This window comes from Benincasa hispida, chromosome 5 (genome assembly GCF_009727055.1).
Source record: "Benincasa hispida cultivar B227 chromosome 5, ASM972705v1, whole genome shotgun sequence".
Classification (NCBI taxonomy): Eukaryota; Viridiplantae; Streptophyta; class Magnoliopsida; order Cucurbitales; family Cucurbitaceae; genus Benincasa; species Benincasa hispida.
Genome location: NC_052353.1, coordinates 60,374,283 through 60,446,371, shown reverse-complemented (window position 1 = coordinate 60,446,371; position 72,089 = coordinate 60,374,283). Strand labels below are relative to the sequence as shown.

The following is a 72,089-nucleotide window of genomic DNA, read 5'->3' as shown; positions in this document are numbered from 1 at the left end:
TAATGTTGTCGGTGATCCAAGCTCTATAAATAGAAGCCGATGAGTAGACATTCAAAGAATCCAAGGTTTTCGCCTGAGGTTCGCCTGGGGCGAATCCTTGTGATCCAAACAAAATGCGTGAGAAGATGCTGAGAGTTCTTCACCTCCTTCCTCAATTCCGAGTGACAACTGGAGCCTTCGACCGGAGCTAGATCTCGAGAGAGTCATCTTCTCCGCCCATCTATGGCACCACCGACAGCCTTGACGCACATCCGCTAGGAGCAAATCATTGATTCCAGTCGGTCATTTCTTTTTCCTTTCTGTTCCTATATCGTATTGTATGACATTTTGTGATTAAGGAATTAATAAAACTTGTTTTCAATGCACTTCTCTGTTTTTTCAACTCCATCTCCATCTTCTTTGCTTAGCATCTCACTTTCATTGCAACACTTAGTGGGAGTGCTTGGGTATTTCATACTTAGTCATGTCGATTAGGAATGTGAAGCATGTAGAAACCCACCGAGAGGTGTGCGTTGCACGAGTGTGTGAGTAACCTTATTTGTTTAGTGGGAAGCTGCTGCAACGCCTATCTATAGGCTAACGCCTTGCTTGTCTATGAGTAAAGTCAGCAACAATCAACTTCCTAAGAAGGAAAGTGGTTAGACGCATTAAGCAAGGTATGTGTTGTTCACTAGGGATAGTAACAACCTTGCATCAACCAAGTTCATGCGTTTATCTTGTTTTATATTGTGCCCAACACCCCTTTAGAGCTACTCGAGAGAGAGTCTAAAGAAAGAACCTAATGACTCGAGAGAGCTAGGTTAGAATTTAGACTCGAGGGAGCAAGATTAGATCGACATAAGCAAGAGATAGGGACTTAGAGATAAGCTCTGTTTGTCAACACTGCATCGCATGCACCCTAGGAACAGGAATGATTATATGTGGTCGCCTTGTTTGTGTATCATCACATAGACGAGAATTAAAGGCTTATGTGTAGGCCCTATAGACACCTCTGCACATACATCGCATGTGTTCTAGCCTTAGAAGTCGTAGCATTCGCACCGAGAGGTGGTTTACTATTGTATGAGTATTGCATGATCGCATTAGTTTACGTTGACTTGGGTTGCCCTTGCGGTCACTCTTAAGTATTGCAATGAAAACATCTCTGCATTTTATCTATTTTTCCATACATTTATTTCATATCAAGGCTTGTCGCATCTCTACCTTTCATGCATATTCCCATTGCATTGTCTATTAGATAGGAGTAAGAGTAGTATTAACTTAGCAACATCCCCTCCATTCTTTTATTTATACCGCCGCATGCATATCATCGCAATCATATAGTTACAAGTCCCTGTGTTCGACATCGGATTATCCGAGAAACTTGTGTTGGAATTATACTTGGTTCCGAGTCAAGAAAACTTGTGGCAGGACGCATGGTCATCACATACATTCATAATGCAATATCAGTCCAACGCATGAGCATCGACGCATGACTATCAACGCATATCTTAGGAACATGCATCACATATGTGAAGTTTCTAAAGGATATGGTGACAAAGAAGAGAGGCACTAGTAAGTTCGAAATGGTGGCTTTGATGCAGAGTTCAAAATCTATAATCCCACCGAAAATGCGCGACCCTGGGAGTTTCACTATAGCTTGCACTATTTGAGGATTATACATTGATCAAGTGCTATGCAATCTCGGGGCCAGCATTAACTTGATGCCCCTGTCAATTTTCAAGCACCTGAATGTGGGGCAGCTTGCGCCCACAATAGTGACTCTCTAATTAGCGGATAGATATCTTGTGCATTCAGAGGGGAAGGTGAAGGATGTTCTAGTTACAATCGAAAAATTCATATTACCAGCAGACTTCATCATCCTGGACTACGAAGCAGACAAGGATGTGCCCATCATTCTACCATTTTTATCTACCGATCGTGCCCAGATTGATGTGTACAAAGGAGAGATCACACTGAACCTGAATGGACAGAAGCTTAGGTTTGACATTATCCGATCCATGAAATATTCTGATGAAGAAGACCTCAATGAATCTGATAATGAACCAAGTTTAAATGACGAAGAGAAGCCAGATGACGAAAATGAAGATGAGGATGCGATCGCATCCATTGTAACATGCAATGTGATCACAGAAAAAAAAAACTAAAGAAGATGAGATGATCGCATCCCAAGAAGATAAGTCGACAGTGAATGAAGAAAGAAAAACAACAAAACAATCCTTGAAACAACCACTAACAATAGAGCTAAAGACCCTTCCTAACCACCTGAAATATGCATTTTTTGAGCAGAATGAAAAGCTACTTGTAATCATTTCCTCTACACTTAATGAAGACGAAGAAAATGCACTGCTGAGCATTCTGAGAAAGTATGTAAAAGCAATCGGCTAGACGCTTGCAGACATTAGAGGAATCAACCCCGCATACTTCATGCATAGGATTCGTCTCGAAGAGAATCACAAAGGATCGATCGAACATCAGTGAAGACTTAACCCTGCGATGAAGGAGGTTGTAAAGAAAGAGATAATTAAGTGGTTAGATGCGGGTATCATCTATCCAATAGTCGACAGCAGGTGGGTTAGCCCCGTGCAATGCGTACCAAAGAAAAGAGGGATGACGGTAGTCCCTAATACAAATAACGAACTGATACCGCAAAGGACCATCACGGGATGGTGGATTTACATGGACTACCGCAAATTAAATGCAGCAAAAAAGAAGGATCATTTTCCTTTGCCTTTTATCGACCAAATGCTAGATCGCCTAACTGAAAATGACTTCTACTACTTCTTGAATGGGTATGCCAACTATAACCAGATCATGATTGCTCCGGAAGATCAAGAAAAAACCACATTCACCTACCCATATGGAACATTTGCGTTTCGACGCATGCGATTCGACCTCTGCAATGCGCCGAGCACTTTCCAAAGGTGTATAATGGCCATATTTCTGAGTATCTCGAAGACTCTGTAGAAATATTCATATATGACTTCTCTGTGTATGAGAAAACATTCGTAGTCTGTCTTAATCATCTGGAGAAGATATTGAAAAGATGTGAAGAGACGAACCTCGTGCTTAATTGGGAGAAAGCCCACTTCATGGTGAAGGAAGGCATTGTGCTTGGGCACAACATCTCCAAGGATGGGTTGAAGGTGGACAAGGCAAAAATTGAGGCGATTGAAAAGCTCCCACCTCCAACGAGTGTAAAGGTTGTCAGGAGTTTCTTGGGACATGCTGGATTTTATAGACGTTTTGTCAAAGACTTTTCAAAGATTGCATGACCGCTGAGTGCGTTGATGGAGGCAGATAGAAAGTTTGACATCGATTACCAATGCCTCAACGCGTTCATGATTTTGAAGAATGCATTAACAACCGCACCTATGTTGATCGCACCAGACTGGATGCAGCCCTTTGAATTAATGTGCGACGCAAGCGATTATGTGATGGGAGCAATGTTGACACAGAAGAGAAAAATAATACTACATCTCATCGCATATGCGAGAAAAACCTTGAATCCTACTCAAACAAACTACACCACAACAAAAAAAAAATGCTTGCGGTGATATTTGCGTTGCAAAAATTCAGAGCTATTTGCTAGAAACTAAAGTACTCATCCACACTGACCACTCGGCGATAAAATATTTGATGACGAAGAAAGATGCGAAGCCGAGATTGATTAGATGGGTTCTCCTTTTCCAGAAATTCGATATGGAAATCATTGATCGCAAGGGGATGAAGAACCAGGTTGCGGACCATTTATCCAGATTAGAAAATCCAGAAGTTGACCGTAACCAGTCAGAACTGAGCACAACGTTCCCAGACAAGTAGCTATTTAAGATAGAAGAATTGCCATGGTACGCAGACGTGGTAAATTATCTAGTTTGCTCTTATACACATCTAGATGTGTATAAGAGACAGTCCCAGATGAGTAGCTATTTAAGATAGAAGAATTGCCATGGTTCGCAGACGTGGTAAATTATCTAGTTTGCGAGCAATTTCCCGAAGATTATACCGACCACCAAAAGAGGCGGCTCAGACATGAGTGATGGTTATATTATTAGGATGAGCCAAATCTGTATAAGAGGGGGTCAGACCAGATTTTGCGACTGTGCGTACCAGATGCTGCTCACCAATGATTATTATCACAATGCCATGACTCTTCATATGGAGGGCACTTTGGAGGCCAGCGCACAACAGCGAAAGTATTACAAAGTGGATATTATTGGCCAACACTATTCAAGGATGCAAGAGACTATGCGATGAAGTGTGACCGATGCAACCGCAGAGGTAATATTTCATGGAAGCATGTGATTCCCATGAACATCATTCTAGAACTAGAATTGTTCGACGTCTAGGGTATTGACTTCATGGGATCATTTCCACCATCAAATTATCACAAATATATTTTGTTAGCTGTCGACTACGTTTTCAAGTGGGTAGAAGTAGTAGCATGTGTTGCAAGCGATGCGGCGGTAGTCTCCAAGTTCCTGAAGAAAAATATTTTCACTCGTTTTGGCATTCCACGTGCCATAATAAGTGATGAAGGTTCCTATTTTGTCAATTACATCGTCAAAAATTTGCTGCTCAAATATAATATCCTCCATAAAGTGCCACCGCATACCATCCACTGACTAATGGTCAAGCTGAAGTGTCCAACCGAGAAATCAAGCTGATATTTGAGAAGGTGGTAAAGCCTTCCTGAAAAGATTGGCCAACAAAGCTCGACGATGCAATGTGGGCATACACGACTGCCTATAAGACATCTATAGGCATGTCTCTATATGTGTTGGTTTTTGGTAAAGCATGTCATTTACCACCTGAGCTGGAGAAAAAAATGTTGTGGGCGGTGAAAAAGCTTAACTTCGACTTAAAGGCAGCAGGAGAAGCAAGAAAACTCCAATTGGTCGAGTTGGATGAATGGAGAACGCAAGCGTATGAGATTGCCAAAATTTACAAAGAACGAGTAAAATGTTGGCATGACAAATAGCTATGTGGGAAGAATCTCCACGTCGAACAAAAGTTCTTACTTTTAAATTCGCGACTACGGCTTTTTCCCGAAAAATTAAAGTCACGCTGGTCTGGACCCTTTATATTCAAAGAAATATTCTCGCATGGTGCGGTTGAACTGATTAATGAGGAAGGGACCCACACATTCAATGTTAACGGGCAAAGAGACAAGACATATTGCGGGGGTGATTTTCATCGGCAAAAGACCTCTGTAGACCTGAGAAATCTGGAATGAAGAAAAATCGAGTGGCCCCTATGTTGGCATGCAACAGAAAATCATCAGGGGCGCAAGTCTTTTGGAATATCCTTTTCTTAACAATGATTAATGAACTCTCACTACTCCTCTTTCTTTTAACTATTATCATATTTTTATCTTTATATCAAAAAAAATTGGCACCGCAACCGCGTTGAACGATTGTGGTAAACGATTTTGCTAACTCTATCTTTTATTTGACTCTCTCATTATTTCTTTGCAAACGATTGAGGTGAACGATTGCGGAGGCACTACACAAAAGAGCAACTACTTTATTCCGTCACCACAATCGAAGAAAGCAGTTCCCCAAAAAGAAGGATGTGTTCATAAACAATGCGGGAGATAGAGCAAGTCCATTAAGGCTGCGGGGGCATTCGTTAATCCAAAGGGCATCACAACGAATTCATAATGCCCATATCTTGTTCGGAAAGCAGTCTTGGGTATATCCAACTCCTTGATTCATAGTTGATGATATCCAGATCGTAAGTCTATTTTGGAGAACACTGAGGCTCCTTGTAATTGGTCAAATAGGTCATCAATGCATTGGAGTGGATACTTATTCTTTATTGTCAACTTATTCAACTCCCGATAATCTATACATAAACGCATTGATCGATCCTTTTTCCTAACAAATAAAACAGGTGCTCCCCATGGAGACACGCTAGGGCGTATAAATCCCTTATCTAACAATTCTTGTAACTGTATTTAGAGTTCTTTTAATTCCGCAGGTGCCATTTTATATGGTGCTTTAGATATTGGTTCAGCTTCGGGAATTAGATCTATACAAAATTCTATTTCTCGACTAGGTGGTAAACCTGGTAACTCTTCTGGGAATACATCTTTAAATTCCCTTATTACAGGAATGGCCTTAATTTCATCCTTTTGGTTTCGTAAATCTACTACGCTTGCAAAATATGACCAAGCCCCATGGTTGAGCAAATTTTTAGTATTTAAGGCTGCAATTATTCTTGGGGCTGATGGAGCATTAGAACTCTTAAACTTAAACTTGGTTCCTGTTGGAAAGGTGAATATGACCTCTTTATTATGGCAATCTATGCTTGCATAGTTTGCTGCTAACCAGTCCATATCTAGTATTACGTCGAAATCACTTATGTCTAGGATGATAAAGGTCACCTCTAGTTTATGTCCTGATACTAACAATTCACAGTTTTCTACTATTGAGTGGGCCAACATAGATACTCCGGCAGGAGTAGCTACGGATAGAATGTAGCCTAAGGGCTTTGATGTTAATTGAGCATGTTGTGTAAATATTGTAGAGATGAATGAATGACTAGAGCCCGAATCAAATAAAGTGAAGGCATAATACCCGAGGATGGGTAATGTACCTGTAACAACTGCATCTTGATCCTCTGCCTCTTGACGTATAACAGCAAACACTCGTCCTTTCTGTTGTTGGGTAACCTTGTTACTAGTAGGCTGGGTAGTCTGGGCCGTTGATACTTGGTTGGTGAGCTTTGGGCAAGCCTTTGTATAGTGACCTGTCTGGCCGCAGTTGAAACACACCCCTAAGTTCCAAAGACATTGCCCCTAATGGTGTTTTCCACAATTTTTGCACTTAGGATATGTAAATGACTCTTCTGTGGTGACTGTACGCCCTGAGTGCTTTGGGAAATTTTTGTTTACCGTTGTGAGTGTTGGAAGCCCTGTTGGGCGACTTTCCTCTTTTCATGTGGCATGCATCCTCATTCAGAAGTTGAGGTTTTGGCAGCAAGATCTACTTCTGTGAGTAAGGCCGACTCAAAAGTAAGGGCATACTCTTTGTGTCGAAAAGCAGTAACAATGCCTCGAATGCCTTCTCTTAATCCTCAAATAAACCTTTCCACCTTCTTCTCTTCTATGTCTACTAGTCGAGGGACAAAGTGGGACAAGCGATCAAATTTTCGTTCATACTCTGCCATCGACATGTTCTCTTGACGAAGATTAAGAAATTTCACTTCCTTTTGACATCTCACTGTCAAAGGGAAATACTTGTTGTAAAAAGCCTAATTAAATTGCTGTCATGAGACTGTACCATTGATTGTTCTTTGTGTGGATTCCCACCAGAACATTGCATCGCCTCTTAACATGAAGGTAGCACAATTTACTTTCTGTTCTTCTGGGATGTTCATATGGTGGAAAATAGTTCTATTTCTATCCAATTCAATGTTATAGTTGGATGCACGGATGATTCATCAAATATTGAAGGATGGAACGTCCGGTATTCTCAAATCATTTTTTTTAACTCATACTTATGTTTACTAAATTATTTACTAAATTACTTGTTCGAAAATTTCACTTACCAGCGTATTTGGCATGGCTATGGGCATCACTTAACAGGCCAAACCATCAAACACCACGACTCTTCTATGGCAATAGAGCTTATTTGGCCCAAACTCTCTGATACCAAACTGTAACGACCAGATCCTTACACATTATGATCTGACCGCTACGACATGCATACTTAGACTTTTCTATCATGAGATGATTTTTGGTGAAAATTTCAAAGAACATATCTAAATTTTATTAATTAGATAGAAAAACTATATAAAAAGTTTATTTATCAAAACACCAGGATCCATAAAACATTAGCGTGGTGGTACAAGATGCATATGCCTATAATAGTGAGTTTGATGGTTGGCCATTTGAGCGACGTCCAATTCTACCATCTACGCTATGTCCTTACCTACAAAGTCTGTAAAAATATAGGATGAGTATATAATATACCCAGTAAGTAGTTCTCACGTAGGTAGTGACCAAATGTACAATCACAAGCAACATGTCATGAAAACATATGATTGGGACTGAAAACGTATAATAACATGTGGTGGTCGGTTATGCTTCCAACATAAATCTCTCCGCCCTGATAGGAAGATAAGAACCTAAGCGAAAACTAACCCATCTGATGATTAGCGGGTCCAGCAGTCAGTAGGGCCAGAGTCGCATCCAACATCAACCATTAGCATAAACGTAATATTGGACTAGAGGGGTACAACCATACATACCCTGCTAGTCCCTAACGTAAACATAATGTAAGATTAGGCCTGAAGGGGTGCAACCATACATGCCCTGCCAGCCCTGGAAGCATAAATTTCTTCGCCTTGGAAGCATAAATTTCTCCGCCCTGATAGGAAGATGAAGACTTAAGCGGAAACTAACCCATCTGATGATTAGTGGGTCATGCAGTCAGTAGGGCTAGAGTTGCATCCAACATCAACCATTAACATAAATGTAAGATTAGACTGGAAGCATAACTCACACCTAATTAAAACTTGATTTTAACGTAATCGTTAACAAACATAATGCATAGGATCCCTTGTAGAGAAACGTGTTCTAAACATGTAATGCAATATAACAATTAACATAACCATGCAACATAATAAAGGTACACTACCATAGAACATTTAAAGAGAGGGTGAGATAAACTACTTACCTTGACTGTGATCTAATTATTCCTTATTATTCTTTATGATTTGATCAGTAGAGCTTTCCCTTTTTAAACTAGAAGGAAATTTGGACGGAAATTTGGGCAGCACCTTACCCGAGCTTTTCTCTTTTAACCTCACAGAACTTCCTCACTCACACTTACTCTTTCACACGATTCTTTGTTACTGAGATTTGTTTGAGAATGGGTTAGATCTTCAGGCAAAGGGTCTTATTTATAGTAGTTTTGAGCTCTTCTCAGTGTGACAAATCATCGTACAAGTGGCTTCTTTAAAATTACTTAGGGTTTAAGGATTCCTCTCAATAAGATACCTAATCTTGGCTAACGTTTGCCCTTACGTCATCATTCTTTGTTTGTATTCAATTTTAGGATTTTTCTATGTATAATCTATAAGATCGTGGCCAAATTCAGACGCACTAACCACGCTTTGTACAAATCTCGCTCTCTTCAGCTTTCTCGCTGGTTTGGCTCTCGCGACTCTTGCTCTCGCTCCGCTCTCGCTCTCGCTCTCACTCTCGCTCTCACCCACTGTCTCTCCAATCTCGCTAGTTTTCACGCGTGGTTGCCTTCACTACTTGTGGATTCCACTTCCTTTTTAACTCTTTCAAATTTGAGGTATATGGGCAATTAATTCACCTCCAATTCTTTCAATGAGCAGTGCCCAAACAAAAAGTTATCTACTGCCCGTTGTCTCCTGAATTAACTAGCGTCCAACTTCTAATTAATCCTCCCTGATTTTGCTCCCTTATTCATTATTTTTGGATAACGAATAAATTTCCTATTTTTTCCCTCTAAATTTCTACCCGATTTTCCTATTAAATTTATATATTTTTCATTCTTAATTATATATTTTATTTGTTTTCCTGCTTTCTAAATTAGGGTTAGGGTATTACATTTACCACCCCTCTAAACAAAATTTCGTCCTGCTTAATATTTGACATTTAATTTTCTGTATGCGTACAAATCTGGGTCATTACATATTTGCACAACGCATATTCCACCATCGCATTCTTTTCCATTATTTCATCGCATAAAATAGAGCATCAGTAGCTTGGATACAAGTTGAGAATCAGTTTTTGGGTCAGTTTGAAATGTTCAAATTGACAAGAGGGAGTTCGATTATATATGATATAATTGAATGAGTTAATTAAATATGATATAATTAACTTTATGTATGAGATACATTAATTTGGAGGAAATTGGATATAAATATGATTTATATCTAGTAGAGGAAAATATTATAATTAATATATGATATTAATTTATATGTTATGAATATGATGAGATCACATTCATTGGACGGTTATAAAAGAAATGGGATGGTGTCTCTTCTGTTCAAAATAACGGATGAGTGCATTATAAATAGCTAACGGTGTGCAGGAGTCATAGGCGCGGACATTGTGAAAAAGATAATGTCATCATTTAGAAAATCAGTGCCTATACGATAGTGACTGCACGACCGCTTACATATACAATATTGCTAAGCTATCGCTTATCGATTACACCGTCGCGTGCTATTAACTAAACGATCGTTTACCTTTTCCTAAGCGATCGTTTAGCTCCCGATATTTACTAAACGATCGTATAGACAATCACTTAGTTTTTCCTACGCGATCGTTTGGACGATCGCTCACCCTTTTCCTACACGATCGTTTATACGATCAGCTACTTTTTCCTACACGATCTTTTAGACGATCGCTTACTTTTTCCTACACGATCGTATACTTCACCTAAACGATCAAGAATCTTGTCTATGTGATAGATGACCTCATCTCCCACTTGCTTGATCGTTGTGTACGGTCTCTCTTCCTCCTTCCCTTTACCAAATCCGAATAAAGCCCACACTTTGGATTCTCACTCCAAGAATATTAAGGGCTCTAAGTGGTCCTGTCTTCTCCATTTCCTTTTGTCCGAGTGGTGATTTTTCGAGGTAGATGATTGGGTTTTAGACTCGCCGTGAAGAAGAAATCTTCATCTGGTACGAACCCTTGATCTCTTAAGCATTATGAATGTATAATAGTATGTTTTGAATGTATATGTGGTACTTCCCCCACAATGAATTGGAAAGATCCGCATCCGTTCGTAGGTACTCTTGAATAAGAGTTCCTTCACAAACACGGTTAGTGACGCCAGAATCTATAATCCAGGCAGAATCATCATTCTCCACCAAACATGTTTCCAAAACAAGTAAATCATATTTACCTTGTTGGGCCTTCTTCTTTTCCGCCAAGTACTTGGGACAGGTTTTCTTCCACCGTCCTTCCTGGTTGCAAAGGAAACAGATTTCCTTTGCAACCTTGGCCTTTCTTTAGAGCAGCAGCTGGTAGGTTAGCTCTCCCCTTTCCACCTTTCTTCTTCTTCCACTTTTTGGTGTCGGAAGAAGAAGGCACAAACTTTATTCCAAAGGTCGAACCTTTGTGGAACTTCTTAGAGGACGAAACAACATTCGCTTCATTCTTCTATCCCTTGCTTTTCATCAAGGATTGGAAGGTCTACAGCTCATTGAGCAAGGTGGTTAGGTTATAGTTAATTCTGTTCAAAACAGCATCGCTACGAACATGTAGGAAACTTTCAGGTAAAGAATGTAAAATGAAGCTAACCTGGCTGGCTTCATTAATGACAAACCCATTCTCAAACAGATGCCTCTTCTTGCATACGGACATTGAAGATGAGTTTGAGAGCATCATGCCTAAGCTATGCAGACGGTTATCCGAACATTCCCTTCAGGGACTCCATGATCTCACGGGCTAGGAGCATAAGCTCATGCTTCTTGGCCAATACTTCAGAAAGAATCGCCAAGATATATGCTCGGGCCTTTCGTTTGCTCGTATCTAATGCTTATATGCTTCTCGAACAATTCGAATAGCATTTCGAGATGGAATGGGAGGACAGTCCTCCATCAGGAAAAAATGAGGTCATCGATGATAAATATTGTGTTGATCGTGCTTTTCCATGAAGTGTAGTTTTCACCAGTTAATTTATCAGTGGCGAATAGATCTAAGGTCGCAGAAGTCATTGTGAAATAAATTTGCTAAAACCATACAAATTATTTATTATTAGTTTATTTGCATTAAACCAACAAAATAACCAATCAACTTTAGCAAAATAGTCTACTGTACCCTAAGTGACATCTATTTTGCAATGATGTTTCAGTGAGGCAGGACATAAGTCACCGTAGGGTGATCAAGTGCCCCTTCAATAAAATGAAATATTCTCAACCAATAGACAGAACAACTCCTTGTTATTGTCACTATTAGTCACCATTGTTCGGTTCAGAATTTGTTAAACTCGCTTAACAAGTCTTATAATTGTAACCGCTCATTTTAGGTCCTAGAGTTCTACCCCAATGAGCCAATCGGAGGGAAAAAACCGATTAGGACATGAAACTAAAGCAACCCTATCCACTTCTGGAGTTTGAATAAAGCATCATGCAAAAATGTGATCCTTTAGGGGGACACCCACAGTGCCACGAGACCATGCATGAAACTTTACTTCAAACTAATGAGAGAGACCGAGGGATTTCTTGTCACACGTCCTGCTCCCACTTACTATAAACAATCCGCATTCACCTCAAAATTGATCTATACAAATGCCACCAGTAGGGGGACACCCATGGTTCCTCGAGACCGAATATATATACCTCACGGTGTGAACTTTAAGGAGAAACGTGAAGTTGATGAAATGAATTATAATATACCCCATTTTCCTCCCACTGAGCATTTTACCTGGTTAATTGACTTAGGAAATCCGGCTAGTGATTATAACTAAATGATTGTTTAATTTGCCCAAAACCAACATTTGCCTTTAGATAGTTAAACAATTTTGATTAACATCTGTTAAATTCTTTAACAACCTTTATTCAAACTTGCATGCATATAACAAATCCATTTAATTCACCTTTCCAGGTAAGTTCCCAAATAAGGTTGTTATGTTTCCATCATCTTAAATACTCCAGCCTAGACAGAATCCGCCTTAGACAAAAGGTCCCTTATTGATACATTTGTTACATATTTCATCTTTTATTGAGAATCAATTTAATACCATTAAACCAATTAAAAGATTAAACTTATATTTCTAATCTCATTAGAAATGTGATCTTAGTTCTATTTAAATCATGTTTTAAAATAATTTTAAAAAATGATTTTAACCTAAGCTTTGCATGCAACTTTGTATTATTGATTTTAATTTCTAATTTTTATTTTGTTAAAACAATTATAAGCAAATGAAATAAATTAAAACCATACATTGCATGTAAAGCGTACTTAGGTAATTTTATAACAATTATAAATTATCCTAGGGTGGTGACATGCTTCATGCAACTTCATTTCATTACTAAAATACATAACAATTATATACTAAAGTAATGAAACTACTAATAACATACTTTAAACATACATTCATACGATATATTATAACTCTTATAATATAAATGATGCATGTAAATGTTATTAATGCATGCATGCATATATTATAACATTTATACTACATGATGCATGAACATGCTATAAAATTAAAACAAGCATCTGAACATATATTATAACAATTATAATATAAATGATGCATTAATATAAATGCATAAACTTGAAGGAACTCTTAAAACAGAGAACCGTTGAGTGAAAGCAGATCCTCTAAACCCATTGTGAAAGAATAACACATTTACAATCAAACAAAAAAATAGTTATGCATCATCGAATAAATTACAACATGCTTTTAAGTTAAAAACAAAAGGAATAGAGTGACATACCTTTGAATAACTATTCTTCGACTATTCCCTCGACCAACACCAGTCAAGCGTCCAAGCAAACTCGATCAAATACACGAACGCAACGAACAACCAGTGAATAACACAAACTGTCATATCCTCGAACACAATCGAGTAACAATCGATCCTTGACCTTCGAACAGAAAACTCGACACTACCAAGAGGCTACCTTGGTATTCTAGGCGTGAGAATCTAGGAGTGGGCTCTATGTGGATGTGGTAGAGGGAAAGAGGAACTATATGATTGAGTAAAGATCGAGTAAGTGGGAGAATGAGAAAGTCTATCATATAGACATGGTACTTGATCATTAGGTAACGAGGAATTATCATCTAGCAAACTCGATGCTTGATCGTTCACTCTTTCAAAGGCTACCGTATAGCTATTTTCTTCACCCGAATTAAAATGAGTTGCCTACTGAAAAATGAAAACGTTTTCCATTTTTATCCATTAGTTATTAAAACTGATTAAATACTTCCCACTCAAACGGTTTAAGGAGAAAAATTAACTAACCACAATTATCTCATAATTGTTTTATTATAAATAAATATAATAACTAAATTATAATATTATATTTATAACCTATAGTTTTAATATTACATCATATGTAATATTTAAACCATAGCTCTTTTCTCTTTTATTTCATTTAATATAAATCATATTTATATTAATTCCTCCAATTAATGTATCTAATACATCAAATCAATTATATCATATATAATTAAATTAATTTAATTATATCATATATAATCAAATTCTCTCTTATTAATTTGAATATTTCAAACTAACCAAAAAACTGATTCTCAACATGAATTCATTGAGCTACCAAGGGGACCTTATAGACTTGTAGATTGAAGCTCCAACATTACAAGAATAACTTACTAAACTCTTTAATCACGATATCTACCATCCATTAACTGTCCAGCACTCCACTAAAGACCGACAGCTGCACTACAGATATATTTCTGTGTCCATCAGATATAACCAATCAACAGTGCAATGACCCTTCACAAATCGCTCGTAAGTACAGTTGGGCCAATTTACCATTTTGCCCCTATAGTTACATCTAACTTCTTAAGTACCACTGATTCCTCTAATGAACAATACATTATAGTCCGACTATGAGTGAATTCTTCTTGGGCCATGAGAAGATGTGGCGCCACATTGTCCAAGCCTCGGAATCTGCATTTAAGGGAGCAATTTATCTACTTACCCTTGCTTCGGGGAAGGAGTGAATTTCGTCTTATGTAGTTGAATTCCCAGATCCCCAAACAGACAAATCCCCAAAGTGGTAGGTTTGAGTCAGCGATCTGATCACTCACACTCATGCAAATCAAAGGATCACCCTCATAGGCAAGAGTTCCAACTCACTAAGGATTAAGCTCAGGTACCTATGGTCATCCTAGTAAACTGAAAGTCTCTTTCATGAACAGCGTTATATACGAGACTAAACATTTCGTGGTCCGGTCTTATACAAACTCCTTTGTGTAGGATACCCCCGTTTGCATGTCTCCATATGAATGATCAGGATCAGATCATTTGTAGCACTTTACAATGCTTGTAACATTACAAAGCGGGTCGTATATGTAGACCATTTAGAATATCACTTAAGACACGATCCACTTGTATGTCTCCACATACATGCTTAATACATGCTTAAATTACAACAATAATCAAGGATCTTAGTTTATTGGTTTGTGGTTAATGCAACTAAAATATCTCATATTTCATAGACTGATGTGAATAAAATATCTCATAGTATAAATCACAAAACGTTTGTTCATACAACTGTTTACAAACTACAGGACTCTATGAGATTTAGGGTATCAACCCCAACAATCTCCTATTGGTCCTAAAGCTAGTGGGCTGTATAAGATAATCACATTACAAGTACACAAAATAATAAACTAGGGCACTAAAGCCCAGTACAAAATCTCTTACTTGCCCTAGTCCAGTCGCGGTCGGTCCCGTAGACCCATGCTCTGCAAGTGACCCTCAAAAACTGAAGTCATGAGAGCCTTCGTAAACGGATCAGCAACGTTGTGCTCCGAAGTTATCTTTGTGTCTATCACATCCCCTCGATAAATAATCTCGCGGATGAGATGGTATTTCCACTCTATATGCTTGTCGCGCTTGTGACTCCTAGGATCCCTGAATTTCACCACAGCACCACTATTATCACAATAAAGAGTGATGGGCCTAGACATGTTTGGAACAACTTCCAGATCAGTCAGGAACTTCCTTAGCCAAACGACCTCCTTAGCAGCTTCACAAGCCACTACATACTCAGCCTTCATGGTGGAGTCAGCAATGCACCCCAGCTTAGTGCTTGGCCATACTACAGCTCCTCCATTAAAAGTGAACACTAATCCTAAAGTGGATTTCCAAGAATCCTTATTAGTCTGAAAATCAGAGTCTGTGTATCGCGTAAGAATCAAATCCTTAGATCCATACACAAGCATGTAGTCCCTTATTCTCTGAAGATACTTGAGGATGTTCTTGACTGCAGTCCATTGATCTTGTCCTGGATTAGACTTATATGTACTGATTATCCTCACAACATAGTAGATGTCAGGTCTAGTACATAACATCGTACGTCAAACTGCCAATGGCAGATGCATATAGGACCCATCTCATTTCCTCAACCTCTTTAGGTGTCTAAGGACATTGTTCCTTAGATAATGTAACTTCATGCCGAAAAGGCAAAAGGCCTATTTTGGAGTTCTGCATCGAGTACTTGATCAATATCTTGTCAATGTACGATGCCTTAGACAGCGCTAGCACTTTGTTCTTTCGATCCTGAAAGATTTGAATCCCAAGAACAAACTAAGCCTCTCCTAAATCTTTCATTTGGAATTTGGTCGCTAGCCAGTTCTTAATTGAAGTTAGTAAACCTACGTCACTCCTAATGAGTAGGATATCGTCTACATATAACACTAGAAAAACAACTGAACTATTGATGGTTTTTTTGAAAACACAAGGCTCATCAACGTTCTGGTCAAATCTGTAAGATTTGATCGCAGTATTAAACCTTATGTTCCAAGATCGAGACGTCTGTTTCAGCCCATAAATGAACTGATTCAGCTTGCAAACCTTTTGCTCTTAACCTTAGGCTATGAACCTCTCGGGTTGCACCATATAAATGGTCTCCTCAAGATTACCATTCAGAAAGGCATTCTTGACATCCATTTTCCATATCTCATAGTCATAATATGAGGCAATGGACAGGAGGATGCAGATAGATTTAAGCATGGCAACAGGTGTGAAAGTCTCCTCATAGCTAACTCCTACCACCTGGGTACAATCTTTGCCACAAGTCTAGCCTTGGACGTTTGCACCTTCCCATTAGCAACCTATTTCCTCTTGTAGATCCATTTACAACCTATAATTCTAACCCCATCAGGTTGATCTACGAGATCTCATACTGAGTTGAAGTACATAGACTTCATCTTGAGATCCATGGCTTTGACCCATTCATCCTGGTCAACATCCTCCTTTGCCTTCTGATAAGACAATGGATACTCAACTCGTCATTGATTACCATAGCCAGGATTTCATTGAAACCCGTATAGCGAGGTGGGTTCACAACCCTCCCACTATGTCGAGGTTCCCTCAACTCTTGAGATGGTTCTGACCTACCAGATGAACTTCCATTAACAACTCTTAATGATGGAACAAGCCCTTTAACAACTCTTGTTGATGGAGCAAGCCCTTCAACAACTCTTGCTGAAGTTTCAGTAGTTTCATTGGAATGTTCAGGCAACACAAACTTAATAAGTCTATTTGCATTATCACTTTTAACACCAATTTTAGGTTTTGGCAAAATAGTTCTATTGTACCCTAAGTGAAGTGACATCAATTTTGCAATGATGCCCCAACGAGGCAGGACAAAAGTCACCGGTGGAGTGATTAGGTGCCCCAGGACAAAAGTCACCGGTGGAGTGATTAGGTGCCCCTTCACTTGGATAAGATATTCTCAACCATTAGACAGAAAAGCTCTTGTAACTAACTCTAACAGTCACCATTTTTTGGTCCAGAAATTGTTAACAATCTTAACAATTCCGCGTAAGTGCAACCTCTCATTTTAGGCCTTGGAGTCTCGCCCTAATGCGCCCACTATAGGGAAAAAGCATATTAGAACAAGAGACTTAAGCAACTTTATCCTCATCAGGAAATCAGATAAAGAGTTGTGCAAATACTGCCATCCTTTAAGGGAAAGCTCCCAAGCTGTCTCGAGGCGATGCACGAAAACGTTATCCAACCTAATGAGAGAGACCGTGGAATATGTTGTCACACGTCTCGCTCCCACTTACTATGAACATTCTCTCCATTCACCTTGGTATTGATCTACCCAAACACCATCCTTTAGGGGGACACTCCCAGGGTGCCTCGAGGCTGAGGATAGATCTCACAGTGTGAACTTTAGGGAGAAACGTCTAGAGGTTTAAGTGAAGTATCATATACCCCCTCCCACTGAATGTTCAACCTAGGGATTCATTAACTTAGACAATCTGGCTACTGATTTTATCTAAGTGTGAGTTTAATTTGCTCAAAAACAACTCTTAATTTGCTCAAAAACAACTCTTACTTTTGATAATTAAACAAGTTCAAATCAAGTCTTAGTAAACACTTTAACAGACTATCATCAAATTTGCATGCATGCAGTAAATCTATCTAATTCACCTTTTCAGGAAGGTTCCCAGGTAGGGGTGTTCCGTTTTCGTCAGCTTAAATACCCCAACCTAGACAGAACCTTCCTTAGACAAAAGGTCCCTTATAGATAGATTTGGTACACTATTTAATCTTTTATTAGTTATTTTAATCCTATTAAACTGATTAAAAGATTAAACTTAGGTTTCTAATCACATTAGAAGTTTCTAATCACATTAGAACCATGATCTTAGGTCTATCTCAATCAAATTTTAAAACCCTTTTAAAACATGATTTAAGCCTAAGTTTGCATGCATGTCAATCTTATTGATTTTTGTTCTAATTTTCATTATAACTCATATAAAAGGAAACAACTAAAACCATCACATTGCTAAGCCAGACAAGATATTTATAACTTTTATAAATTAATTTAAGTGTCATACTTCATGCAATGTTCATTCATTACTATATATAACTCTTATATAATTGGTAATGAACCAAGCATACATGCTTTCATATACCATTATACTATAATACTTATAATATAAAGATGATGCATGAATATGCTTAATACATGCATATATTATAACTCTTAGATTATATGATGCATAACCATGCTTTAATGTAATTTAATCATGCAAGCTACTATATTATAACTCTTATAATATAAAGATGATGCATGAATAAATGCATGACCTATGGTGGGATTTAAAACAATATGGCATACTTTATGACATATACTTAAACATACATCACATGTACAAAAAAAAATAATGGACCGGGATGATGTGCCTCAAGAACCAGAAATTAAAACTATCTATTACATAAACCATCGAGTCAACTGGTTCAAACAAGCAAACTGGGTCTTGAACCGCCCAGGCGAAGCCTCGTTCCTCTGTTCGTGTAGCTTTTCCTTGTGATCGTCGAGTAATGTTAGTCAAGTAACCACGATCGTGTAGCATGGATTGAGTGCCTTTGACTATGCGATGAAGCCTGAAGGCCACTTGATCGTACAATGCATCGAGTATAACACATGCCTAAACGATGGAGTAGACGACAACTATCCGATGAAGCATGAACATTTAAATGATCGAGGAGAAGATGTCGAGTATCACGTACTGAGTGATCGAGAAGGCAATGACTATGTGATGAAGCAAGTTGGTCTACTCAATTGTTTAGTGTGCGCGCCTACCATGCGTCAAGTATCCCATACTCAGCAATCATTTACCTCCATCGTTTACACGATCGAGTAGCCAACGCAACAAAATTGAGTAAACTTTTTACTCGATCGCGTAGCATTGGCCATGCGATCATTTTGTAAATGTTACACGATCAAGTAAAACTTTTCTACATGATTGCCTAGCAAAATCTAAACGATCGTTTAGCCTAGGCAACACGATATGACCAACCCTTGGTCTTCTTCCTCAATATGAACTAAATCTCCATGCTTTGAAGCTTCATCACGAACGTTCTTACAGAATCAAACATTTTGAATACAGACTCGAAAGCAAAGTCAATTATCCCCAAAAACATAGGGGCCCTTACAAATTCGCTTTGAAATGTAAAAGAAAGTAGTAAATAAAGGCAATCATCATGAACATCCATCAATTCACATCCACAACTAAATCTAATATTTAAATGCAATGTAGATATGCTAAAAACCCACCAAGACTGTAAATGCATTTCAATACATCAATGAAATTTGGAATATCAGAACAACCTTACTTTGATACCAATTGAAGGAACTCTTAAACAAGAGAATCGTTGAGCGGAAGCAGGTCGTTCCAAACCCATTGTGAAAAAACAACACATTTATAATCAAATAAAAGAATAGTTATCCATCATCGAGTAAATTACAGCATGCTTTTAAGTTAAAAACAAAAGGAATCGAGTGACATACCTTTGAAGAACTATTCTTCGAATATTTCCTCAATCAACACCAGTCAAGCATCCAAGCAAACTCGATCAAGTGCACGAACGCTACGAACAACCAATGAATAGCACAAACTGTCATATCCTCGGATACAATCGAGTAACACTCGATCCTCGACACTCGAACAGCAAACTCGACACTACTAAGAGGCTACCTTGGTATTCTCGGTGTGAGAATCCATAAGGTGCGGGCTCTGTGTGGATTTGGTAGAGGGAAGGAGGAACTATATGATGGAGTAAATGGGAGAATGAGAAAGTCTATCTTATAGAGTTGGTACTCGATCGTTGGGTAACGAGGAACTATTGTCTAGCAAACTCGATGCTTGATTGTTCACTCTCTCAAAGGCTATCGTATAGTTATTTTCTTCACCCAATCGAAAATGAGCTTCCTAGTGAAAAATGAAAACGTTTTTCATTTTTATCCATCAGTTATTAAAACTGATTAAAAACTTCCCACTCAAACGGTTTAAGGAGAAAAATTAACTTACCACAAATATCTCATAATTGTTTTATTATAAATAAATATAATAACTTAATTATCATATTATATTTATAATCTATAGTTTTAATTTCACATCATATGTAATATTTAAACCATAGTTATTTTTCCTTTTATTGCATTTAATATAAATCATATTTATATTAATTCCTCCAATTAATGTATCTAATACATCAAATCAATTATATCACATATAATTTAATTAATTTAATTAATTTAATTATATCATATATAATCAAATTCTCTCTTATTAATTTGAACATTTCAAACTAACCCAAAAACTGATTCTCAACATGAATCCATTGAGCTACCAAAGGGACCTTATGAACCTGTAGCTTGAAACACCAATGGTATGTGAATAACTGACTAAACACTTTAATCACGATATTCACCATTCGTTAACTGTCGGGCACTCTATTAAAGACCGACAATTGCATTCTTCGCACTACAGATATATTTTTGTGTCCATCGGATATAACCAGTCAACAGTACGATGACCCTTCACAAATTGCTCGTAAGTACAGCTGGGTCAATTTACCGTTTTACCCCTGTAGTTACATCTAACTCCTTAAGTACCACTAATTCCCTTAATGAATAATACATCATAGTCCCACTATGAGTGAATTCTTCTCGGGCCATGAGAAAGTGTGGCACCACATTATTCAAGCCCCAGAATCAGCCTTTAAGCGAGCAATTTATCTACTTACCCTTGCTTCGGAGAAGGAGTGAATTCCGTCTTATGTAGCTGAGTTCCCAGGTCCCCAATCAGACGAATCCACAAAGTGGTAGGTTTGAGTCGACGATCTGGCCACTCGCACNCGTCTTATGTAGCTGAGTTCCCAGGTCCCCAATCAGACGAATCCACAAAGTGGTAGGTTTGAGTCGACGATCTGGCCACTCGCACCCATGCAAATCAAATGACTGCCCTCATAGGTAAGAGTTCCCAACTCACTCAGGATTAAGAGCATGTTACCTAACGTCATCCTAGTGAAATGAAAGTCTCTGTCATGAATAGCGTTAACGAGACTAAACATTTTGTGGTCTGGTCTTATACAAACTCCTTTGTATAGGATACCCCCGCTCGCATGTCTCTACATGAATGACCAAGATCAGATCATTTGTAGCAGTTTACAACACTTGTAACATAGATTATTGGTTTGTGGTTAACGCAACTAAAATATCTCATATTTCATAGACTGAAGTGAATAAAATATCTCATATTATAAATCACAAAACGTTTGTTCATAAAGGTATTTACAAACTATAGGACCCTACGAGATTTGGGGCATTAACTCCAAATCTATCATGGGATTTTATACTATGTGGCATACAATATGACATATAATAATAAAATAATCGTACATCACATGCATAATTCAAAAGGAAATTAATGGACTAGGATTGGATACCTAAAAGGGATTAAAAACTAACTATTAAAAATTAAGGGTCCATCGGTTCGAAACAGGTGAACTGTGTCTTGAACTGGTCAACCCAAACTACCCAGCTATTATCGAACACAACCATCGCATGGCAACAAACATCCAACAACACACCAAGCCATGATCGTATAGTATTATCGCATAACAATGATTATCAGGTGCTATAACATATCAAGGATAGCACAAAGCTAGTGCATAGCAACGATAGCAAAAAGCTATCACATAGCAACGATAGCATAGGGCTGTCACATAGCCACGATCGCACAGGGCTATCGCATATCCATGATCGCACAGTGCTATTACATATAACTTCACGCCAAGTGCCATCACACAGCAGACATCGTCTAGCAATGAACAAACGAGCTTTCTTGTTCTTCCAAATTGGACTTCCTTGTCTCCAGAAAACCCATCGAGAACAATACGAACGACTCAAAATTTAAGTACAGGCTCGATCATTATTAATCGGCCAAAAAACATGGGCCCTTACAAACCAATTTGTAAATTGAAAGCAATAAATTTATATAGTCCAATCCCGAAAATATCCAATCATCGCAAAACCATACATTCCACAAAACATTCATCACATGAATTACAGAATACAAAATCCCACTAGGACACTATAAAATTAATTCAAAATTTTGAAAATATTTGGGCTAGAAACCGCATTCTGATACCAATTGAAGGATCCATTGAAAGTCCTTGAGCGGAAGCATGGGATCGGACCAAATACCCAAAATTTACATAAAATAAATTTTACAACAAAATCATACAAATTATGCATTTCAAAAATAAATTACAAGATGCATTAAAACATAGATTACAGAAGAGTAAAAAGGTTTAAGAAACCTTACCCTTGAAGAACACTTCTTCATGAAATTCCTTCTCTGAATCTTGTCAGGAATTCAGGAGTTTTGTGGACTATATGAATCAAATTTAATATAAATGAGATTTATATTAAATGCCATTGTTGAGAGCATAGAAACTATAGGTTATATTGTATTTGATACAATATATAATCTATTAAACTATATGTCATATCAAATATAAGGTGGTACGAACGTGTGGGATATCCACCATACCCACATTTGACTATCTTCTCACCCCTCTAAAACATGAATACCCCTTGGGACCGAAACCCACAACTCAAGGTGGGATTTTATAAAGGAGATTCCAATTCTTAAACTTAGCAATGTGAGATTCTAATAAAACTTAGCAATGTGGGATTCACAAAAGGTGCTTTTTCTTCATTTAAATTAAATTTGCTCTAACAAAATAGTACTAAGGTACTATCACTGATTATTTTTAGAATAATAATATTGAAATATAAATCTTTACAAATCATCTTATTATGCATATGAGTGCTATTATTATTTCTACATTTCAAAAGTTGATGATTTGATCACCATTGTATAATAATTTAATATAGTATAATTAAACTACTATCAAAGTGAGCATAGTTCAGTGGTTATATTCTTCCTTATAGGTTAAAAGTTTCATCCCAACCCACACATTGGTACTAACAAAATAATTAAACCACTAAAAATAATTATCTATCCATATAAGTAGAGGATAAATTAAAAAGGAAAATTGTACTAAGTGTCAAAACTAATTAGGGGAATTGCAAATATAGTTTGGTTTTTTTAGATTTGATAGAAGTAGCAAAAAAAATTCAATTTTCATTTTAATTTTTACCATATTCCCATTTTACCCTCAAGTTTTTTACTCCTCGCGCACAAACTCTTCTCACCATCTCCGGAGCATTACAATGTTGGCTTTTATCTTGTCGCAGTGTTTGGCCCACTGCAGCTGGATCGTTACGATACTGTAAAGCAGAAAGCCTGCTCTATTGCACCCGTTCATCCGATTTGCTCTGTTCGTGCTCCAAAATTTCATCGATCGAAGTCGAAATTTCATCACGGACGATACAAACAATTACAAACTCGATTACATGAAATTAAACACCCAAAAAATCGGGCAATTATAACTTTAAAGTAGTAAAATCTAATCCAATTTCAAAACTATCCAATATGCAAAAACTCATATATTTATAATACATCATGCACCCACCAAAACTCTGAATTAAAGTTTTAAAAACGAAATTTAGAGATTCAACTTGGCTCTGATACCAATTAAAGGGATTGAAATATCCCGTAACCAAATAAATGCATTGGCCTCTAAACTTTGTTTTACATAATAGAAAAATACAGAGAGACAGAAACGATAACAGTATGAACTTAAGCATGCTATCTACTTTGTTAATCAAACAGAGAAGAAAGATATAAAGGGAATCACATACTCTTGAAGATCAATTTTTTACGTTCCTCTCCAATTCGAGTCGTCATCTCTCGATCTCATGAACACCACAACTTGTCACTATCATGGGGTCTTCCCTGTTATTCTTAGGGACAAGAATCGTACAGAGGTGTGGGCTTGCACTTAAAATTGACATGAGAGAAAGAGAAGAGAATTGAGAGAAAATTTTCTTCTCTATAGAAACTCATTTACATAACACGGAGAGCAAGAGAAACCAAAGACAGAATGGGAGAGACAGTTTTCTCTCTCACCTAGTTTGTTACGTGAGATATTGAAAAAAAAAGGGTGAAGGAGTTACAACTTGCTCCCTTTAATTTTATTAAAATTTGATTTTAATGTATATGTATATTAACCATTTAATATATATAAAAATTATATGTTATATCACATATAATATATATAACCTATAGTTAATATTACATCACATATAACTTATACCAAGTTTATTATTCTCTCAAATAACCTAAGGTATTAATATGAATCACATTTATATTAATTTTAACCTATAGTTTTTATATGAATCACATTCATATAAATAATAATTGAATCATATCAAATTATAATACCTCTCAATAAAATATATAAATTTAATATGAACCATTTTCATATTAATTTTAACACATAGTTCTTATATAAATCATATTCATATAATTAAGATTTGAATCATATTCAAACATTTATTTCTTTCATAAAACTATATAAATTTAATATGAATCATATTCACATTAAATTTTAACGTATAGTTTTTATATGAATCATATTCATATAATTAATATTTGAATCATATTCTAATATTTATTTCTCTCATAAAAATGTATCAACATATATTATATTATATAATGTATCAATATACATTATTTAACTGTATCTTATACAATTAATTCTCTTTAATTAATTTGAACAATTCAAATCACACCAAAATTAATTTGATTCCCATCAATCCTCATTGAGCCAACAAGGGGACCTTATGGACCTATAGATTGAAACTCCAATGATACGAGATCAATTGATTAAACTCATTTAATCAAATTAATCAATATTCATTAACTTTCGGTCACTCCACTAAAGACCACAATTGAACTCTTCACACTATAGATATATTTATGTGTCCATTGGATATAACCAATCAACGGTGCGTTGTCTCTTCACAAATTACTCGTAAGTACAGCTGGGTCAAATTATCGCTTTACTCCTGTAGTTACATCTACCTTCTTAAGAACCACTGATCCTTCTAATGAACAATTAGTCATAGTCCAACTATGATCGAACCTCTATCGAGCCAGGAGAGGGTGAGGTGTCTCATTGTTCAAGCCCCAAAATAAGCCCTTAAGGGAGAAATTTATTTTCTTACCCTAACTATAGGGAAGAAGTGAATTTCTTCTTGTCTAGTTGTGTTCCCAGCTCCCTAATCAGACGAATCCCCAAAATGATAGGTTTATTGAGTCGATGAATCTGACCACTCTCACTCATGCAAATCAAAGGATTGTCTAGTTGTGGATTATGTTCACAACTCACTAAGGATTAAGGTCAAGTCACCTATGGTTATCCTGGTGAAATGTAAGTCTCTTCTAGCAACGACGTTATAAAGAATGACTTAACATTTCATGGTTCGGTCTTTATATAATTTCTTTTGTATAAGATACCCCCGCTCACATGTCTCCATAAGTATGATCAGGATCATATTATTTGTAGTACTTTACAACAATTGCAAGAACTACAAAGCGGGTCATATTAGTAATGTTACCAAGATATGACACCTAACCTTATCCATATACTACAGATCATTTAGGTTATCACTAAACATAATCCACTTGTATGTCTCCACATACATGTTTAAGTTACATCATATAACCCTGGATCTTAGATTAATGGATTATTATACAAGTAATATAAAATTAATCGACCATTGATTCAACTAATATAAAACTACGAGGCTTTAGGACATACACTCCAATAGTCTGTCGTTCCTCCTCGCGCACTCACTACTGCCACTCATCCATCGATTGTCAGCCATGTTGCTCGTCGGTGGTCGATTTCCGTTGTCGGTAAGCTTCCTCTGCGAGTTTCTCAAGAAGTAAATCCAATGGTTACTTCAGTTTATTATTTTTGTTTTAAAACAAACTTGTAAACTGATCTCTCTTAATCTACTAGAAGGTAAGAAAATTCAATAACATTATGTTGAAATTAAAAATTACCACTTTAGCGAAGCCTAACTGATACTTCCACGAAATTAAAATTAAACGCTAAAATCAACCTAATTCAATTGGTATAGTAATATACTATCATCAACTTATTTATTTACTTATTTATTTATTTCAAAAAATTAAGTATAATTTTACTCTCTTTTAGTAAAATCGGTTGAACCAGTGTATTTTAAATAGGCGCTATGATTTTGGGAAATTGTGATGTATATCAAATTCATGTCATACCTCACGTAATAGATACATTGTTCACATTGTTTGTGGAGGGATCTAAGTCTCAGGTGGAGATGGCAGTCAGTGTTCTTTGGACAACTCACTTAGATAATTTATGTTTTGAAGGGATTTTTTTTAATATTGAGATTAGGAAAACAATTTAGGGAAATATAGTGGTTCTGAAACTATTTACAAATTTATGATTGTTTTGGTGTTTTCGAGGGCGGGGATATTGTATAAAATATTTTGTCGAGGGTCCTATCGAAAATTAAAGAAGAGGTCGAGGATTTGACCTTCAACCTAAAAGAAATAAAAGAAGATGAAAAAATTTGAAGAAGAGGTCAAGGATTCAACCCTCGACCACAATAGACGAAAAAATTTAAACAAGAGGTTGAGGGTTCAACCAGTCATTCGGGAATATTTTATTTAGTTTAGTAAACTATGCGATTGTTTAGTAATTATACACAATCACACACAATCGCTTAGTAAATTATCCAGATCGTTTAGTAAATTATACATGATCACACACAATCGCTTAGTAAATTACTATGCGATCGTTTAGTATTATATATGATCGTTCAACCGGTCATTAGGGAATATTTTATTTAGTTTCTTTCCCCCGTACGCCGCATTAATCGCACACAATCCTTAGTAAACTATGTGATCGTCTAGTAATTATACACGGTCGCACACAATCGCTTAGTAAATTATCCACAATCGCTTAGTTATTTATTTGTTTAGTTAAATGTACAACAACAATTGTATTTTACAAATTTAGCACAAATTTATCTAAATGAAAACTAAACGATCGCGTAACAGTTAGGTAAACGATCGCTTAGTATTATCTAAACGATCACTTAACAAAACCTAAGTGATCGCTTAGTATTAGCTAAACGATCACTTAGTATTATAAATTAGTATACGATCGCGTAATGGATATCTAAATGATCGCTAACAGTTAGCTAAACGATCGCTTAGTATTATCTAAACAATCGCTTATTATTAGCCAAACGATCGCATAATGGATATCGAAACGATCACGGAACAATTAGCTAAACGATCGCTTAACAAAACCTAATTCTTCCTTCTTCATTTCATCGTTTTTTTCATTTCTTCAAATCATTTCGCCTTCTTCTTCGAACCTAATTAAAACTCTTACAAATTTGCTTCTGGCTTCTTCATTTCTTCATTGAAAAATCTTCTTCTTCTCACATTCGTCCATTAAATTGTGAGGTTTGTACCTTTACTATACAAAATTTCATTTTTTTTAAAAAATAACTACTGGAGAAATATCTTGCAGACGTCGAGAGGCAATTCTCCAGTGCACTATCTCACTCCACCCTCAAATACTACCGCTACTCCGTACATCTGGATTTTACAGGGTTGCCAGATTGGGATTTATTCAGTTGGACTGGCATCTGATCACAGCCTTGGTCGAGAGATGGAGGCCTGAGACGCATACATTTCATATGCCTGTTGGAGAGTACACTATCACTCTACAAGACATAGAAATGTTGTTGGGGTTACCTGTTAATGGTGAGCCGATGACCGGAGTGATGTACGATGATTAGTCACAAGTTTGTCAATTGTACCTCGGTATGACCCCACCTGTCGATAAAACTAAATGATCGAGGTTAAGTTTAATATGATTAGGAACACGATTCCGTGAGCTCGCAGATGATGCAGACGAGAAAACCGTCATAAGATATACGCGAGCATATATACTATAAATAATGGGTGATAGTCTGTTTTCTGACAAATCAAGTCATTTTGTTTACTTGATGTTCCTGCCACTATTAGCTAACCTTTATAATGCGGGGCGGTATTCGTGGGGTGGAGCATGTTTAGCATGGTTGTATAGACAACTGTACAAAGCAACAAAACCTGAGGGTCGTGAGATAGCTGGGTCTCTCATACTTTTGCAAATATGGGTTTGGGAGGATTTCCAACAATGGCTCCACAGCTACAACATGTCAATAACGCTCAGTTAGCTGGACGAGCCTACGATTCACGGTATGTTATTTTAATTCAATTTAATTTTTATATCACTGATCTAGTTAATTTAAAATCTAAATTATCAATTTAAAATTTTAGGTGGAGAGACAAATTTTGTGTGACTAGGATAGTCACACATGTAGTCAGCCAGTACAGATACATGTTTGATCTGCTTCAACCTGATCAGGTACATTAACACTGAACCAAATTGTTTATTTTATACATATTTTTATTGTATTTATATTTAATGTTCTCCAATATAATATCTTGTGTTTTAGGTTATTTGGGAGCCATACAAAATTATTGTGCATACTTTGCCCAATTTATGTACGAATGGTCAAACCATATGGTGGATGATGAGTCATCTCATATGTTTTCACATTGGTGAGTGGCATCTTCTTGACAGGGTGATGAGACAATTTGGTTTTTAGCAGGATGTCCCATCATCTTGTAATATTGAACCCCTACTGCATGATATCGACTTAAGGACTATAGATTGGTCCGAAAAAGTTGCACATTTGGTAGTGCGATGGCACTATCGTGTAAGGTTTATTGCAATAGGGGTTTCTATTGAACAGTTTGACAGAGATGTCACTCAAGACTACATTCATTGGTGCTACGTCACTCGTTCGAGAGTAGCTGTGGGTCATCTGGTAAATGAATGAATATTATCTAATTATTTTTAATTTAAATTTATTTTAAATATTATCAATTGTTTTATGATCCATAAAGATCGAACAATAGTAGACTCTGTGATGTTACGAATGATCCGAACCAGGTTATTGCTATATGTACTGACGACCAAAACTATATGGAGGAGATACATTATATGTACAATATACCTATTGTTCCTCCACCAGCTCCTAGACATAGAGGACCTATTCGGGAAGAGGATGAGTTTGATGAAGTTACCCATAATGTGGAAGAGTTGCCTCAGTGATGCAGACGTAGAGTCAAACTGATTATGTTAGTCTGATGATGATGATACCAACATTTGGTTCAAGACATTATAACTCAGTGGTTGGTCCTTCGTATTCATACGTGCTTGGACATGGTCGGGGTCGTAGAGAACATAATGAATATTTATATTATGAAGCGTCTGCAAAGGTATCAGAGCAACATCAAGAAGAAATAGAGCAACCTCAAGTTCGAAGTTGACGACGACAACCAGCTCGAAATCGATGATGTCCGCCTTGTGGGACACATTGATTTTTGTAATTATTTTTATATAAATGAGATATTTTAATTTACACTTTTTTATTTTCATGAGATATTATTTTTTTTAATTTATTCTTTTTAGAGCTAAGTTAAATAAAATAATAAAAATTATTTAGAAATTATTTTTATAAAATGAAAAATTAAAAAAAAAAAAAAAAAAAAGTGAAAGATTCGACCTAGGTTGGTCGAATTTTGAAGACTCGACACATTAAAAAAAACAATCATATTTTTATAAATAATTTCAAAACAACAATATTTTTATAAATTGTTTTTAAAACAATAATATTATTTTAATTTCCCTTGTTTTGAAGTCTCAAAACTTATATTTTAGGATAAATTGTTTAGCTTTTTTTAAAAAAAAAAAAAAAACAAAAAAGTATTATTTTGTTATGTTTTATAATTTAGTTTGGAAAAAAGAAAAGAAGAAGAAAAGAAATAAATGAACTGGGGGCAATGAATGAGATGTCAGTTGTTTACATCAATGGGACACGTGTCAGGTCTCGAGTTAGTTAGTTAATTAATTTAATTAACGTGGTGGGTCCAATGATAAAATAATCCAAAGGAATAATTGATACGGCCACCTTGGCGGCGGAGTTTTTTCGGCTGCCCATTACAAACCACAAAGATAAAGCATCAAATTTCAATACGTCGTCGTTTCTATTCTCCACACGGCTTTCTCTACGCCGTTCCGTACGCGACGAGGCTGCCTATGCTTTTTCGCGGCCTTTGATTTGTGGCATCTTCACTTTGATCATTACGCAACCCCATGCTCTTCACCCACTCCCCCTATCTTTTCCCTTTACCCTAATAAAATCAAATTAAAGTATTCCTTTTTTATTTTTTTAAAAAAACACGTGGATGTTTCAAGGACCCCAACTTTTTTTTTTTCTTTTGAATTAATCTAGAAAATATAATAAAATTAGAAGAGATAAATACAAAATAATGACGTAGGATAAGAAAAAATTCATCCCTTCTACCATTTTTTGTCCCATATAGATTCATGAAGAGTCCTGTCAATTACCGTTAAACTAAGATCATATTGTTCAATTTTCTTTCTTTTTCTAGTACAATTAGGAGTAGGAACATTCTAACCACAATGGTTTCTAGTACACTGGTAAGTCAATTGCACTATATTCGGTTTGAACACTTTGGTTAACTTTCTAATCTATTGATTAAAGATACATATTAAAATTAATTAAGCTAGGTTTAAATATATATATAGATTGTGCACATGAATATAGTTCAACTTACATATAGTATACTTTTAATTTGTAATTTATATTATATGTTAGTTTTCTTTTTAGAATTGGATCAAGAATTTAAACAATTCTTCAAAGGTGAAACCATACTAAAATTTTGTGAATAAATAAGCATTAATAAATAATTTATTACATAGAAGGTTAAAACTTTAGAGGTCTATTAAATTTTACAATTTTTTTTTTGTACAATAAATGTGGAATATGAGAATTTAAACTTTTCGACTCAAGGAGAAAAATACATATCAATTATTATTGAGTTATGTCGATGATATAATATTATAACGATGGAGAACTAAACTCGTGATTTAATTAAAATCAAATATGAAATTTTTAATTTTGTATTATCAAATTTAATTCATCAAATATGAAATTTCTAATTTTGTTTTACATATGTACAATTTAATGCACGTTAGTTTCAAATATATGGAATAAATTAAAGTGTTATTTTAATATATATATTTTTTTTCAAAGAGGAAGGATAAAGTGTGATAAAATTGAGACTGCGTTCCGTACCCAAGTGGTGTGGTGTGCCTCATAATCGTCCGATGCGCTTCAGCCACCCCTGAATCTTTTTCTCTTACCAAAAAAGGAAAAATAATAAGTTATTATTATTTTTTAATTAGAATAAGGTATTTATTTATTCTTCTCTTGTTTTGCTTTTTTATTTTGTTTTTATTCAATTCAGTGGGTTGAATTTTAATTCATCTTAAATTTGTAATTCCACAAACCAAATTGTCATTCCGAAAAACATTAAATTAAATTTAGAACTCAAATAAAATACCGATAGTTATCGAGTTAAGTTATATCAATTTGAAGCATACATATTTTTATTATCAAATTACAAAGGGTTACAATTTTAACTTTTCTCAAAAAATATTATTATTTTAATCCTCTAATCTACCTCTACTCCAAATATCATTATAAAAAGTTGTTTCTCATATATTTAATGAAGTAGAAAACAATTGTATTATATGCAATTGATAAAATTTTAGAAAAACAACGTTAGCACTAAACACTTTGATGTTAAAATTTATAAATTTTGTGAAATTTATTCTATGATTAATTTGTTTGGTCAAACTTTTGTTTTTTTAATAAAACTCCACGCTAAAGATTTTTACACCGTTTTATGTTAAAATTAGAGGTTGAATTAACCAAAATTGATTTGAGATAAAAATGGCAAAATTTATTTAAATTCATGGTCGATTTAAGATTGAAATTGATATAATTGAAAATGTTAAAGGACAAAAATGATTTTACATGTAACATTTCGTATTTTACATGTAACTTGTATAAATATTTTTAAAAATATTTTGTGGAGAGTTGTCTTGTGAGTATTTTTATGTGAATGTATTGTATTAAAATATAATAAACGGAGAGATATGTTTGAAACTTCAATATAAAAAAACAGTGAGAAATTAGGATTCCATAAAACGGTAGTTTAAATAGTATAGAGGAGGATAGGAGGAATATTTCCTACCTTAGGAGCAAAAGTGACGTGGCAGATACAAAGAATAAAAGAATCAAGAGTCTAACAACCTGAACGACACCGTTTTTACAAATCATAATGAATTTCAACAAAGACCTATCAAGGATGTCTTAACTGATATTTTCTTGTATGAGACATCATAGACTTAACCATTTTATTTTACTACGAGTTAAACAACTCTGACTCTACATCTTAAATACGAACTTCATAATGTATATATCACTAATAACTCTGTACTTTAAATGCAGATTAGATAATTCTCGATATTAAATTGTCAAACGTCCTCTAAATATCAATAAATTGTTTATAAATATCTATAAAAATTATCAAATTTATTGTCTTTAGTTGCATGTCGTTTTGATTAAGACAGAATTTTTAGTCTCCTCAAAATTTTATGTCTCGTTTGATAATCATTTCGATCTCGTTTGGTAATCATTTTGGTATCGTTTGATAATCATTTTGTTTTTTGTTTTTTATTTTTTAAAATTAAGTCTATGGATATTACTTCTACTTCAAAACTTCTTTCTTTGTTATCTATTTTTTACCAATGATTTAAAAAATCAAGTCAAATTTTAAGGACTAAAAAAAATAGATTTCAAAAAGTTATTTTTGTTTTTGGAACATAGCTAATAATTCAACCATTGTACTTACAAAAGTTGCAAATTTTTGTAAGAAATGTGAATGAAATAGACTTAAATTTGAAAAAAAAAACAAAAAACAAATGGTTACCTAACGGGGCATTCATTTTTTATTTTTGGTTTTGAAAATTAAGCTCATTCCCTCCTCATTTCGTACATTGATTTGAATCTTTCTTAAGTACAATGGTTGAATTCTTAGTCAAATTCTAAGAAGAAAAACAATTTTTAAAAAGTTGATTTTTTAATTCCCAAATTTTGGCTTGGTTTTTTAAACCATTGATAAAAAGTAAATAACAATGGAAGAAATCTAGAGATGGAAGTAGTGTGTATAGACTTAATTTTAAAAAACAAAAATAAAATTGTTACCAAATGAGACCTTCGTTTTTTGTTTTTGGACTTTTAAAAATCAAGCTTACTTCCTCCATATTTCTTATAATGAGTTGCATTTTTCTTAAGTACAATGGTTGATTTCTTACCTACAAAACTAAAAACAAATTTTTAAAAGCTATTTTTTTAATTTTCAAATTTTGGTTTGGTTTTCTAAACCATTTTGTAAATAGTGGATACTAAAAAAAAAATTGAAAGTGGTGTTTACAAGTTTAATTTTTAAAAACAAAAAATCAAAAACTGCCAACCAGGGCCTTAGTCATCTTTCTTTATTTCTCACCATTTATTACATGTAGCATCAAATAAAAATATGATAATATAAACCTTTGAAATGAGATAATAAATAGCATTATATTATAGTTTCAATATATATTTTTTACAATGATAGAGTGAGAGAATAAAACCTTTAACATCGATGTTGATTATATAAACGCTTGTCAATTAAGTTATCTTCATTTTAGCTTTTTACAATAAAAAATAAACACCTTAATTAGCATTGAAATTTTAAATTGTAGACTTTGAGACACTAAAAAAATAAACGCATTTTGTTGCATCACGAACTATACTTATCTTTTATCTAATTATAATTCATCACGTGACAAACTTTTTTTTTTCTTTTAGATAATTTGGAAGTTTTTTATGTTGGAATAGACTGCCAAAAATTGAATACATGTAGTGCAAAATACATCAAAAACATTGGCTAAGAATATAGTAACTAGTAACGGGCAGCATGAGGACCTGTGTGCTATAAGATCCATTATAATTTATATATATTATTCCGATTGATTTCCAGTTTTTTGTTTGCAACGAAGAAAAAATGGGAAAAACTAGCATTTCCTTTGAATGTTTGTTGAATTTAGAAAGTATTCCAAAAGGAATTTCGTAGTTTTTTTTTTTTAATAGAAATAAATTAATTTCTTCAAGAAAAGTGGTTGAGATTTGAGAGTGCATTAAAATCGGGAGTGAAAATGGTTGAAGTTTACTTAATAAACTTCGAAATTACGTGTCTAACAATTTTCTTACCAATTCAAGAACTAATATTATTAATTTTACAACTTAATTAATAATATAATAGACTAAAGTGATTTAATGATAATTAGCATGCACTAACTCTTTAGATCAAAACTTCAAATTATAATTTAACGAATAATATAACATAGGATTTTTTTTTAATCTTGATTTTAGGTCTAATTTTCTTTTGATTCTTATATTTCAAAATGTTGTGCTCTTAGTCATTTAACTTTTGAGTTTAATTTCAATTTAATCCATAAGTTTTAAAATGTAATAATTTTATCATTGAAATTTGAGTTTTGATTTATTTTGATCTCTATGTTTCAAGATTTACACTTTTAAGCTCAATTTTTCATTAAATACTCATTTTTCATCATGTATTACTTAATTTAAAATAACTATAATTAAATACGTTTCAATCTTTTTTATCACCCTTAAAATAAAATTTAAAATTGCACTTTATAATGATTTTAAATTAACGAATAGATATTAAAGTAAAAAATTGAAAGTATTATTTAGTGAAAAATAAAGATTAAGAACATGAATCTTGAATCAGTGACCAAATTAAAACAAAACTTATATCTCAAAAGTAATATTATATTGTATATACAATAATTAGCATGCACCCACCCTCTTAAAATCAAATACTTAAATTCTCCCATATTGTATATACAATGTATAGAAGATGTGAGATTTGGATGGGAGTAGAGATGTCCATAGGGCGAGGGGTTGGTATGGCTTCCCGTCCCTGTCTTTGCTATCATATTTCATTCACCATCCTATAAAATTCTTCATAGAAGTTTGTGCAGAGATTCTCTGTGAAGAATCGAGAATTCGTAGGGATCAGGTTCCCCACAAATAATTTTTTCATTTAATTTTTCTTTTAAAAAATAATGCACTCAAATCATTAGTATGGATTTTTTTTAATTTAATAGTTAACGACAAAAGACATAAGTAAAAGGTTTGATTTTCATAATTTCTATTAATTAAAATTTATCCTATTTTTTAACTTAATTGATATATACATGAACTTAGTTTGTAATACACAACGCACAGTTTTCTAAATTGGGTGAATTTGAAAAAAGAATTATCTCCCTTCTCGGTCTAATTAGGATTCTTCATCTTATTTAGATGAATCTATCGTGTATTTAGAATATATTTTTAAGTGTTTAATTTTAAAAAGTAAATTATTTTGGAAGAAATTAGAGTGTTTGACCAAATTATCAAAATAGTTTTTCAAATATATTTTAATCTTTTTTTATCTAAAAATGTTTTAATAAAAATATTATATATATATATATATATATATATATATATATATATATATACTTCAAATATCCAAATAAATCCTAAATAGACATATTTAGGCCCAAGTCAACTCTCGATCCACACCACAGATAACCGATGGCCAAGAATGAAATGAGAAGGGAGGGTAGGTTCTTTTCTGGTAGCCGGTAGGGACAAAAGAGTAATTTCAAGGGGAGATGAATTTCGCAGAAAAAGAAAACAAACAAAAAAAAAAGAAAGAAAATGTTAGTTGGACATGGATGATGATAATGATGCCAATAAAGTCCATATTTTCATCATGCATGCATCCCGATGCGTTACGTGTTTCTAAGAAAAGAATAAATAAATAAATAAATAAATGTATAAAAAAATAAAGAAGTAGAAGAGAAGGAAATCATCTCCACAGATTCCGCCGACGCAGATATTACCGGTCCCACCACCTGAAACCGCCACCTCACGGCACTGTTCCAAAAATCAAGAGGCGGTTGCCGTCTCATTCCTCCCTTGGGCCCCACCACTGTCTCCTTCCATTTCTCCCCTCTCCACAATTTCTCATTACTTGCTTGGAACCACAATACTTTTTCAATTATATTNCTTGACCCAACATTGATTCCTTTTTATCTTTATATTTTTTAAATGTTATTTTGATCCCTGTATTTTTTAATTTTGATTAATTTTAATTATTTTAAAAAGATTCATTTTTGTTTGTATATTTTTCACACTGGTTTGTTTTAGTTATTATATTTTTAAAATTTTGACCATTTTTATCTCTTTAAGATAATGTAAAAAGGAGAATAAAAATAGAATGAGTTGATCAATTTTTTTTTTTTTATTAAAAATTTAAAGTATAAAGATCCAAATAAATATTTTTAAACGATGTAGATCAAAATGATTTAATGTTAAATACAAAGACTATAAAACTATTTACTTTAGGATAAATTATAAAAAATATATCCTTGAACTTTGTACTATGGGTTAAGAACACCCTCAATTTTCAAAAGTTCCAAAATAACCTTTCAATTTTCAAAAAGAGTTCAAAAATACCATTGTCCTTCGTTTGAGATGAAAACCATTCAAGTTTTGTTTCAAAAATACCTCTAAATTTTAAAAGTTTAAAAAATGCCCCTAACTTAAGTAAGTTTAAAAAATAAATTATCATTAGTATATGAATAAAAACATTCAATACCTCATTGTAAAAATACCGTTAGAACTTAAAAGAAGTTTAAAAATACTTCCACCGTTAATATGGTGATCAATTTGTTTGAAGTTTTTCTTAAGTTTGGAAAGAATCAATTTTAAAATATGAATTTACATTTAAATTTTATTTAAGGTACGTGTATTATTGAAACTTTTAAAAAGTCCTAATATATTTTCGAAACAAAACTTCAATGGTTTATATCCAAAAATTAGTAGTAAAGGTATTTTTAAACTTTTTTTTTCAAAATTTAATGATATTTTTTAAAAATTTGAAATTCAATGGCATATTTTATACAAAGTACAAAATTCAGATGTATTTTTTATAATTTAGCCTAAATTTTATCATTCATTATCAAAGTTATATCCTATTTTGGTCCATAAACTCTATAATTTATTTTTATTTTGGTTTCTAAACATTTAAGAAGTGTTTTAGTTTGACCTCTGTTATTAAAATCTTGCTAACAACAAAATGATAACCTAATAAATATAAGATTTCAATTTTAAATTAGATGATAAAATAATTTTCTATAGAACTCAAAAGTCATTTCACGTAAAAGAATTTGATCCTTCAATATTTTAATTAACAAAATCTTAAATCTTTTTAGAAAAGATAGGAATTAGTAGGGTCTTTTTAAAGATCAAAATTTTTAAAATTTATAGATCAAAATAGAATCAGATTCAAAGGATAAAATAGAAACTAATTATTAATAATTCGGACGGCAGAAAGCCAGAAGGTACACGTGCCGTCCACCACGATCGTGACATTTAACACCGCCAACACGGAATTCTTTAACCGGACACCCTTTTAAAATAAATAAATAAACTAAATAAAGCTTCTGATGTCGGCGCCGGGCGGCTCCTGATACTCGCTAACGCACACATGTCGGTCACTGTTCAAATGAAAATCCAGTACCTTCTTTTTCTCCTCTCCACCGCTAGATTTTACCAACTATTTTTTTTCTATTCACATATTTTAAAAAATAATGCTACCCAATCAGGGAAAAATACTTCCACATAAATCTAAATTTCTCAAAAATATATTAATTAATAATTAAGTGATGATCATAAATGTAGAAATACGAAGAATTAAATTCTGAGTATCTTCATGAGGAACATTTTTTTGATTAGTTTCCAGCTTTAAAATTGAAGGTTACAGTCTTTCTTACAGAATTTTATAATAGCACTTAACGAGATTCACCACGAATTACAACATCTCTCAAGCTGCCACCAAAAAAAAAAAAAAGAGTAGAACGCTATTTCTTTTTTTTTCCTTTACAGCACGTTAATTCTTTCCCCCTTCCTAAATTTCTGACTAAATAAAAAATTTTAAAAAAAGAGACTAAATTAGCGGAGCAATCAAGCGTCCACCGGCGGAGCGAGATTAAGATCGAGATTCAGAATTTCCTTCGCCGGTCGGCAGTCAACCAACGACGATGAGTCCGAATCGCTCTGGATCCCGCCGGCGAACCTCGCCGTCAAATCCACCGTCGCCGGATCGAACCGTAAAGGATAGCCATGAGCGACGAACTCCGGTCTACCAAAAGCGTCCATAAACAAAACTGGACGAACGCCGCCGTCGCCGCCGGAGGCATTGCAGGCGACCTGATGTAAAAATTGCGGCTGAATGAACGGAAAAGTACGTCCGACGCCGTAGCTTCGCGCGATCTCCGGGGAGGGAGTTTTTTCTTGGCTAGAGGAGGAAGAAGACTCGACGGTGCTGCTAGGGCTAGGGCTTTGGTTGATCTTGCGAGGAGAAACGTCGATTAACTCTTCAGGGGGAGGAAAATTGGTTTTTGCCTTAGCACCGCGGAACTGGCGGGCGGCGGTATCGTAAGCACGCGCCGCCTCCTCAGCGGTGTCAAAAGTACCGAGCCAAACGCGGCTTTTCTTGCCGGGATCTCGGATCTCGGCGGCGTATCGGCCCCAAGGCCTCTTACGAACGCCGCGGAAATGGAGTTCTTTGACATTGTTGTTGGTGTTGGAAAGAGAAGGGAGCTTCTTGGTGGTTGATTTTTCCTTAGAAACCATGACGGTTGGTTCTATTTTGTTAAAACGAAGAGGGAGAGTGGTTGAAGGATCTGTATGTTTGTTTTGATGACACTGATTTGGGGATAAAATTAGGTGCGCTGGAACAATCTTTTATAGTAGCGCCATCCGGATGGAGGTGGGCCCTAGGGATGGATCAGGTTATTGTTTTTTTTTTCTTTTTTCTTTTTATTTCTTTTAAATAATAAATTTATTTGTTTATTTATTTGTAAATTTGTGAATTACAAAAAGAGGGATTAAGAGGGGAAAACAAGTACATAAGAAAATTTGACAGAAGTGAAGTAAATGTTTATAGGCTTAATATATCAATTTTCATCTCGTTTTTTTTTTTTTTTAATTATAATTTTAGTTTATGTATCAATTTAGTTGCCGAAGATAATATAGTTTAATCGGAATTTTACTAAAAAAAAAATGTTTCAATTTAAATAAATTGGACCCTATTTTTACTTTGCTGGTGAATTAAAAAAAATATATATTGTTAAGATAAAGATTTAATGTATTCAAATGCTGTTTTTTTACAATTAAATCATTATTATTATTTTGACCAATTTTGATAAGAAAATAAAAAGATAATTTTGAATGATTAGATCCTAAAGTATGTGTTAATGATCAAATTTTTTGTTTTTATTATATCCAAAAACTAATTAAAAAGTAAGTGAAAATGTTGTTTATAACCAGATAAAAGTTAAGATTAGATCTTCATTTTTTTTTAACTAATTGAAGAAAAAAATAAGTCAATAGATTTGTATATACAGTTTACGACACTCTTTAAAAGGTAAAATATTACATTTTTATGGTTGAATTTTGAGTTTATCGTGGATGATATTTTTATAAATTCTATTTTAATATTTAAAGAATTAATAAAAACTAATTAAATTATAATTTTTTAGTATGTTAAATCAATCAATAGAAAATTAATAAATGCGAGTAAAAGTTAGCATTGCGAAACTTGAGGCTAGAAATTTGAAATCTTGATTATATGACCTCTAAAAATTAAACGGGAATGACTTGTACCGCATTACTAATCATAGTATGGATATTGTGAGAAAAGAAGAAATAGTGTCTATTTTTCGTTGGGAGTTTCCTGGAAAAAATCGTCAAATCTTCCTCCGATTCTTTATGAAAGACTTTGAAATTTTGTCCAGTAAAATGGAAGAATTATAAATCTCAACACTTTGAAATATAGAGATCAAAGAAAAATCGTTTTCAAATTTATGAATCAAATAGACATTTTTAATTTATTTGGCGCGACATTTCACAAGCATTTGTCGTTGTTGCACATCCTTCATAGACTTGACCTCTAGCCAATTTTTTCTAAGTAATTGGTCTTGCTTTTTTAACTGACTTGCGTGAAAGTTTCTTGCATCAATATGGTATCAAGCCTATCACATTTTGATGTCCAAATTAGTAATTGAGTGTAAAGTTCAGTTAAAAACACAATAATAAGGTCAGACCTCTCATTTGAAGATTATTTACTTTTCCTCTTTGGGGTTGTTAAATGGGGCACACTATTCCTCTAATAGTCGCCTTTGGTTACCCCTAACCCTTGTGAAGTCAAAAGAGTTTGTGGTGTTCAAAACTGTAGGGTGCCAAACCGAGTGCAAACCAGTCATGTCTTAATTGGTATATATTTACTGACTCTATTAGTTGACTGAAAGCCCTAGGCTCTAACTTTTCCCTTTCGAAACACGTATTTTCTATGTTGCCTTCTAGTTTTCCTTGAACTTGGACTTACTCTCGTCGACTTTGAATCTTGCTTGGACAACCCTAAACTAAAAAAAAAAAAGGTTTAAATCGATTTTTTATTCTTGAACTTTGAATCTTGTTTATTTTGGTCGTGGAGTTTTTAAAAAGTATTTATTTTGTTTTTTACTATTAAGATTTAGTTAACTTTTTGATTAAATTGCATATAACATATCTCAATTGAATGTTTTTAAAAATTGAAAAGCGAAAATAAAATAAGATTTAAAGTTGAGAGGGAAATATGATTTAAACTAAAAGAAAAAAATAAAAATAAAGTTCCAATCTCAATGGGAACAAAGAAGAAAATATTTGAAAATAGAGTTAACAAAAAAAAAAAAAGAATAAAAGGGAAATAATAAAGTAAAAGAGGAGAGGTGGGTCAATGGGAGATTTGACTGGATGGAGGGGGCGCCGCCCAACCCACGAGAAAAGGACGAGGAAACATAAAAAGGGTAAAGAAAAATAATAATAATAATAATTTATTATCAAGCGTATTTAGGAGTAACGTGGCACGCGGAAATTTCAAGACCGGTTGCTTTGCAGCTACAGGTTTGTTTGTATGTTTTTTCTTTTTAAATATATATATATATATATATTTTTTTTCTTTTTCATTTTCCTGCCGGCTTATCGCCTAACGAGCCGTTATTACGCCCCTTCCTTGGGCCATCATCTTTCACGCTCTTCTTCAGCGCGTCTACCACACGCATTGGTATCTTCCACTTTATCTAAATCTAAATTATTTAGGCCTGTTTGTAATTATTTTGTTCTTCAAAATTAAAATTTTCAACTACTTTTCCCTTCAAATTTTTTCATCTTAATTTAAAAAATCAAATTAACTTTTGAGAACTGAGAAAATTAGTTTTCGAAAAGTAATTTTTTATTCTTAAAATTTGACTAAGAATTTAATCATCATACTTACAAAAGATGCAAATTATATAGAAAATGTAGATAAAATAAGTTTAATTTTCAAAAATAAAAATAAAAAATCAAATAGTTATCAAACGGGAAGTTGTATTTTTACTTCAAAGCTTCTAACTTTATCTCACTCTGAAATTTATAAAGCCTATGTCTTTTCCTAAACTAACGAAAAATGTAAATCTATAGACTAAACAGAGAGTATGTTTTTAGTCCTTTAACACTTCAAATTGTTTTTATCACATAATGACACTAATTGATAAGATATTCACCTATTGATTTTTTTGGGTGAATATCAATTTATATCTCTAATTTTTTTATCGTATCAATTTAAACCTTAAATTAATAACTGTATCAATTTACACCCTAAATTTTGTAGGTTGTATCAATTTAAATTCTAAATTTTGGGAGTTATATCAATTTAAATCCGAAACTTTCATAAATAAATCGATATAAATCCTGAACTTTTACAAGCTACAAGCGTATCCAAATATAAGATAAAAGAGGTTTAAGTTGATACAATTACGAAGTTGAGGGTTTAGATTGATATCTTTATAAAAGTTTAGAATTTAATTTGATATAATTATTAATTTAGGTTTTAAATTAATATAACACAAAAAGTTCAAAGTACAAATTGATATATTACCCTAATTTTTTTTTTATCTTACCACGTCGTGTGATCATAGTAGTATTATCAATACACATATTTAAATTCACTACACTAATTTTGTAAATAATGAATGAAAAAAATAGTCGTTTGAACTACGAGATACCTATATATATTCGATAAATTTAAGGGCTAAAGTGTATATTTTGAAAGATTAAAGACAAAAATGAAATAATTTTAATAAAAAAAAACAACGTACGAAAGTGAGAGAGTTTATAATGAAGGCAATCAATATAGTTAGAAGGAAAATTAAAAAGTCATGGTTGGAGGACTTAGGAGCAAAGTCTTGGGGGGGACCATGTAAAAAATGCAATTATTTTCTCATCCCTAAAATCAATTTGGGGAAAATTCAACCCTAAAGTAAATTAGGAAATGTCCTCATATATCATATGGAATGATGTTTCCTTGTAAGTGACCAGAAGTTTTAATGATATGTATTGATAGGCAGGTGTTGGTGATTACCGACAATTAAATTAGTTCAATTGATCAAAAACATTATTTATTTATTTATCTTGAATTCATGAAAATAATTAACATAAGTAAAATATTGGTTAAAAATACTACTTTAGTCATTGTATTTTTAGTATTGGTTCATTTTAGTTCATATATTTTCTAATCGTTCATTTTAGTCATTTTATTTTTAAAAACGGACCATTTTACTTCATTCATTTGTACTTTTAGTTCATTATAAGGGGTAGTCACTATTTAAAAGTTTAAGGACAAAAATTAACAAAAATTAAAAGTGTAAGAATCAAAATTAATATTTGATAAATATATATACCAAAATGAATCAAAGACTAAAATAAATATTTTAAAAATATATGAACTAGAATTAACCAAAGGCAAAAGTATAAGGATCAAGTAGTATTCAAACTAAAAATATTTTTAGTCAATTACAAGTTTTACCTTTTCGAAAAGTGTTTAGTCTTCAACTATCAATTTTGTGTGCAGTCAAATACTAACAAATTCAATATTTTTTAAAAGTTAATTGATATTTTGTTAGTAAAATAGAAGTGGAAGATTGGAAGCACAAATCTCATATAAATTTAAATATTGTAGATGTCGTTAAGCTAGTTCAGTTTAGTTAATATAAGTAATTTTAAACTTTTAATTTTGGGTTTAATAGACATGAGATTTTTTTGTTAAAAAATCAAAGTAAAGGGAGTAAATTTATAATTTGATCAAATATAGTCAAAGGTGGAGTCAAATAGGAGCCAGGGGCACGTATCCTCTTTCAATTTATCCGTCTTTTGTATTTTTAATATAAATTATAAAAGTAATATATATTAATATATACATAAAAATTTAGCCTAAATAACAAAACTGGTATTGGCTTGTTGGTGGGGGGCACTGTATGCTTCGAGAGGCACACAAATTTGAGTCCTACAACTTACCAACATTTTATTTTGGATGTTATATGACTTTTACCAAGATTTTTTCATCTCTAATGGACTTTTAAAACCCAACTTATGTAAATCCTAATAAAGAAAAGTATGTCAAACAATGTTTCCTCTAAAATATAATGTGTCTTTTTTTTAATAAATAAATAAAACAATACTTCTTTTTCTTAATTGGCAACAAAGGTCATTTAGAAACTTTCTTTTTCTTTTCAAAATTCACTTTCCAATCTCAACTCTCAATAACATGCTATTAAAAACGTGTCGTTTATTTTTTTGCACATGATTTTTATATTCACATTATGCTCTATATATTTTTGTTTATTTCCATGTTACTTTTACATTCACATTACTCGTATAGATTTTTGAAATTAATTTCAGAGTTCAAGCTAGAGGATTATTTGATGTCACTCGTTTTAATATACTACTACGAGTTTTATTACAATGTTCCCTTCAGTAGTTGATATACTCGAAACAATTGTGCAAGGTAAATCGAATTCATAACAAAAATATGAAGCAAATATTCTATAAGTTCGATCCAATCTTTTAACTTTGTTTTTCATATGCATTTTATGAACATTATCTTGTGAATCACAAATGACTTGTCCCAAGAAATTGTGAATGCAATGAATTTTGTCAAACTTTATGAAGAAAGATAGCAGAAAACAAGAGAGTTAGATTGAGATTTGTTGTTGAGTATGATTTCTGATTTCTAACATAGTCATGATATTGAAGTCCTTAAAATGGACGACCTATTTCTAATTTGAGAACGACAAAGATGGCAATCTCAACCAATTACAAATTTACATCATTATTGTGTTGTAGTTTTCTATTTCGTCATTGATATGCAACTTCAAGAGTCGAATAATCGTTTTACTAAAACAAGTACTAAATTTATTCTCTGTGTGACATGTCTAAATCTGAGTAATTTATTTGTTTCTTTTGATAGAAAAAAGCTTAGTCAACTTGCTCAATTTTACCCAAGAGACTTTTAAGCTATTGAGCTCTCTATACTTGAAGATCAACTTCAAAATTATATTATTGATGTGTGTTTAAAAATTGAGTTTGTTGAGCTAAAAAGCATATGTGATCTTGTATTAAAAATGGTCCTAACGAGCGATGAATAAAGACAGATCTAATTCATTAGTTTACAGATTACTCATCATAGCGTTGATTTTATCTGTTACCACAGCTACTATAGAGAGAACATTTTATGCTATGCATATTATGAAGACTCGATTGTGTAATTGAACAAGAGATAAATGGATGAATGATTGTCTTATAGCCTATATTGAAAAGGATTTATTTGATAAGTTAGATATTGAAGTTATCATACATCGATGTCAAAATATGAAAAGTCGTAATTTTTTTTTGTTAGACTTGTACATATAATATCCCTATATAAAACTTATGGCTTTGTCACTAAATATAGTTTCATGAAAGATTCAGATGAGTGGATAAGAAATACAAATTAAATATTGGAACCAAGCCAAAATTTAAATGATACTGTAGTTGAAGGGGAAATTGAATTAACATTGTACTTCCTAAAACCGATTAGTCAAATATTGTAGTTTCAAATCTATTTAGAGAAATATGGTAGTTTTTTTATTTAACTTGTACGTTTTTTTTTTTTTAATTCTTGTATGTCGAGACTTCAACACTTGACAAAGGTTCGATTTTTTTAAAATGTATGTCAAGTGTTGAAGTCTCGACCACCTTTTTTTTCTTAGTCCAACATTGTTATTCCTTATCTTGTTAAGGTACTCTATGCAATTATATTTCTCAATAATAACAAAAAAGATGTTCTTGTATTTCTTAATAATAAATAAAATCTACATCCTTATCTCTTAACTCTTAATTCTAAGAGGCATCATAGAAAAGATTAAATTCTCAATCATTTTTCTTCTATAAATTGAAAACAATAAATTGTAAATTAAAATGTTCATATTAATACAACAATTTAATGTATCTCATTCATTTAAAAGATAATAATAAAAATCAATGTGTGCCACAAGGTGGATGTCGTCGACTTTGAACTTGAGGTTGTTCTGGTTCCTCTTGATGTTGCTCTGGTACCTCTATAGGCGCTTCATAGTATAAATATTCATTATGCTCTCCACGACCACGCCCATGTCCATGCAGGTATGAAGACGATGGACCGACCTCTGAATCATAATATCCTGAACCAAATATTGGCATAATCATCATCGGACTAACATAACCAGTTTGGCTCTGTGTCTGCATCATAGGAGGCAATTCTTCCACATCGTGGGCGACCTCATCAAACTCATCTTCTTTTACTCGAGCAAGTCCCTACATTTAGGAACTGGTGGAAGAGCAATAAGTATATCGTACATATAATGTATCTCCTCCATATAGCTCTCGTTATTATTGCATATAGCAAGAACATAGTTTAGATCATTTGCAACATCACGGATGCTATTGTTGTTCAATCTCTGTGAATTATAAAACGATTAGATAATATTTAAAATAAAATAAAATTAAAATTAATTAGACAATATTTATTTGTATACCAGTTGACCCACAACTGCTCTCAGACGAGTAACGTAGCGCCTTGTAATATTATTGTACCAATTAATGTAATTTTGAGTGGCATACCTATCAAATTGCCCAATAGAAACCTCCATTGCAATAAACCTTGCACGATAGTGCCATCACACAACCTAATGTATAACTTTTTCAGACAAATCTCCAGTTCTTAGGTCGATGTCATGCAATAGAGATTCAGTATTACAAGGCAATGGGACATCCTGCAACGACGAATGCAAGAGGAAGAAGATGCCCACTTGAATCAACTGATGTAGCAATCAAGAACTTTCCTCGATATTTTCCATACAAGTGGGTACCGTTTATTTGAATCTCCGACCGGCATATATTAAAAGCTTTTATACAAGGACCAAATGTCCAAAATACAGAAGTAAGGATGACATGTCCTTTAGTTGACGTTTCCTTCATTTTCCATTCCACACGTGTCCGAGATTGGTCTGCTTAACCATATACAACCACCTGGGCAAAAAATTATTGTATGACTCGTCCCAGTCACCGGACACTTTAACCAACATCTTTCTTTTGTCCTCCCACACCCTATGGTAAGGAATATGATATCTAGATTTTGTTTTTATGTCGGACTGTAGTTGTGCCACGTCGATGGACGATTTTTCTTTTACGACATCACAAAACTCTAATGATGAATCTAACTGCACATGACTTTGACTAAGTTTTGAGTAAAAACATGTAGGTTGCTCAACTTACTTAGTTGTCTCAAACAAGTCATGCGACTTTTTCTTTACAACATTCTTCCCATTTCTTACACTGAATTACCCAAATTGTCGGTGTAGATTCCACAACCTCATATGGTGCGTGACACTTAATAACAAAACATTTGACCGCGTTTTGTAGTATTTCCTTGTCTTGACAAATCATCCCTTTATACAATTGAGTATTGTCAACATTTACAAGGGCTACAATTGGATCGTGTTCCCGAATGTTATCTATTACATTCATATTCACATCATTGAATGTATCTAAAAGTAACTCATGTTCACGACCATCAAAATTCAACTCCTCGAGTTCATCACCGGTTTCTGTTCTAAAATTCCTGTATTGATTATTAAACATCATATCTTCATAATTACAGGGTGGTACAAGGATCATGGTCAATCTATTGAGTCAGATCTTAAAAAAAATAGAGCGTTGTGCATTCAAGTTTATATCCAACCCTACCCTACTCACATTAATATATAAACACACTAAGTTCGGGAGTGGCATCACAATTAAGAACATCAAGTTCATTGCTTGTTCATTAGGAATAGGGAATGACATATACCTTACTGATCCTGACGATGTTAGATTAGGATGTTTATATATTATTTCTAACTAATTTGCTCTCATATTTACACTAAGTGACATCCATATCATTTCAACGAATTGTTAAAAAACATGGTGGTTGATCATAATTAATTCTATCAACGCCATCAATCACATTACCATTTTAAACAACATAAATCTCAAACATTTATCCATCATTTAACAAAAAAAAAAAGAAAAAAAGAAAAAAAAAAAGACAAACAGTACATTAATAATTATTTTACTAATTATCAAACTTAAATACAAACAAAAACAAATAAAAATATAAACAAAATATTAAAAACTTTAACATCAAACTTAAATACTAAAACAATCTTATAATATAAGAAATCTATATAATTATATTTCACTCAAATTAATAATTTTGTATTAAATAACAAAAAAAACTACTAAACTTTTTTAAATGCACTAATACCCAAAAAGTAGAATATTATTAAAAAAAAAAAAAAAAACAAATGATACATTACTCATTATTTTACTAATTATCAAGCTTAAATACAAACAAAAGCAAACAGAAATATAAACAGAATATCAAAAACTAATAAAAAAAACTTTAAACATCAAACTTAAATACTAAAACAATCGAATATTATAAGAAATATATATAATAAAAATTCATTCAAATTAATAATTTTGTATTAAATAACAAAAAAAACTACTAAATTTTTTAAATACATTAATACTAAAATAATAACACTAAAAATAAAAAAAATCTAATATTATTTAAAATGCAATATATATTTATTAATATGGTAGGTCTAACATAATATAAATAAGATTATTAAAATATATAGAGAAAATACTACTAACATCAGTATGTAAATATGCTTCAATTCAACGACTATTAAAAAAATTAACCTGATCGATCTACTAACATCCATATATAAGGAAATAAAATGGTATATCTAGAATAACATAAATATCAACTAGTAATAAATAAAAAGTAAACTCCAAATTCAATAGCAGATTAAAGGATTTAGTAACCATTTTTTGAAAAAGAAGAAGTAAAAAGATGATCTAACATACAAAGAGCCAGAAAGGGAGAATGATTTTTTAGAATTTTTTGAAAGAGAAGAAGAGAGGCAGAGGCAAGATATTGTGCAAAGACAGAGGCAAAGTGTGATTTGGGAAGCTTGATGGTGGGATTAAAAAGACGTAGGTCGAGTATTGAAAACTCAACACACGGATTAATGCGTGCAGATGAGGTTGGAAAGGAATAAAAGTTGCTGGTAAAAAATAGTCTGATGGATGGAACGAGACGCACCGTGGTCTGACCAAGGCAGTATGTCAAATGTTGAAAACTCGACTTAACCCTATATTTTGTCGTTTTCAAAACTCGACAATATTTCTCACTCCATCCTTCAAACTTCTAAAAAAGTTGTCAAACTACAATAAATCCCTAAATGCTTTTAACACTACCCTAATTCCCTAAATATTTCTCAAATAATTTCTTTTTTTTTTTTTTATCTAAAAAAAATCTTTTATTTATTTTAAAAAAAGGCGTGGTCCCACGCGCCATGAATGGATTTAGGGCTTTAACAAATCTAAAGTAATGGTTCGGCTTCCGATTTTATACAATACAACTGTCACCACACTCTTCATTTCTTTCTCTCTCTATCTAAGAAGGAAATGCTAACTAGACCGACAGTTCGTAAACAGTATCGTCACCCACCATTTAGACATCGCCACGTTTCCACTTCTCCTCTTTACGCGTCTTTAAGAACGAGCCGTGTCGTACGCTTGTTTCGGTGCAATCACCTAATTACGTCTGTGTTTCCATTATTTAAACTCTTTTTTTTTCCTGGAAAAATACCATTTGGCCTAAATTTTAAAAAATAAATGCATTTACTCACTCGTATTTTAAATTGACTATTTTAATACTGAATTTTCAAGAATAAGTTAAAAATAAAATAGGGATCGAACTTTCGACACCACTCTAAAAAAAGATTATGCTAGTTGCCATTGAATTAATCTTACTTTAGTTATAAATCTAGTTTCTAAACAAAAACATGCCTTTATATAGTTATTTATTTAATTTGTGAACTTTCAAAATTATAAGTTTAATATTTTCAAAAAATTTTGACTTACAACGCATAAAATTAAAAATTTAGGTCTCGTTTGATAATCATTTGATTTATTATTTTTGTTTTTTTAAATTAAGCCTATATCATTTACAATTACAATGATTTGCATATTTATTAAGTACAATAATCGAATTCTTAACCAAATTTTAAAAGTTTTTTTTAGTTCTTAAAATTTGGCTTGATTTTTTAATTTATTGGTAAAAAGTAACAAAGGAAGGAATTTGGATATGAAAATAGTCTTAATAGGCTTAATTTTTAAAATAAAATAAAATAATTATTAAACGGGAACTTAAAGTTTTATTGAAGGTAAAATTTAAATTGACTAATTTTTTTATAAAAAGAAAAAAATTAAAATTTAAGTTCTATTAGAAAAAATAAAAATTCTTAAAAGTTATTAGATATAAAATTAAAATTTTAAAAATCTATAAACCAAATAGACATAGATTAATGATACAGTCTTTTGATTAAATATTATTGTGGTTTCTATACTTGTAGCTTAATTATTTTAGTTCTTGAAATCTTAAAATGTTCCTTTGGTCAACAACCTAAGTTCATTTTGGTCTTTGTATTTTAAAAAGTAATCATCTTGGTCTCTTCACTTTTATATATATTTCATTGGTAAGAAGAAAATGTTTTATTTTCTAAAATTACAAAAACTAAAATAAACCAAAGTCAAAATTACATTTTAAAAATATATGGATAAAACTAAACTAATACGTGAATCAAAATGAATCTTTAAAACAATATGGAGTAAAATAAACCAAAAACAAAAATATAGAGACTAAAAGGAATATTTAAATGGAACTTTTCTTTTTTTCGTTTTTTTAGTTATTTTGTTCTTCCTTGCTGTTCCTTTATCTCACGCTTCTTTGTTTTGGTTTTATTGTTATTATTGATATTATTTTGGCGTCAACGTGTGAATTGTGAGACATCGTGTACTCGTTATGATTCTGCGAAGGTGACGGCTTCCTTCTTACAATGTAAACTAATTGAAGCTACTTGGAAATTGCCATCAATCTCGCTCCATTTCATAACATTTCCCTTTCCACTTTCATTTTTTATATATATTAATTAATCAATTTCATATATCAAAATTTTTTAATTTTTCATTTTTTCAAAGGTATCTTAATTAAAATATGAAAAAAGAATTGAACCTCTGACCTCGTGGTTGATAGTATAAATATTATGTCAGTTCAACATTGATAATATAAGTATTATGTCAGTTGAACTACGCTTATATTAAAATGAATTTTACAAAAAAAACTTACCAACAATTATTTTAAAGACTACAACAATCTTAAAAAGAGTTTAGTCCTAGCACTTAAGCTAAGAAAAAAAAAAAAAAACATTCAATCACTTAACTTTCAATTTCATTCATTACTTCTAAATTTACCAAATCACTGCAAATGACCTGAAGCTATTTCCTAGTCAATCAACTAGAATGCTACAAAGAACCTAAAATTTGTAAAGTTTTTTATCTTCTTAAATTGAGATGGCGTGCTCAATACCAATCCTTTGTTTTTTCCTTCAAAATTTCTTGCAGAAAGCTCAATATCAAATCTAAAAAAATAAAGTCTAAATAATTAAAGCCTCATTTGGTAACCATTTGATTTTTTGTTTTTGTTTTTAAAATTTAAGCGTATTTCATCCAATTTTGCATATTTCTTAATTACAATGGTTGAATTTTTAACCAAAATTTAAAAACAAAAACAACTTAATTTTGTATTTCATCCATATGGCTTGGTTTTTTAAACCATTGATGAAAAGTAGATAACAAAAGAAGAAATTTAGAGGTAGAAATAGCGTTCATATGCTTAATTTTTAAAAACAAAAAAACAAAATGGTTATCAAATGAGACCTAAGATTATAATTCTAATATTCAATGGAGTTAGGGCATGGTTGAATTAGAATCATTTTGAAGTTGGGAGGGTTTGATGCTGACAATACTCATAATTTAGGAATGATTTCTTTATTTTTAAAGATTTATAGGTTTAATTATACCAATTTTTTTTTTAAAAAAAAATCAGAGGATGGACGATCAAATTGAAAGTTCATGTCTAATCATAACAACTCTTATGGATCTAGATGATTGTTGCAATTTTTCCTGAATAATTTCTATACAACTTTATTTTAAAGAGGCATTGAGCTAAGGAGTTGGGTTTATATTACATTCATTTTTAGAAGCTAAGCCTATATTAAACGCTATAAAAATGTCAATATTTTAACCTAAATTGAGTTTTTGTCTCATAGATACCAAGCCAAGCATCATCAGCCTTATTCCCTTTCTTGGAGTTGAAGGCTTCAATCCCTAAACCCTGTTCTAACCCTACACAATTTAAAAACTAACCTTATCCCCTTTCTTGAATTTAAGCATCATAAAAAATCATTATTATCTATTCGATTTTCGCATTCTAATTTATATTAATCATTACATTTAAACAAAGTCTTAAACATATGTAAAAATTATGCATTATCTCTTTAAACGAAATTCAAAGGAATGCTTTAAATTAATAAAAAGACAATTAGTAAGAACCCGTAGGACATTAGATCTTAGGTAGGTGTCTACCATGGGTTGAATCCATGATCTCTTAGCACTTTATCAAAGTCATGTATCCTATTTACCACCAAGCTAATCTATGATGGTTAGAGTCTATTAGCCTTAGAATATTTACTTATAAATTTTGCTATATTTATAATTGTTAAAAAATATTGCTATACATTTAAACCATCGCAACTAAAATAGGCAAAATGCAGTTCTCCAGAATGATTAGGCCTAATTTTATTTTTAGGATTGTTTAAATAGAATCCTAAAAATTGGTAGGCCTAATTTTAGTAATAAATAATATTGAAAGTATAAATCTAAAAATAGCAAGACGACTCACGGTCACAACGCTAGTGTCCAGAATTGTGCTGCGCAAGTTAGGTGTAGACGGCTACAAGTGGCCATTATTAAGTGCCACCCATTGGCCCCTTTCGCTGCCCTTTTTTGCGTATTCAATTTTCAGCTAACCAGATTTAATACGAAACCGATGGAAAATGTCACATGTCTGCCATGAGAGGTCACGTGGCCAACAAATGTCACAAATCTCAATATGGCCCTTAATTTTAGGGAAGCTTTAGGTTTTTCCCAGACTGGGCTGCTTCCATTGGGCTCATTTGTGGATTTTGTCAAAAGAACCTGTAAATTCCATGTTTCAGCCCCAAAGTTGAGACATCTGGTTAGTTATAGACACTTCATTTCATTCATAACAGATTCTTAGAAGACCAAAACAGAGAGAAAAAGGTTAAAATAACACCTCGGTTCTTGTACTTTTGTGTTCATTCTGTTAGTCCGTACTTTTAAAAGGTTCAATAAGAACTAAATTTAGACATTTGAAGGACAAGATCTATAGTATAAGAAGAAAATGAGAGAAGCTAGCTTTGCAAAATTAGGACTCAATTTCTTCAATTTACTACAGCTATCAATATCCGAAAATATTACCCTTTTAAGATTGGTGAGAGGCTGCAGATGCAAACATGATTTATGATGACAAAGCTAACCAGAAATCCCATGGCTTCGTTGCTTATATATGATGGAAGGAACAAATCCTATTGAGGTATGAAATTACCTGCAAAACAAATCGAAATCCTCACTAAATCAAAATGAAAATTCTCCAATACAAGTAGATTACAAAATGAAGAAAGAAATGGAGTTTTATCATTTTTGTGTGTTTTTATTTGCATTTAATCAGTTAATTATTCATGTAAATTGTAATTCTTTCAATTATATTTTGATTTAAAGTTTACGTGTTAAATTGTATCCAGAGAGAGTGTGTGTGTGTGGATGAAAAAGATCTGAGTTTTTTTTTTTTTTTTTTTTTTTTAAATTAATATATATATATTTTTTTTTAAAAAAAGAAATCCCTTCTAGCAGAGCCCAGAGATAAAATGGCAGGTCTGCCAGTGCAAGCAATGTGATCGCTAATTAAATACATAAAAAGGTGCTAAATTTCTATCACATGCAGCACTTCATCAAAAAAATTTCAAGTCTCTAGAATTTCTAGAGCAGAAACTATTTGTTTTTCATGCTGTCTGCAGAGACAATGGAAGTAGATTCAATTTGATATTGCATCTCTGAACTGTTAAATTGACAGCATCCAATTCCCACAAATTTGTAAACATATGGATTTGATCGAAATTGAAGTTAAGAATTTCTTGTTTCCCAATTTTTTTTGCTTTAAATTGAACATGTTTCTTAGTGACATGGAACGAAGATAAGGAAGGTAGAAAATGCAAAGAGACTTTTTCTCTCTAAAGCAAATGAACCAAAAGACGGGACAAATTGGTACAGAGGCTGTAGAATAAAGTTTATAGAATCACTTCAAGAGAAAATTACCCCATCTTCAACGTTGCAGAGCCAAAGATAGCGAACTTTTCATTAGAATGTTTCTAGAAAAGATGCCTACTTGCATAATTGATTACTACTCCGATAACATACAGGAAGGATAGGAAAATTAAAGAGATGTAGATAGAGGTTCTAGGACTGAAGCAAGACTTGAATTAATTTATTTTGGGGTTGCAAATATTCAACAATCTTAGTGTAAAATCAGCAATGACAATGAAGGTTCCACAGAATAAGATTCTTTTCCTTAATTTCAAAATGAATACTTTCCCCCCTATTTAAATCCATAATGGAGTGGGAATCTGACTTTAGTCTTTTACGTGAGAATAAGACAACCAAGCGAAAAAAGACAGATAAAGAAAATGGCATGGAGGAGTATATATTCACCTGGATTATTCATCTTCAGGTATTGAAAGGACTATAAAATCCCAAACACTAAAAACCAACAATTTAACATCTAAAAGATTAAAGAAGAAGAAACTTCTGAAAAATGAGCAGACGTTCAACTAATTTTCCTCCAGGAATTTGGCAGGCCAGAAGGGAATATGATCGCCAGAGATATAACAGAAATGATTCAAACCGTATCAACTCCACACCGTCACACACTAATTCATTTCAGGTCAGCGGGTTAACAATCCTTTTGTTTTGCAATGAACTATATACCAATCCCACCATCAAAGCTTATGTAATTATCCTACGACATGATTTGCAGGCTGTAAAACAGAACTTGTAGATCTAGATAACATTTCAAATTCCCTGTTGATAGTTCTCATAGTTTTCATATATTAGTACTCGAGAAGTTAAAGAGATGATAACAATTGTATAGCTCATGCTCGTTCATGTGTTGTCAGAATTCTTATAGAGAGGTAGATCCAGTTCCATGGCGACCTGCGGGGGAGACAATGATTGCAAGAATATTGGACATCGGCAGGTAAATAACACAAGAACTTAGTAGTTTATAGGAGCTGTTTGGTGTTTTGGATTGAATTATAGGCAAACCAAAGAAGTTGGTATCCAGATTCATATCATAAAATGATCTGAAATTAAGAGACTTTAGAGGCCAAGAAAAGTTTGCAGTATATCACCTGAAAATAGCATGAACTAGTATCTAACTCAGAAAGATAACTTGACAGAGAAACCAGAAGTCCATGACTTTCACAAGTGGAAGAACTTTGAGAAACAAATCATGAAGTATCAGAAATGGGGTCAAGCTCCAGTTCCTTCATAGTTGGAGATTCTTTTACACAGGGGAGGTCAACAACATTCAACATCACACAATGAATTAAGCACAAATTTGTTCAACAATAATCCATATTACAATTTGCAGGGAAATAGAAATATGACATTCTCATTCACTTGATTGAATTGCTTATGATATTTAACTATAAATTTTGAGAAGAATATATAGCAATAACTTTCAACTTTTGTCATGAGCAGCATCTAAATTTGCAATAACAAACTAAATACCCTTTGACAATATCAGTTGGTTTCAGAGTGAATCTACTTACATCGTCCTTATATCTTGCAAGTAAAGTCCATATCCTCCATACTTTGTTGATAATTCATTCACTTTTTGAGAAATTTCCAGACCTCGAGAAGAACCACCTGCAATAGTCAGAATCATCACAAGCTCCAGACCAAGACAGCTTGAGGCCAGTCCGATACCTGCGGAGCTGTACTCGCCAACTCCAAGATCCGAAGGGAACTCAACGCTAACATCTGAAGAACAAAATATGGCACTGACTAAGCTCAAGAAAAATGTCTATGATCCTCCGAGTAACACAAGTAGGAGAATAAGCTTCTATTACAGAGAGAATAACAGAGGAAATTACAATGAGAGGAACAACAGCAACAGTGATGAAGAGGGCAAGAGATGCGCCGTTTGCCTTGAAGATTTCCAGCCAAAAGAGGAGGTGATGACGACGCCCTGCAACCATATGTTTCACGAAGAATGCATAGTTCCATGGGTGAAGAGCAATGGCCAATGTCCGGTCTGCAGATTTACCTTGTTCGAGCGAACAGAGCGAAGAGGAGCTTCTTCCAATTCCAACAACACTGTATCAACTGCACCGCCTAGTAGCCTAATCGACGACGATCTTATGTACTTGATACGAGCCATGGAAGACGCTTTGATGCTGCGAAATCTGGCCGGATTCTGGGGAGCATGAATCGCCATCTCGATTTTCCCCCTGAAATCAACATGCAGAATGCCCTAAATTTGAAGGAACGACGAAATCTGATCTATAAAAGATTAATGTTGTTCTTTGAACATGAAATAATTCGACGTGAGTACTCGTTATGCTGCCAATAAAAGCATCCTCTCGCCGATGACATATTCGATCGATTGAGTTTCTTCATTATCTTAACCTATAATTCTTCACCCCTCATTGCTGACATCAAATGTAAGGTTCATGAAATTCTTCCCGCCAAACTTATTATATACTTGTACAAATTAACCAGAAGTCCAAAAACTTCTATGTAATTGGCTTCGATATTTAAAACATGTTTTAATTTTAATGACCTTTTGACGAGGTAAAATACCCACTTTACCCTCGATTTTAAATTAACCATTCTCACCATCACCAAACAGAGTTTTATCAACGAATATATGAACAAAAGAAAATCATCGTTTGTGCAATAAAAAGGTAAGCAATCATCGACATCATGTATGATATCTCTGACATCAGGTGCACGATAACTGACCTCCCATGTGTGATCATTGACATTAGGGTCGTGGTCGCTAAGTTCTTGTTTTGCAATTTTGTTTTGGTCATATCCCGTCTATATAATTTTGGTTTATTTAAATGACCACTCATTTTCCTAAGTTTATTTGTGTTTTTTTTTCAAGCATGCTTATAATAAGAGAGAAATTTAAAAGAACGTTGAATTTAACTGGTCATACTATTGGGTTTTATATCCTAAAACTTTGTAAACAATAAAACTTATTCTGAAAATTCAATAAGTTGTTATTGAATATATGTATTGCTTATTAAAAATCCAATAAACTAAAAGACCCATGACTATTATATGAGTACTTGAACTTTATATGGAGACATAAAAGTAGATTAGGTTTAAGTAAATAGTCAAAATGATCTATAGTATATAAATGAGGTTGTGTGTCTTATTCTGGTAACACTATCGGATATGGTCCATTCTGTAGTTGTTACAAAGAGTCGTAAACGATAATTAATTTTACACAAATTCTACCTTTATGAATTTAATATTTAAATCATATTTAAATATTAATTAAATTCTCCAATTTCGTTTAATTTCAAAATTAAACGTGTAATTATATCTCATATAATTACTAATTCCCTTAATTTTAATTTGAACGTTTTAAATTAACTTATCACGCTACTCTAAAGCTAATCCATTTGCAAGCTAGTAGGGGAACCTCGCGGACCTACAAATCATGAGCTCTAACGATCCAATATTAATTGGCTAAACTCTTTGCACCGAATTAACCCCTATTCGTTAGCTAATGGGTCACTCCACTAAAGTCTATAACTGCACTCCCCTGTAGATATATCATGTCCACTCGATATAATCATGATTAGTATGTTAACCCTTCACAGGTTGTTCATAATAACGGCTGGATCATATGTCTGTTTTACCCCCGAGATTATCTCTTGTTCCTTAAGTCCCACTGATCCTCTAATGAACAATTGATTTGTGATCCAATCAACAAACCAAGTCCCTCTCGGGCCAATGAGAGGGTGGGGCCCCTTGTTCAAGACCCGGAGTTAACACTTAAGGGAATAACCTCTCTATTATCCTTGAAAGCAGGTAAGAGTGAATTTCATCTTGCATCCTATGTCTTCAGCTATCTACCCGATCTTACCCCTGAAATGGAGGTTATTTAAGCAAACGCTGTTGAGCCAACCTTCACCTATGAAAATTTAAGGATAATCCTAAATAAATAGGAGTTCATAGTTAGCTCAGAATTAAGATCAAGTTACCTAGATTATCGCTTTAAAATAGTCATTAAACAGTAAACAATGTTATAAAATAAGAGTGACTAATTTTGTGGTCCAATCTTGTACAAACCCATTGCACAGGATACCCCACTACTCATGTCATAACATGTACGAAATTAATTAATTAATTAATTAATTATTAGAAATTAATAATATTTTCAATTTTGAAATCAAATTGATTTTTTAAATCATTTTGATATTGGAAAATTTTGAAAAACACAAACTTTTTAGAAAGTTGGATTTCTCCATTATCATGAAGAAGCTCACTCGAAACCCACTTGACTCAAGCTTCAATACTTCTAACATGAGCTGCATCTCATGCATCCATCTTCTTTGCATGAATGTCCTGCAATAAATAGAGAAGATGGAAGTGGAATTGAGGCATGCATCAATAGAGGTTTTGCTGAAAAATTCGAGTTGAAGAAGTTGTTCTTCAAGTGGGTTGTTCCAGTGAGTTTTTCTCCAAGTTCCCTTCATTCAAGCTTATTTTAAATCACACAACTCATTCTAAATCTCCAAGAGAATAGTAGGGAAGATCTTGAGGTAGTTTACAACGAGATTTGGAGAAGTTTTGCAGCTGGGAATTGAGATTCTAAAGGTTCTACAAAGGTATTGCTTGAAACCCTCTTATTTTGTATAAGCATTCTTTATTTACAGCCAAAATTAATGAATTAGAATGCTTATTGATCTTTGTTACTTCCATTTCATGCTGATATACTCCTACACGTACAACGTTTAAACTTATATATATTTGACTTTTGGAGTGTTAAAGTCAAAGATTGTTTAAGTTTTTGTTCAGTTTACAAGCATGGTTGGAATGAACACATAATAACGTATGAAACGAGTGGTCATTTAGCTAATATAACGTTGTGTGGATATAGATATGACCAAAACAAAATTGCAGAATGAGGAGAGAAGTGGGAAGTGAGAAATGATTTATTTAAAACTTAGGATAGAGTGGGTATTCCACATCACCAGAAGGTTAAAACACATATATATATATTCTAAAAAAAGAGGTCAGTTTGACAGAATTTTTTAGATTTTAAGCAATTTTTCTAACTTATTGGATTTTTTCGTACGTGCCTAACAATTTTTTTTTTTTTTTTTTTTTTTAAAATGAAATTGAATGTCTTCTAGATATTTGTTACTTTTGTGGTTTGATTTTTCATCTTATTAAAAGTTATGTTTAGGATTTATCAAATGCAATTCACTTTAGAGAGCATTTGTAATGCAAGTTCATAATAAAAAACCTGGGAATCTAATTCTTGGGGGTTTATATGAGGGAGTTCTAAAGCCTAGGAATTACATACATGTATATTTGGGGTGCAGGGTTTGGAAGTTTGGGATTTTGAAGCTGTGTTTGGGATGCAAACATGGGTTTGGGTAATTTGGTTTTTTTTTTTTTCTGTTTTTTAATGGTTATTTTGTGAGGGAAAAGAGGGTTGGAATAAGAATGAGAGTGGGCTTACAAAACTCATGTTTGGTTGGTGGGCTTTGTTTATTTATCTTGAAAAAGGCTTTTCTTAAACATCTTTTAGTCACACAAGTGAAGGAATTACATACCCATTAAGTGTGGGTTTTCACTTCTTCCCCTTCCTACCACCATATAAATGCTTATTTTGTCTATGTTTAGTATTTATACTTTGATATTGGTTATATTTGATTTTTGGAATAAAATATAATGCAACGACTTAAGGTTGTTTTTAATAATTGCATAATAAAAATAAAATTGCACAAATTAATTATTTAAAATCAATTAAGGAAAGTTTTTTTTATTAGTTATATGTTTTATAATTGCACAAAATTTTGAAAGTGATCACATAATTTAAACAAAAATAACATTTACTTGGGTGATCTAATAATATTCCCATGCAACACAAAACACATGTATTACTTATTCCCAGGAAAAGTTGATAACATTTCCTACACAACCAAATATAGTTATCTTTAATTCCCACACATACTATTCCCAGACATTGTTTTCCATGCACAACTAAACATAGTCATCCTTGATTCCCAGTAATTTTATTCCTAGTCATAATAATTCCCAGCCATCTTTAATTCATGGGTATTGAGAAAACCTCAATCCAAACGGCCCCTAGGGCATTTGGGATGCAAGTTTGGAATCAAATGTCTGGGGGCTTATTTGAGGAGGTTTTAAAGTTTGGGAATTATAAACGCTTGTGTTTGGGGTGTGTAGAGTTTGGAAGCCTGAGATTTTGAAGCCTGTGTTTGGGGTGCAGACATGGGTTTGGGTGGGTTTGGCTCATGAGTTTGGAATTGAGGGGTTTGGCACTTAAAGCCAAACCCATACTTGAGCGCTCGGAATAAGTTCTCGGGTATAAGAAATCAAACTCATGGGTTTGGTATATATTTTTAATGAATGTCATAGGTCTTAGAAAAATTACCCTTCATCTTCTACCTCTCATTAATGGTCATTGATGACCATTGGCAACAAACGTTGGGTGACTTTGTGATTAATTATCGGCAATCGGTCATCTTGACCATCGATGATTGATCATCTTGACTGTTGGTGATTGGTCACATTGACTGTCATTGTCAACGAGTGAGCATTTGATCGTCAGTAACCTACCGTTGTAACCGTTAACGACCAATCGTAGTGACGCAACGACCAAACGCCATGACCCTTGGCAACTGATTGTCATGATGCTAGGTGAACAACTAATTGTCTTAATCGTCAGCGACTGTTGATTGTCTTACCGTTGGCAAGCGATCTCACCGGTGCTTGACCATTGTGATCGTAACAACTGATTGTCGTGACTATTAATGACTGACTGTAGTGATGGTCAACAACCAAACATCATGACCCTCGACGACCAATCAACTGACTTCATGCCATCATTAATGATCGTAGTGATGGTCACAAGGGTTTTGTTTTTGTGTTTTCTCCTCCTCTTTCTTTCTTCATCTCTCTCCCTTTTTTACTCATTTTTACGAACTCAAAAACAAGAAATTAACTTTTTCATCTAGGAGCTCTAAATACTAAAGTGTTGCATCAATCATGATGCTCATGGGTCATCAAATTCTCATCACCAACCATTGCACACCTATCATCATAGGTTCGTATCCACTAACTGTCATTAATAAAAAAAAATTTCTCCTTCTTTCTCCACTTTTTTCTTCAATTTCTATGAATAAATAATGCTATTAAATGCAAATCTCAAACGTAAAATTCATGAAATACGGGAAAAAAATCATTTAGGAATTTAAAGCAAAACTATCTTTGTTATAAATGAGTTATGATACTAAATTTCAAAATTTATTATTTTGTTATCAAAAGATAAATTTGTTATTTAAAATGAGATAAATTAAAGACAATATGAACTTGTTATAAAACTTTATTTCAAAACTTTGTTACTTTCTTTTACTAAAAACTATTTTTTATATAAAAATAACTAAATTATTGTTATTCATATAATATTGTCATAGAAATTAATAAACCCAAATGAATAATTTAAGATTACAAAAGATAAACTAAAATAAATTTCATTTTAAAATGAATAAATTAAAATTTTCTTTTAAAATTATCACAAAAATTGATGTAAAACACAATAAAGGTTATACAATTCACAAAACAACCATTATAAAACAGAGGAAAAAAAAATAAGATCCCCTAAAAGACAAAACCTTAGTAACCATCATTACAGTCAATTGACAATGGCATGATGACTAGTCGACTGTCGATGACCAAGTCAGTCGATCAGTTGTTGGGGTCATGATGTTTGGTTGTTGACCATCACTACGGTCAGTCATTAACAATCACGATAATTGGTTGTTATGGTCACAATGGTCAAGCGTCAGCGAGATCACCCACCAACGATAAAGACAATCAACAATTGTCGATGATGAAGACGATTGGTTGATAACCCATCGTCACAAAAATTGATCACCAAGGGTCATGACATTTGGTCGTTCACCATCGCTATAGTCGGTTGTCAACAGTCACGACAATCAATCGTTAACGATCACAATGGTCGGTCACTGACGATCAAGATGCTCACCTGTCGATGGTGACAGTCAATGTGATCAATCGCCAACAGTCAAAACGATCAATCGTCAATAGTCAAGACAACCGGTTGTCGACGGCCAATCATGAAGTCGACCAACGTTTATTGTCGACGATCATCGATGGCCATTGATAAGAGGTAAAAGATGAAGAGAAATTTTTCTAAGACCTATGACATTCATTAAGAATATATTCCGAACTCATGGATTTGGTTTCTTATTCTCTAAAAATTTATTTCAAGTGCTCAAATATGGGTTTGACTTCAAATATCAAACCCCCTAATTTCAAACTTAGGGCCAAACACTCCTTTAGAGAGAAATAATTATGGTCTCTGACTAAGATTTCAGACCCATCTATAAGTTTTTTACAAAAGAATCAAGGCATGGGCACAATCTTAGTTGTAAAACTTATTTTGAAAAATCATGTAGAATAACATTTTGGCTCAGTATTTTAGGACAATCTATCAAATTACTCTCAACTTATTTTTCAGAATGCTAGATGCATCATGCAACCACACAATATATATAAAGAGAAAAAAACCAAGGACACAATATATATAAAGAGAAAAAAACCAAGGGCCTAAATTCAACATTTTTCTTTAATTTAAAGTTGACATATTTATTAAATATAAAACTGAGAACTGAGGTTCTTACTATGCTTTTTTAAACTTCACTTCAACAAAAAATTGAAAAGTGAGTAGTTTATTAAACATATTTGTAATAACTAGTTATGTAATTATACGAGAGTTATTTAGTTTAAAGTTTTATAGATGCTCAGAGTATGAAAATAAAATGGTGGGAATCAATGATGACTGTATTTGACTTTGCATGAAAATATTATCATAATTTTTATAGGAATAAATTATCTTTATATTTAATTTATAAAATTAATCAAGATACCTCTATGAAATTACAATAGACTAATTGATAAATAATAAATTTAATTCAAAATCTTGAGCAAAATTAATTATTTGTTAATCAAATAACAATATTAATTAAATTATAAATTATAAGTATTTATAAAATAAACAATTTATAATTAAAGTTACATGATTAAATTTATATAATTATAACTTGTTAATTAATAAAACAATCAAAATTAGTTTTAGAAAATTAATATAACATCTTGTCATTAAAAATTAATGATGGTAAATAATCAAAATTAGTTTTAGAAAATTAATATAACATCTCGTCATTAAAAATTAATGATTGTAAATAATCGTTGGTAATCTAATTATAATTATTAAAAAATAATCTCATAAAATATTAATTAGGATGATAATTAATTAGTTACATATGTAATTTATTAATGAATTAATGCATCAATTATATATATGTTCTTTACGGTTTATTAAAAAAATAAGTACACACATATATATATATATATATTCTTTTCTTAAAGATTTTAATTTATATTTCAAAAAACAATTAATCAATTCATGATCGAATATTATAATTTAAATTTTATTATAATTTTCTAAATTATAAATTTTATTTTCATTAATTTTTTTAAAGAAGATTAAATTAATTAATTTTAATAATCTATAAAATAAAATAATAAATTCATGTATTAAAGGAGAAAAGATAATGGGAATCAAGAAAACTCACACTTTTACCAAACAAGAGGATGAGTATCTCTTATCCATTCCCACCCTTATTCTCATCTCATTTCCCTCAATCCAAACGCCTCCGTTAGTTTGACAATTAAATTTAATATCATTCTTGCTAATTTTAAAATATTGACCATTGTAAATATAACAATTAGATCTAATATATATATAACATAATTCAAAAGAAATTATAAATATAACAAAATTTAGATCCAGTTATCATGGTCTATTAGTAATAGACTATATCACTAATAAAAATTTGTGAGTGATAAAATTTATTATTGGTAGATTGTGTTATATTTGTATTGCTTTTTAAAATGTTGCTACACACTTAATTATTAATCCTAAAAGTGCAATCTATTACAATTATCCTATAATTTAATTAGCTAATATATTAAAAAATTTATTAGTTAATTGTTTTGTTTTGTTGTAAGAATATAAATAGTCATTTTAGAGTTGTAATATGAAGCTTTTGAAATCCTATTTGAATATATAACTTTTGTTCTTAAAAAAAAATCTCTCAGTTAGGAATGAATTAATTTTATTTGACCATGAATTTAGTCTAATACCTTCACCTATTACAACATCGTCTCTTGATAATAATTAAATTTAGTGTTTGAAAAATTAGTACATTTGATTTATATAGTTATTATCATTTCTCAAATTTTGTAGGTATTATATGGGTAAGCTCTCTCTTCTTCTACTCTTTCTTGGAATATTAGGAAGCATATAGTTGAGATTGAACTTAGGGACTTGAGATAAAATTTGATGTGAATCTCTTGTTAAGATTTATAATTAAAAATAAAAATATTTGGATTGAGTTTGTTTCATTTAGGAAGAGGAAATAAGGATTCGAGGAATAATTTGAGGGTAACGAACCTAGTTAAACATGTAAAGTAAATTTGATAATGAATTTTACATGCGCGGGATAAGTTAAAATCAATTGTCAAAGACAACAGTCAAATGGTCACAGTCAATGTAAAAAAGTTAATACTTTGAAAAGTGGTGAAATTTTGGTAATTTCTGAGTTTTAAAGGTAAATTTGGTATGTTTAAGATTTATTGGGCATAACTGAGTAGGAAATTAAAGGAAATTAAGGGAAAAAAGAGAGAACCGAGAGGAAGAGAAGAAAAGAGAACTTGAGAGATTTTGGAAAAATTGAGGTGCTTTCTATTGAAATTTCTCATTGGATGGCTTTGAGGTAAAGGGTTAATCATTGGGGCACGTGTTAAACTGGAAATCGAAGCTGGAAAACGAAGAGAGAAAGGGAATTACGAATTTTCTGAATTTAGTCGATCGAAGAAGAGGAAAAAGTTGTTTTTGAATTAGGGCTGTTCTTGTGAAGAAAAATTGGGCAAAATGAAAGAAAATTAAAGAGAAGTAAAGAAGAAGCTCGTAGGAGGCTTGATTTTTTAAAAAATTGGCTGGAGAAGTAAAGAAAAACAGTGGCGCTAGAGTTATCGTGAAAGCAGAGGATGCTCGGATTTTTAGTAAATTCGTGGAGTTAGATGCTAATTCGAAGCTCCATATTTAAAGGTAAGTTACTTATAAGATCCTTCTAGAGTTATATGGTCTTTAATTTTATCTTTATTGGCTGGAATTCCTGATTTTAAGTTCTGAAAATTCTGCCTTTTCTCGCCAGAAAAACAGGGGTTCCATGGAGAGATTGATGGATTTGGGAGTTCTAGGGCAATTTGGACGTCCAAATTTTAAGTTAAGTTAATGAAGAGGATGGGTAAAAGGTTGTATAGGCTAATTAAGCTTTAGATGGCCGTAAAATGATGAATTTAAGTCCTGAATGCTCACTGGAAAAACAGAGGTCAAATCTGAAAATTTTTGGGCTGGAGTTTGAAGAAAGAGTTGACTTTGTTGTTTGACTTTTGTTTGTCATCTATTGTCCGTCATTAAAAACTGGAAAATCAATTTTAGGTTAATTGAGGCGTTCTCAAGCATAATTAGGGATCCAATTGGTATTGTTATGATACCTTAAACCTGAAATTAGAAGAAATTGGGATTCTAAGTCAACTGTGAAGTTGATTAAGGAGTTAATTTGAAGTAAACCCTAATTAGGGTTAATGAGAAAAATTAAGGAAAATTGGAATAAAATTAGTTTTTATTGAAGATTAATTTTAAGATTTAGAGCAATTGAAGGACCATGGTATGAAGCAAACTCTACCTTTGGTCAAATTAGGGATTTGGGAAAAGTTTAAGTGAAATTGGTTATACTTGAAGATTAATTTTCAAATAATTGGATTATGGTCATGTGGAGGATAACTAGAGGATTATCAATGTAATTTCGGGATAAACAGGAGATGGAGAAATCAAAATTATGAGGAGGAGCCGGTTAATAATGAGTGGTTTACTTTCGAATGTTTCGATATAGAAACTAATTATATATTATAGTACGTTATGATTTATGAAATGTGATGACATGATCTATTTTACTTGTTTGATATTTCAAAAATGTTTAAATCATGATTTCTAAACTCTCGATAGTTTTATATGATCTTGATTTATCAAAATGTAGTTTGGAATCGGAGTTTACATACTTGTGATTTGTATGGTTTTTAGGAATACCTCTTGATGGTGAAATCAAGGTTGTTGAATGGTTGTGGAAATGATTTCAAACTACTGATTTTTGTACTTGAGAGATGGTTATTTTCCCGTGCTACTTGAATGTGTTTCAGTAGCAGTGCTCAGGCGATCAAGGGGCTACCAAGGTCAGATGTGGCTATACCGGAAAGTCGAGAGAAACCTGTGCCTGTAGCGCCACCCAGGCTATTAGAGGGCTACCACCGGGGTTAGATGTAACCAGAGTATACCGGGGAGTCCAGAGTAACCTGGGCCTGTGGTGTGTATCTATGCTTAGCCTTGAGGCAGCTCTGCGTGCACATATGACCTTGTGATTTGGTTTACACCGCAGGGGACATTTTTTGTCCAGTGTAACCCGCCGTTGTAAACGAATATTTGGGTACAGAGTTGGTGTGGTTTTCTGGTAACGCCCGAATGTTTTATAATATGCTTATGAGAGTTGATCATGCCACTATTTTACTAGCACGAGTTTGATATGATGTTGAATCTTTTATACTTGATTCAATGTTTTATTGAATGATTTGATTACTTTTATTGATGATTTAGAAAGCGATAACTTATGTTTATACTAAATTACCACTCACTGGGATTTAGCTCATGCTTTCCATGTTTTATGTTTTTCTTCACCCCTAGTAGCGACAAGTTCCTGGTGCCTGCTGAGCCGTCAAACGCCACTAGTATTGTTAAACATTTGTTGTATTGTTTGTGCATGTATTTGAGAGTATTCCAAAATAGCTAAAACTTGTGAGTTACATGTCACGGGAAGTTTTGTTCAAAATAATTCTTACTGTTGGTCTGTAAATCTCTTTAAACAGTATTGTGATTTAAAGTGAATCAAATTCCTAACTCTGTCAATTAACACAGATTATTTTTGAAAATGAGTTTGGAAGTCTAGGTTTGATCTTAAGTACAGGATATGTTAAGAGTTGAGACGTTAGATATTATAGAGAGAAGTGATGTTTAACATCTTCACGCTTCGTTTTAGGTTAGAAGGGAAATCTGGAACAAGGTGTTACAGTATGTCCTTATTTATGTTAAGATGAATATATTTCAATTTAACTGATATAAAATTTATACTATAAAGGTTGACATTTTGACTTTGCAAAGTATTAGTGAGTTTGTGAAGACATGAGTAAGGTTGTTGGACTCCCTTCTTTCCCTTAATTATGTTTTATTTCATTAATTCTACTTTAAGATAAATTAATAAGTTTTGAAAAATCATGTTTACAGTTTTTTTTTTTAAAAATATTTAAAGGTACTATTTGTATATTTTTTAATATAAAGATATATACACAAATATTTTTAAAAGAATTACATAACCCAGCTTAATTTTTTGTAACCTTGACCACCACACTTATGCTTTAATTTAAAACCACAGTACTGAGATTTTTTTTCCACCTAAAAAATTTAAAAATTTTACATACATACTGTTAGGGTGGCTATTCAAATCGAAAAAACCGAACTATTACTAAAAACCGAATTGAATATAAAACTCGGTGAAACCGAAAACTACATTTCAGACCAGTTTGAAGAAATTTTGAAACCAAATTAATTCGGTTCGGTTCGGTTTCAATTTCGAAAACCGAATTTGAAACCGAGCCGAACTATTTTTAACTAATATATATATATATATTAAAGAACAAAGCTGAATTGAGAACCGAACCGTTTTTTAATAAAAAAATATAACATAATTTTTTCAAAAATATCAAAATCGAATTTGAAATCGAATCGAACCACATTCGGTGCGGTTTTACATATTAGAAAATTTGGTTCGATTCAATTTGACCACCAAACTAAACCGAACCTAACTGTTTCCACCCCTACATACAGTTGAAGTTCAAAGATCTATTGAACCCTTTTTTAAAGTTCAAAAACCTATCTAATGCAAGATTGAATGTTAAAAGATCTATTAAACACATTTGAAAGTTCACGAATAAAATATATATAAACTTGAAAATAGCTTATAATATAACAAAAAAAAATTATACACATTTAGTTTCTTAGTTTTGAATTTTGTATCTAATAAATATGTGAATACTAAATTTATAATTAAAAAAAAATGATGAGATTAAATAGTCACAAATTTCAAAAACTAAATTTATAGGAGGGAAATTGTCAGAAATAACCTTCCGCTAGAATAGTTTTTATCAGTCCATCTCGCGTGAGATCGACCATCAAAACTTAGTTAAAAAAATAAATTTTTCTGACTTATCCATTGTTTTGGGCTTTTGGTACATCTCGTTGGATTACACAACGAGATTTGCTAATTTGTATGTAATCTTCCCAAATCTTATACCAAATCTTATATCTTTTCAAAATTTCTCCAAATTCGATTATCTTTACTAAATATTATATCAAATTATTTCGTAATTTTTCAAATCTTTAGCATAGTTTATGTTTTTACAATTGTATGAATTTCCAAAATTCTAAATGAGTTTTCAAATTATGAAAATATATTTTCCAAATTGATTCATTATGATTGCCAATGCATTTTACCATTTGATGTAATGGATGCTATGTGATACCTTATAAACGCATTGTTTTATCTAATTAGACCCAAGAATAAATCTAACTAGAATCTTGGTGAGTCGAGGGTCGAACTCAGAGATGCGTTCTATTAATGCGATGACAATGATTGTTTCGATATTGATGCAAATTGTTGTTAAATATGTTATGAATTGATATACCTATTCTACTGCTAATGCAAGTAAATAACAATGGATGTGATGAGGGTAACAATCGTAAGTAAAACAACCTAAGCAGATGGATGTAGATTTCTAATGAATAAAATAGGGTTGAGAGAAATACACTAACACTTCCTAAGCAAATGCATAAACCATGCATTCAAGCAAATCACTCAAAATCGTAAACTATACTTCTCAGTGCATTTAGCCACAAATGTCCTATTTCTAAGATGCATGCGATGAATATTTGATGTAAAAAATGTCTCTTTATTTCTAAAGGTAATATTTTCTTATTTTATGAGGTCTAAATATTTTTCTTTTTCAAACATAGATTCATTCTATTTAGAGCAATCTCTCGATTTGATCAAAATAGGTCATGAAGCATACATAAAACAAGTTGAACGCACGATTATGCTTTACTTAGTTCACGCTAGCTGCAATTTTTTTAACCCATTTAGAAATTAGTTGCTCATGGTTGAAGATGGAGAGATGGATAAACAATAAACTATGGATGCATTCCTATTGATAAAAGAAGTTTTTCAACGTTTTACACAATATAAACCACAACAATAATAGAGAAAAAGAGATGGAGATAGAAAATCAAGTCGTGTGGTGCAATTCCTTGCTCCTTCCGGTTCTGTAAATGACTGCTTCACAAAGATTGTGCTGAAGGTGAAGTTTTTCCTTTTGTTTCAGGAAGAAATCTTGAGTTTTCACTCAAGAGTTCACGAGGGCTTGAAGGGAATTGTTTTTTAGTGAGGATTTTTTGCAGAGTCTTCTCAATGTCTTGGCTCTCTCCCATTTTCTTGCATGGAAATTTCGTTGAGTATTTATATGCGTCAAGGAAAAACTTCTTCATCTCTCACTAATGATTGTACTAACAGGATGCATTAATTTCCATACCTTGCTGCATCGTTTGCTTCGTGTCAAAAGTTCATTGGTTCTGCTGTGAAGCTTTCATGTTTATTACCAACTTGGTACTTGATTTGACATCTACCGCCTATGCGTCATGTCACCTTCTATGACATGAGGTTATGTGTTTCTAACTATGCGATTCCAATGTTAGCGTCGGGAATTTCTTCTTGGTGATATATTGTGATCGCATAAATAGATTTTCTGCATCCAAAAAGCACGACTTTTATATCTTTCATGGATTGTAAGATTTTGTACGCATGTGATTGCATGATATAGTTAATTTCATGATTTTCTTACTAAGTTGTCGCATTTTTCAAGATTTTTCCTAATTATTTTTTTTTTATAAAAGAGGTAAAATAATTTGTATTTCTACACGTTATCAATTGCACTGTCATTTTTAAATTTTGGGAAAGATCAAATTTTGCGAAAAACTTAATAAGATTTGGGATATATATTGAATCTTAGTGTTAATCCTAACTGAGATTCCATAAAGAAAGCTTAGTGTTAATCCTACCTGAGATTCCACCGAGAAAGCTCAAACATATCAAATTTTGATGTTAATTATGCCTGAGTTTCACCAAAAAAGCCCAAACATATAAAACATCGTTGTTATTTTGGCTAGAATTAACATCGAGATCCACGTAATTACACAAATTTCTAAATTGATTTACCAATTATCTAACTAATTTACCAATGATCTTTTCAAATTCTCTAGATTGTGTAATATTGGTAGTGTGATTTTTTAATTTTGAATAGATTTGGGAAGATTACATAACATTTGAAAAAATCAACAAATCTCGGTGTATAATTATGACGAAATGTATCGAGAAGACCCAAAACAATCAATAAGTTAGAAAAAAAATGATTTTTTTAAACAAAATCTCGGAAGCCGACCTCAGGTGAGATGGACAGAGAAAAAATATTCTAAAGATTTTTCAAAAGATGTGCTAGTTTTGTAAAGTGAAGACTTAAACATATTATTTATGACAATTTCCCTTTACAAGAGCACTATTTTGATGCAAGTGTACTATTGGGTTGTATATCTTAAAACTCGCAGTTTTGTAATCTTTGAACATATTCTATTTGCAAAAAAGTTGTTATTGAGGTTTATTCAATAAAGTTGTTATTGAATATGTGAATTGCACTTATAAGAGCCTAAATCCAATAAACTAACGGACCTCTGGCTATAATATGAATACTTGAACTTTATGAGGAGACATAAAAGAGGATCAAATTTGAGTATATAGTCAAACGGTCTATAAGTATAAAGATAGGGTTGGGTATCTTATCTTGGGGACACTATAGATGCGACCTGCTTTGTATTTGATATAAACGATGTGATCCCGAAATCGTCTGTGTGGAGACATGCGAGTGGTGATATCTTATGCAAAAGATGTTTGCATAAGACTGGACCATGAAATAGTCACTTTTCTTTATAGCATTGTTTACTATTAAAACTGACTATTTCAACTTGATGACCTAAGGTAACTCGATCACAATCTTGAGTTAGCTATGAAATCCTGTTTACTTGGGATTATTCTTTAATCTGCATAGGTGAGGGTGGCTCAACATTGCCGCTCAATAAGCCTCCCATTTTAGGGTTACGACCGGGTAGGTAGCTGGAGATATAGTATTGCAAGATGAACCTCACTCATACCCGCTTTAGGGATAATAGATAGGCTATTCTCTTAAGTACTGACTCTCAGTCTTGAACAAGGGGCCCCACCCTCTCTATGACCGAGAGGGACTCAGTTTATTGGTAGGACCATAAACCAATTGTTCATTAATGGATTAGTAGAGGATTAAGGAGCAAGATGTATTATAAGGGTAAAATGATAATTTTGACCCAGCAGTAAATACGAACAACCTGTGAATGATCGACTTACTGATCATAGTTAAATCAAGTGGACAAAAATATAGCTATTGGACTTTAGTGGAGTGACCCGGTGGTTAACGAATGTTGATTAAATTCGGTTAAAAGAGT

General features: G+C 32.8%; 2 protein-coding genes and 1 long non-coding RNA gene across 4 annotated transcripts; 1 reads left to right on the top strand and 2 right to left on the bottom strand.

Moving 5' to 3' along the window:
- Nucleotides 1–38,271: 38,271 nt before the first annotated feature.
- On the bottom strand, nt 38,272–39,302 carry LOC120077165 (ethylene-responsive transcription factor 4-like). Its single transcript, XM_039031071.1, has one exon. It carries the CDS (start codon nt 39,206–39,208, stop codon nt 38,537–38,539), a length of 672 nt encoding a protein of 223 aa, XP_038886999.1. The 5' UTR covers nt 39,209–39,302; the 3' UTR covers nt 38,272–38,536.
- Nucleotides 39,303–52,573: 13,271 nt separating this feature from the next.
- LOC120078089 lies at nt 52,574–54,244 on the bottom strand. Its single transcript, XR_005481916.1, has 2 exons — nt 53,402–54,244; nt 52,574–53,098 (listed from the first exon to the last, which is right to left on the bottom strand). It is a non-coding gene; the product is annotated as an uncharacterized LOC120078089 (long non-coding RNA).
- Nucleotides 54,245–54,718: 474 nt separating this feature from the next.
- LOC120078088 (RING finger protein 11) lies at nt 54,719–56,839 on the top strand. 2 transcript variants are annotated; one of them, XM_039032301.1, is made up of 4 exons: nt 54,859–54,920; nt 55,153–55,232; nt 55,435–55,554; nt 55,890–56,839. In XM_039032301.1, exons 3-4 carry the CDS (start codon nt 55,502–55,504, stop codon nt 56,467–56,469), a joined length of 633 nt encoding a protein of 210 aa, XP_038888229.1. In that variant the 5' UTR covers nt 54,859–54,920; nt 55,153–55,232; nt 55,435–55,501; the 3' UTR covers nt 56,470–56,839. The 2 variants fall into 2 exon arrangements, with proteins under 2 accessions (XP_038888228.1, XP_038888229.1); XM_039032300.1 differs by lacking the exon at nt 55,435–55,554 and having other exon boundaries at nt 54,719–54,920.
- The last annotated feature ends 15,250 nt before the right edge of the window (nt 56,840–72,089 follow it).

What these genes read in the sequence shown, in the direction of transcription:
- LOC120077165 (XM_039031071.1), bottom strand. Translation starts at nt 39,208, where the DNA reads ATGGTTTCTAAGGAAAAATCAACCACCAAGAAGCTCCCTTCTCTTTCC.
- LOC120078088 (XM_039032300.1), top strand. Translation starts at nt 54,792, where the DNA reads ATGAGCAGACGTTCAACTAATTTTCCTCCAGGAATTTGGCAGGCCAGA. An exon ending in CACACACTAATTCATTTCAG is followed by an intron (nt 54,921 to 55,152) that starts GTCAGCGGGTTA and finishes ATGTGTTGTCAG; the next exon opens with AATTCTTATAGAGAGGTAGA. An exon ending in AGAATATTGGACATCGGCAG is followed by an intron (nt 55,233 to 55,889) that starts GTAAATAACACA and finishes AGAAATTTCCAG; the next exon opens with ACCTCGAGAAGAACCACCTG.